The 51,972-nt window shown below is 41.8% G+C and overlaps 2 protein-coding genes and 1 pseudogene across 2 annotated transcripts; all 3 read right to left on the bottom strand.

The window, feature by feature from the left end:
* Positions 1-5,971: 5,971 nt before the first annotated feature.
* Positions 5,972-9,365, bottom strand: LOC140732984 (immunoglobulin lambda-1 light chain-like). The gene is made up of 3 exons (XM_073055722.1): positions 9,317-9,365; positions 8,878-9,228; positions 5,972-6,294 (listed from the first exon to the last, which is right to left on the bottom strand). The coding sequence occupies exons 1-3, from the start codon at positions 9,363-9,365 to the stop codon at positions 5,972-5,974; spliced, it is 723 nt and encodes a 240-aa protein (XP_072911823.1).
* A 13,650-nt stretch (positions 9,366-23,015) lies between these two features.
* LOC140732985 (immunoglobulin lambda-1 light chain-like) lies at positions 23,016-25,883 on the bottom strand (annotated as a pseudogene).
* Positions 25,884-40,847: 14,964 nt separating this feature from the next.
* Positions 40,848-45,289, bottom strand: LOC140732983 (immunoglobulin lambda-1 light chain-like). Its single transcript, XM_073055720.1, has 3 exons — positions 45,172-45,289; positions 44,730-45,083; positions 40,848-41,376 (listed from the first exon to the last, which is right to left on the bottom strand). Exons 1-3 carry the CDS (start codon positions 45,218-45,220, stop codon positions 41,054-41,056), a joined length of 726 nt encoding a protein of 241 aa, XP_072911821.1. The 5' UTR covers positions 45,221-45,289; the 3' UTR covers positions 40,848-41,053.
* Between the last annotated feature and the right edge of the window lie 6,683 nt (positions 45,290-51,972).

Here is a 51,972-nt window from a genome sequence, read left to right on the forward strand (position 1 = left end):
GTTCAGGCGTGTTACTCTCGGGTTCCCCAAGACGTCAAGTGCCAGAGGTATTGTCATGAGCCCTTCGAGCCGTAGAGCTTCGGACTACAAGGTTTATAAAGCATACGTATTGTTATTAAGGACTACTATATTTTAGTCAAGTCCCATAACGCTGATGAACTCCAGTAAATAGAAGTCAAGCCTATACAATAGTTTCTCCTAGGATAACGAGCCACCAACGAAGTCGTTCTTGTAAGCTTCCTCTGAACTTCTAAATCATTTACATAATTTCTTCAGTAAGACTAATGCAGTACCCAGCCCACATTTGGTTCGTTATTGCCCTGTCACGTGAAGCATAATGCCCCCAAATATTGCACTTAATTCCCTTACCATTTCCCCAGCCTTTTTAGTTACTTGCACCCGAATGATAGCATTTTGTGAATTACATACTATCATGATCTAAATGCCCTTACCCCTCTTCAACTTGGAAGGTTACAATCTCCAACGGTTTCGAAAATATGCTGTTGAAGCATTTTTCATGCCAGCCCTGTCAATTTGTATTTTGCTCTTTTTGCTTTGCCAGATTTTAGCTCACCCACTTAGATAATTAATATTCCTCCCTAGCTTTTTGACTTTCGCTTCACAATGTAATTATCTTTCTGACTTTTGTCATCAGCGAAGTGGAAGGACCTGAATAGTTTCACAGATTCTGAGATATATCATTCCAGAGACCTGGCCATTTATGTCTGCACTTCGTTTTTTGTCAGTCAATCAATTTTCTATCCGTGCCAACATGTTATCACCTATTATTCTGCCCACTCTCAAGGCAGATTCAAATATTGATTGAAATTCCCTCGACTTCTAACAAGTGCTTTCAACGAATGAATGAATATACTGCGATTATATAATGACCGAGCTGCTGACGACAGGTAATGGCTTAACAACGCCGAAACTATTAATCAGCATCAGCTCTGAAGCAATGTGATCAAGTTATAAATAGCAATCCAGATCAGGGAATACATTATACCTATGAAATAGAGGTTTACTTTCCAAGTTCGCCATTGATATGACTCTTATCAATGTTTCAGTGCAGGAGTGCACTGAAGTGACAAGTCTGAAGAAGTTGCAACAGGACATTCTTCGTCTGTTAAAATGTAGAAATACTGCGCATTCCAAGACTCTTAATCAAATTACGGCCTGTGTATCTATGAACCAAATGCGTTGCTCAAAAAACGAGAAAGATATTGGAAAGCTGTGAGGTAAAAAACGATGATAACATGTATTTGCCTTTTTATTTTTGGAGGAAATGATCTCATTCCAGATCCAGAATATAATCCAAAACATGGTTGTCACAAAGGTAGGTAAAGATGCTGGACGTTCCCAGGTTTAGGTATTTCGAAAAGGGTCAAGGAGGGAGGAAAAGTAAGGATGTTGTGGAGAGATCGTTTATTGAGTCATTGTGGGTGGAATTCAGAAATAGGAGGGTTTGCAGTCACTCTATTGGGAGTATTCTACAGCGCACATCCCCCAACAGGATCATCGAAGAGTAGGTCGACAGGTCGATTTTGGAAAGCTGCAAAAACACGCACTTCCTTAATAATGATTGGCACAGCTTACATGCAAAAGATTTAGACGGCAGAATCTGTTAGGTCTGTTCAAGAAGGATTCTTGAGTATGTAGACAGGCCAACAAGAAGAGAGTCCTTCCGGGATCTAGTGCTAGCCAGTGGAACAGGCTGTAAGATTGCTCGTGGGTGATCACAACTCCCTAATGTACCATAGCTTTGGAGAGGGATAAGAGCAGATGGTTTTGAAGGAGAGGGAATTATGATGCTATTAGCCATGAGCTTGTGAGCAGAAATTGGGAATTAATGTGATCAGGGAAATGAACAAGGAAATGTGGAAGTTGTGTACGAAACACTGATAGGGTTTTGGGTAGGGTTCTCCCAATTGAACATAGATGGTAGGGAGAAGGAAGCATGGTTGACAAGAGATGTGAAGCATCCCACCAAGAGGATAAAAGACGTTCACTAAAGGCTAATGAAGCAATGATCCGACAAAATTCTTGATGGTTACGAAGTAGCCAGGAAGAAGATGAATAATGAATTTAGAAGATATGAAGTGGGAATGAGAAGGGCTTGGCGAGTATGATTAAGGAAAACCCCAAGACGTTCTACACGGAGGGGAAGAACAGAAGGATGACTAGAGTGAGTAAAAGAAGAAGAACCATGTGCTTGGAGTCGGAGGAGGTAGGTGAGTTACTTAATGAATAGTTTTCTTCAGTATTCAGCAAGGAGAGGGACCTTGACATGTGTGTGGACAGCATAAAACAGGCTGACATGCTAGAACGTGTGACGTTAAGGAAGAGGATATTCTTGAGCTTTTGAAAAAAGACATAAGGCTCCGAGGCTGAATGAGGTCTCAAATGTTATTACTTTGTTGAAGAAAGGGATTAAGGATAATCCTGGGAATTATAGACTGGAGCTGCATATCAGCGATGGTCAAACTTTGGAAGTGAGTCTTAAAGGCTGCATTTATCAGCATTTGGAGAAGTATTGTCTGATTACATACAGCACAGGTGTTTGAGGGACAGTACATGTCTCACGAACCTGATTAACTTTTTCGTGAAAGTGACTAAAGAAATTGATAAAAGTAGAGTGGTGTATATGATGTACATGGACGTTAATAAGGCGTTCCTATATTTTGTGCTGCTTTGGACACCCCCCTACCTTCAGCAAAGATGTCAATAAAATTGAAGGAGTACATGGAAATTTATAAGGTTTATTTCCCGACTTGAGGGCGTAAGTTATGTGGAAAGGTTGAAGAGGTTAGCACTGTTTTCCTTGGAGCACAGGAGAACGAGGGAAGATTGGATAGAGATATGCAAAATTATGTGAGGAATAGATAGAGTAAATATCAGCAAGCTTTTCACACGAAGGTTGGGTGAGACTTGAATTAAAGGTCATGGGCTGAGGGTGAAAGTTGAAATGTTTAAGGGGAACATGAGGGGGAACTTCATCACTCGGAGAATAGTGGGAGTGTGGAACGTGTGGCCAGTGGAAATAGTGCATGCAGATTCAATTTCAATATTTAAAAGGAGTTTTAAAAACTAAAAGAATATGGGTGGGAGGGGTATTGAAGACTGTGGTCTATGTTCAGGTCGATCGGACAGATGACAGAAGACTGTTGGTGTTGTGGATAAGATTTTTGTAGTTTACAACGGGCGTTGATAGGATGCGTAGCTGTGTTGTTAAGTGTCAGATGGTTTTCAATGGGGCAAAATGTGAAGTAATGGAGTTTGGAAGAATGAAATCGAAGGCAGAGTAAAAGGTTAAAGGGAAGAATTTTAGCAGTGCAGAGGATAAATGGATCTTGGGGTCCACGCGCATAGATCTCTCAAATATTGCCGCACATGTCAATAGGGTTGTTTAGAAGGCATGTCGCCTTCATTAGTCAGGGATCGAGTTCAAGGGCCGACAGCGAATGTTGTATTTCCATAAAATTCTGCTTAGACCACACCTGCATTATGGTGTCTGATTCTGGTCATTATAGGAAGAAGAGTGGAAACTTTAGAGAAGGTTTAGAGGAGATTGACCATGATGCCGCTTGGATTAGTGGTCATGTCTTATCAGGATAGGCTGAGCGAGCTAGGGCTTTTCGCTTTGGAATGAAGGAGGTTGAAAGACGACGTGACAGGGATGCAAAAGATTAGAGGAATAGACAGAGTCGAGAGCCAGCGCCTTTTCCCTAGGGTGACAATGGCATTTTCGAGAGGACATACTTTTAAAGTGATTGGACGAAAATATAGAGGGATGTCAGAGGTAAATTCTTTACACACAGCGGTGTGTTCGTGGAGTGCCTTGCCAGATGTGGTGGTAGAGGCAAATATATTAACATTTAAGAAACGCTTAGGCCAATGGATGAAAGAAAAATGGAGGGCTATGTGTGAGGGAATGATGGGAGGGAATGATTAGATTGATCTTGGATTAGGTTAAAAGGTGTGCACAACATCGTGGGCCAAAAGGCCTGTGCTATACTTAACTATTCTGTATGCGCTTTTCAATAATAGTAACCGCGATCGTTCACATATTTCTGTGTGTACACCATCTCTCCGTTATGCGGGCAGATAAATCTGTGAGCTGATCCACGGAATGAAATGTATTGCTAATAAAAATATTCCTGTCATGCAACCTTAACATTTCTTGGATCGGCTGTCATTTTTACATATAAATGTCAACACTTCTCGATATTGCTACTGGCAGAATTCAATCAATCTGCATTCCCAAGCTCTTCCACTTCCCGATTCTCTTCGGACCAGACATAGAAATTCCAGGGGTAATTTGCTTCAATGTGGATTGTGAAGATGTTCGAAAAAAATGAAGCGGTGGATTCCTTACATTTTATCCATTCGTGTGTTTTATCGCTTTAAATCTCTTAAGTATTTAATTACTATTTGATTTAGTAATTTTTAAATATATTTTAAGGATTTTAAACGTGTCTGGATGACAGAAAAGCATCAGAAATGTTGAATGAATGCTTCCAAACTTTGATAGTTTGAAGTGAGCCATGCCCTTTGACAAAATCTCCCAGCGCAGTTCTGGTCATTTTATCGTCCTATCACAACACTGAATGGTCTGCCACACCAAGTACAACCGTGCACCTGCCGCGCAGTAACTGGAATGCCCCCGCGCACACAGACTTTTTGGTGCGATACTGGAATTTACTTTTATATAATGTGATTTTAAAGTACTGCGCAGTTTACAGCCCGTGTAAAAATGTCCTGCTCAGACCAATGGTTGGTCTGTGCAGCTGTAAAGTTACAGGGAACTCCTTAGGCCTTCCATATTCAGAGAAGGCAAGTCCAACGGCCTCCGTCCAGAGTGACTGATGAAGACTATGTGATATGAATGTCCCAGTTTCAATAACCCATGTATAAATTTCAATGATGAGCTGCAAACTTGTTCTTGCTATTCTTTTCTTATCGAGATAAAACAACTTGTATAACCAATTAGAAAGACGTGAGTCCAATTCGTATTCTCATTCGCCTGAAAATGATCTTTTCGTTATTTATTGAACATATTTATCTTCTGTTTAGGATACAGTTCTCTCGACCTGTATACTATGGCCACGGTGTTCTATATTACACACAGAAAACTATCATTATATATATTCTACAAACTAATGTACAAATGTCGGTGCGCTGTCTTCAGCGCTTCACTGTTTTGAAGCCCGAAATAGCTTTAAATAAACAACATTCAGACTGTATTTACCAGAAATGCTTTGGACTACCATTTTCAATGTGTGTTAGGTATCGTAAGCCGAAATCACCTCGAAGGAAACCTGTAGTTTTGAAGGACACTTGAGCAAATATGTCATTAGTATGCACTCTAACAAGTGCTATTCTGCTCTGCGCAGGTCCTTACACAGGGTCCCCAAGCCTTTGTCTCCCTGATATGACCAACTGTAGAGAAACCATTTCCATGAAGAAAACGATGCTAAAACTGGAAATCGAATATGCCTACGATGTTCACATAAAGGCAGTATCAGTATTTCTTTTACTATGTATGTAAATTTCGCTGACAAGTAATTACACCACTTGTCCTGATGTAGCCATAGTGATTATGATTTCTTCAGGAAGAAAATATACCCAATAACTAGCACAACGTGTAAGCGAAGTTGTCTATTTTATTTTATGGAATGCCAAAGTTTGGTCATCTTCACTATCTATGCAAACGCTTGAAAAAATATGCTCTTGTCGGACATATTGATCAAGGCAAAAACGCCACAGGAGATCGGGTACATTTTAATTACTTCGGGATAAAGTTACATGGACGATATCAATTTCAGAACGAATGCTATTTAAGAACGTCCAACAAGACGCAAAGCCTGTTTTCTCCAGGTTGAAAAATGTGTCAGCTACAATCAAAAATTTAACATCTGTACATGAAACTCGTTTGTTCTATTTTAAAGAAACAGCTTCTAAACATTCTGTATTACATACAGCTGGATCGCGCGACGTTTGTTTGAAATGGGGTTGCCTGAGACTCGTGTTTAACCACGCAGGAGTAAAGCTCGTGTGAGTTCCAGTCTGAGGCTGGCAGAGTCAGGTAACTGCTCGCACTGAACGTGTTGTCCGCGTCCTGCTGGATCCGGCTGGTCTCAACGCCATTCCTTCTCGTACTGCCGTCCACAGTCCACTCGATATTCACAGCGGCCGGATTAAACCCGCTCACTAAACACACCAGGGTGGCGGTGCTCTGTCCCCGAATTTCTTCTGCAGACGGTCGGAGGACGGATACGGCGGGTTTTCGCGGACCTGTAAATAGAAAGATGTGCAGGGAAATGAGTTATTAATTGATGTAAATTGGAATCAAACTTTGCCTTTTTTCAACGATTCTACAACCATAAAAGTCAGAACGCATGAGAACCCGATCACAACTGTATTTCATCAATGCATTTTGATTTTCAACAAACGTATCAGAGCCAATATGCAGCATTTACATTTGAAATAGCTACAAAGTAAAGGAAAGAGAGGGATTTTCATAACAGCGGAATTCAAAGCAATAAAATAACAAATTTCGATGGAATGGCAAAAGAAAATCCGTCTGGAGAGGCTTCTGAACAATCGCTGACAGAACCCCTTTATTCGTGAAATATTCTCCAATATACATAAGATACACTTTATATAATCCCATGATATTCCGAACCAATCTGATGTAGCTATGCTATACTTAATTTCCTGACAGATTATTGGCATGTTCCATGATGTTAAACTCGTAAAGACATGAATCACAGAACCAATAAGAAACCCTGAAAGAGATATGGCAAAGCGTGTGGCAAAACCCCGAAATGTCGTCGCAGCTATTCACGTAAAAAGCAAGAGATGAGGCAGTGGATTTGAGTGACATACTGTGCCTTTGTCTCTTCTCGGAGATGCCGCAATTCGCCGCAGTAAAGGAGGGATTGTGAATGGCTAAAAATCATGGAAATATTTTAATGGGAATAAATAATACGTTAAAGTTTTATACTTGGATTTTTTAGATTTTAGTCCCACAATTAATTCCGAAAGGGTTGTTTGGACCGGGGTGATACACACTGAAGGAAAACCCAATAACAACTCTCAGAGGTCTATGAAATCCAGACGATGTGGCTATCTGGGTCAAATTTTTTATAACCATTTCTTTTCATTAATTTGAAAAGTTGGACCCATTCACACAATAAGATATCAAGAATAAAGAACAGAATTTACAACGAAATCGTATTACGGTAGTATCTCGGAAGAAAACGCCCCGACAAGTCAGAAAAGCTAAAGAGCGAATTTACAGAGTTTCAGACCTCAGAGATGTTATTCAAGGAGAATTGACTTAGAACGGTAATGATCAGGTATCCAAAAATAGATATTCAGTGGCCTGCGGGACTGGGGAGTTTGAAATGTAAACAAAACAGGTGGGCTGATTGATAATTTGATGTCAAAGCTGAGACATTCACACTGAGACGTTGCAGAAGGTCAAACACACCGGTGAGGCCGAGGTGGGCTCTGGGGCGGCGTCTTGCTGAAGGCAAATTGGGTAGAAGTTAGAACGGAGCACCAGAATCTTGATGACTTCAGGTTAATAGGTATAGAACAAGAGGAGCTGAAGTAACGTGAGAAGATCAAGTTGAGCATACAAAGATCGAAATTAGGCATTAATGGATATTAAATACAAGTGATAGTAGTTGCTATGACGAAGGAGAAGGAGCTTGGGAGGCTGAAAGATCTGAAGTTAGATAAGTCGACAAACTAGATGGACTACACTCCAGGATTCTGAAGGCGTTAGCTGGATAGATTAGAGAGGCATTAGTAAAGATCTTTCAAGAATGGGTCAATGGGTCCGCTGGACTGGAAAATCACAAATATTACTCCACACTCTGAGAAGAGAGGAACGCAAAATGCAGGAAATTAAGGGCCAGTCAGTCTGTTGTCAGTCAATTTCCTAGTAACCATACCGACGTTTAATCGAAATTTAGACATATTGAGATTACTAGAATCCATTAGTAAGGACGAAATTTCTATGTACTTGGTGGCTTACGATCAAATAAGCCCTGATGAGCATGGTTCCCTTAAGGGGAAATTTAGTTGACAAATCTGTTTAGATTCCTTGAGAAAATACCAGGCAGGATAGACAAATAAGAGGCAGTGGATGTTGTTGACTTCGATTTTCAGAATACCATTGACAAAGTGTCACACATCATGCTGTTTAACACGATGAGAGCATATCTATCACAGGCATAGATGGAGCATTGGCTGACTAGCAGGAGAAAAGCGTGAGGATAATCTTTTCTGGTTGGCCACCGGTGACTAATGGTGTTCTGCAAGGATCGGTGTTGAGTCTGCTACCTTTCATGCTGGAAGTTAATTATCTGAACGACGGGATTTATGGATTTGTGGCCACGTTTGCGGATGATGCAAAGACAGGTGGAGGAGTAGACAGTGTTGAGGCTGTAGGAGTCTGCAGAATGATCTTGACGGATCAGGTGAATGGGAAAAGAAGTGACAGATGGAGTACAGTGTAGGAAATTGTATGATCATGGACGATGGTAGAAGGAATAAAGATACAGACTCCTAGGAAACACTCGCTAACAGCACGAATCATCTATTCACGAAGCTATTTTAAAAATGTTATGGCAATGAACTCAGTTTGTTTTGAAGATACTTTTCAACTAAATTAAGTAACCCTACCAAGCAAACAGCATACATATGTGCTAGTTTTCTGCCTGCGGTATTGTAAAGATACAATGAGAGGCGGACTGTAAATCAGATCGAAGCATCAGGATTGATCATATTATTCCAAGGTTCAAACGAAAAAAAAAACCCAAACAAGATCAAAAGGTGATTAGACCCCAACAAATATTCACTTACTGTTGAAATTCAGTTTGGTTCCTCTCCCAAAGGTGAATATGACCGTGCTACCATCCCTGACACCACAATAATAATCGGCGGCGTCCTGCCATTGCACGTTGGTGATGGTTAAATGCATTTGGTTGCTCGATGAGTCTGTGGAACCGGTGAATCGATCTGGAATTCCCGATCCTCTCGTGGAGCTTCCATACAACACAAAAACTGGGGCGCTGCCTGGTTTCTGCATGTACCAGCTCGCGTAGTAGCTGCCGATGCTGCCTCCTGACATGGTACAAGTGATTTTCACGGTTCTACCCGGAGTCGCCGATACGGACGGAGACTGAGGAGTCAAAGTCATCTCCGCGTTTGCAGCTGGCGAAAATAACAAATGATTATTTAAAAATCCTTAAGTAAAAACACGACATAAAGGACAGTCTAAAGGATTAAGTATTCTACTCACTGAACAAACAAGACACAAACGCGGCAAGAACCAGGACCCATTCAGCCATGGTGAAGCTGATAAGAATCAGAAGTCAAAGGCTTTCGGACACAATCCTGCTCAGGGCTTTCGAAGCTGCTCCTTAAGAATTGTGGAAGACTGCAAAGCCACTGAAATATATATACATGCAGATGTCTACTCACGAATGAATTGGGTCTTGATTTCAGGAAATGGGCGGGGCAACTACGTAAACGATGCTGAGGTCGAGAGGGTTGAGTAATTCAAGTTCAGTGGAGTGGGCGTCACCAACAACCTATCCTTGTCCAACCACGTAGATGTCACGGCAAAGAGCGCTCATTGGCGCTCTACGTTTGACTCTCAGCAATTTTTATCGATGAATTGTGTCTGGATGCAGCACGGCTGGGTATGGTGTCTGCTCTGCTGGTAATTGAAATAAAGTAAAGAGAGTTGCGCATAGAGCTCAGCACATCACGGAAGCCAACTCCTCTCCATGGATTCTGTGTACACTGTTGCTGTCTCGGCAAAGCAGATAATATAGGCAAAGACGTCAACCATCACGGACATTCTCTCTCCTCCCCCATCCCATCGGGCAGAAGATCCAAAAGCCTTAAAGGCACTTACCACTATGCTCAAAGATAATGTCTGTCTCGGTGCTATGTGATCACGGAATGTTTCCCTACTGCCATCAGGTAGACTCTTGACCTCACAATCTACGTCGTTATGCCCTTGCACCTTACTGCCTTCCTGTACTGCACTTTCTCTGTAACTGTAACACTTTATTCTGCTCGCTTGTGCTATCTCAATGCACTGATGAACTGATCTGCATGAATGGCCTGCAAAGCAGTTTGTTCTCTGCACCTCGGTACATGTGACAACAATTAAGCAATTTGAAAATTTACCAATTTATGACCGATTCACAGGTTCACTGTCACTGACATTTGCACAGTTCCACACAGCCACAAACTCCGCTCCCCCCCACATGCAAATGCACAGGGGACACATAAACCAACATAAATGAAAATGGGACGAAGCGTCTGAAGTACTATGTGATTGAGGTTGCCATAGGCGGGTATAGCTCAGGGGAGAAGGTCTGCATCTGACCAGAAATACGAAGCGATTAACTGACAACAGACGAGCAGAAAGACTAGTTTATAACGAATTGATTATTGTGAGAATACAGAAATGTTATAACGAAAGCTGAGAAGGAATTTGAGTAGAGTCTCTGAGGCGTATCCATTTGTTATTTCCCAAATATAACTCGGAAATTCATCCTCATGTTTCATCAATATAATCCACAGAATATTGTGTTAAACTGCTGGGGTAAAAGCTTTCCCGTGTTACATGTTATACGCTTTTGACGTCGATGTAAAACGCCGTGATGATTAATTGCCACAATGCATTTAAAGTGTTGGCTGCACGGATGAGCTGAAGCGCCTGTGATGGTGGACAGACGATGCAACTGCTTAGCGTTTCACGCAGGGTGGCGGGAACGAAGAGAGTTCTGTAGTGAAACATGATACTTGGAATATCGATGGAAAATGTTTCAGAATTTCAGCGGAAGTTTCTCCTTTGCAGTGGTTCAGTGAGACTCAATAATACGCCGCTTGTCTTAGGTTGATTTAATTGTGTTCTTTTTGTAATACAAATTTTTATTATTATTTATTCTTATTTTACAATGCAGCACAGCATATCATAGAGCAGATGCAGTACAGCATATTTATACAACCATCCCGTGACAGGAAAACATATAAAACTAAGAAACAGAAAAAAACTTACAATTTCAGTTTTAATTAACATACATCCACAATTGATCCCACGTGTCTTGCACATTTCCTTCACTGTTAATTCTTCCCAACATGTGTTCATATGATGAAATCTTCACCATTTCCCCAGTCCATTCCCTCACAGTGGGACATTTATTTTTTTTCCCACTTTTGCAATATAATTCTTGCAGCTGTGATGAGACCCACCTTTAAAATAGTAAATCTGTCATTGTTTACATTAGGTATCATTCTCCTATCACCCGGGAGACAAAGCCGTGGGCACAAGGGCAGTGTAGGACCCGACCAATTCCCCAACAAATCAAGATCTTTACACCAAAATGGACGACCAATGGAACGCTCCCAAATCATGTGAAAATATGTGCCCACCTCATTTTTACATTTCCAGCATAAATGATTATCAACAATCCCCATTTTGTAGAGTCTAGTTGGTATCCATTAATATCTGTATATTATCTTATGCTGAATAAATTTCCTTCTCGCTTCCCTAATACGTCTACCCACATTTGATAAAATATTTGACCACTCATTATCCTCAATATCGCTTCCAAGATCTTTCTGCCATACTGCTTTGAGATTGTTACCCAGTTCACCCACAGAGTGCCTGATCATTTTAAATAACACTGATGCTTTATGAACTTCCTGTGGTAGCGTCAAGCATTCAGTTAAAGGGTTACGTTGTGGGCCACCATTCTTGAATATGCTACTAACGCAATGTGTTATTTGTAAATACTTCCAGAAACGCCTTTTATCTACAATGTTATATTTCCTCTGCAAATCCACATACGACATAAAAATCCCATTCTCACAGAGATCACCTACTGTATTTACACCTTTAATCTTCCATTCTTTCCAGTTCACCATTCTTTTCCCAATGCGTATCACAGGGTTATTCCAGAGCGAGGAGTATAACTGATTTAAATGTGACATTTTTACTAGATCTATGAATTGTACTCCACACACTCCTTGAGTGAAATAGTATAGGATTTAGATTAGTATTGTTTTCCACATGCTGTGAGAGAATATTAAGGGGAGAATGTGGTGCAGCCAAGCTCCGTTCTATAACTACCCAATCTAAATCAACATCAGCCCTGTCCCAATGTTTAGCTAACTTGGTCATTTCAAAGGATAATTTATATGCCCTGACGTCTGGTAGACTGAGCTCACCCATGTCCCTGGACATACACATCTTACTCATTTTAATTCTGGGCTTCATCTTATCCCATAGAAAGTCATTAATAATCTTGTTGTATTGCTTGTAGATCAAATCTGAAGTATTTAAAGGAAGCATCATAGAAACATAGTTAAACTGAGGTGCTATGACCATTTTAACTACATTGACTTTACCCCAGACTCAGTCGCAGTGCCCCCCCCCCACTTACCCAGATTATGTCTTATCCTACTCAACAATGGATCATAATTTAAAGTAATTATTTCATCCAAATTCTGACTGAGCTTGACCCCTACATACTTCATTCCAACTGACACCCATCTGAAATTAAACTGAGATACTGAATTTGAATAACACAATTTTGACATTGGCATAGCCTCAGATTTACTGCAGTTGATTTTATAATCTGACACTTCTGAATATAATTGAATTGTTTTCATTAGTGGGGGTAAGGAATTAGGAGGGTCACTAATCAGTAATAAAATATCATTAGCATATAACATCAACTTATGCTCCTTCACCCCTCTAATATTTGGATCTGCTCTAATCATGACTGCCAACTGTTCCAAAAAATCGTAAATAACAGTGGGGAGAGGAGACAGCCTTGGCGTCTACCCCGTGAAATGTTGAAAAAAGGGGATATGATACCATTTGTAATGACTGCAACCTTAGTGTTTTCATACAAAATTCTAATCCATGATTAAAGATAGAGTCAAACCCAAAGAATGACAAGGCCGTGGTTAAAAATCCCCACTCAACCCTGTCAAAGGCCTTTACAGCGTCCAGGGAGATGGCAGTAACTGGGATACTACTTGGGGAGTTCAGCCATATTAAGTGCAGTGATCTCCTTAAATTGTCAATTGGGGATCTGCCTTTAATGAAGCCAATGAATCAGGGTTAATTATAGATGGCAATACTTTCTCTAATCGCGAAGCCAGTATTTTAGTCAGTATCTTACAGTCCACATTAATTAAGCTTCTAGGCCTATAATTGGAAGGGTCTATTGCATCCCTGTCTTTTTTTGGGATCAACGAATTAATGCTTCATTAAATGTATTAGGTAAAGATTCCAAATTAAATGCTTCTGAATAGATTTTTGTTAGAATGGGAGCCAGTTTGTCCAAAAATTTCTTATAATATTCAACTGGGAAGCCACCCATACCTGGAGATTTCCCCACTTTCATAGCTGCAATAGCCCGTCTGAGCTCATCTTCAGTAATTGGGGCATCCAAGGACAAAATTATTTTTCCTTCCTTGGCGCCTAAAATTTCGTTCACCTTGTTAAGAAAGTCTGGGTCTTCCTTATTAGGTGCATATATGTTACAAAGTACTACCTTCACCCCATTAATAAATGCATCTATACAAATTATCCTGCTTTCCTTGACTTTAAATTCTCCAAGCAATACAAAATTAAGTTTTTTGCTAACTAAAATCATTGTCCCATTTTGTTTGCTATTAAATGATGAAAGAATACCTGACCCATCAAATCTCTTCTAAATTTCAGTGCTTCAACATCTTTAAAATGTGTTTCCTGGACAAATGCAACATCAATTTGTTTACCTTTAAGGTATGATAACATCTTTTTTCCTCTTGATTGGGGTTGCACACCCATTAATGTTCCATGATATGAAATTAACCATTTCATATACTAAACTTCATGCACACATGTGCAAAAATATACATTTTCCCAGATGACTGTCTGGAATACAATAATTTCCAAAAAAAATCGAAAGGAAAACCTGCTGTACTCTATCCCCATGCTCAATTATTACCAACAAACACTGCAAATGCTGCGCTTTCAAACAACTAAACAACCAACATAACCCAAAAGCATAGCGATAATATATTCCTGCAAGATTAACCAACAAATAAAAGCAAATAGGCAGAATAAACTCTACAAATAAACGGAAAAGAAAAAGACTCATGATATGGTCCGCGAAGTACCGTGCCAGCTGGTAAGCCTAGGACTAATCAGACCGCTTTATCCAGCTCCCCACCAATCCTGTTGTACCTAAAAAGTTATCTCCACCTATTACTGTCTCTCAGTCAGTGGCAGCGCCGCACTTTCCCTGAATGAATTTCACTGCTTCTGCAGCAGTAATAAAGAACGTGTTCTTTCCGTTCCACGTGAATCGTAGAACTGCTGGATAAGCGAGTGTATACCTCACATTGACTCTTTGCAGCATTTTCCGAGCAGTAGTAAATGCGCTCCGTTTCTCAGCCAATTCGCTGGACATATCCGGAAAGAAGGAGACTTTGTACCCCTCCCACTCAACTCCTCTTTTTGCTATGGCCGCTTGCAGCACTTTCTCTCTGGCCGAAGAGCGCAAGAATCGTATTAAGACCCTGGGGGGAGGGGCGATCCTCGCCCGACCTCGGAGCCGGGACCCGATGCACCCTCTCAATCTCAAACTCTGCTTTCAGTTCGATACCAAATCCCTCCAACATGATTCTTTGCACACACTTAATCAGACCGCCCGTTTCCACACCCTCCTTTAGACCGACCAGTCTGACGTTGTTCAGTCCGCTTCTGTTCTCAAGCTCCTTGACACGGTTCCACAGTAGGTCCAAGCGTTTATTATTCGGCTCGCTAGCACCCACCAGCTTCACAGTGGTGTCCTCCACGCTGGAGAGGCGACCTCGGCTTCCGTCAGCCTCTGTTGAATGGCATTGACGAAGTTCTTCAACTCCGTTGTCGTTTCTTTAATTGTAGATAAATCAGTAGCCACCCGGAGCTGAATGGAACTTATACGACTAACCTCAACCAGTAAATTCTCCATATTGGAGCCTTAGTCCGTCTGTCTCGTCAGCCTGCCTTGGTAGTCGGATTGCGGGCTCTGTCTTGTAGCCACGTGACTCGCTGCCGCGCTCTTCGAAATTCTTGGGATCGTCCCGAATTATCTCGCAAAGTTGTTATTTTTCAGTAAAGAAACAAACAATTTGAACTTTAGAACAGCTGTATCCGAATAAGGCGGGATAAATATGCTCTAATTGATAGAATTTTATGTTGGGTCGTCGGAGCTCCACTAACATGCAGCCATTTTGCCCGGCACCCACGTGACGTCCATCTTATTTGTGTTTTTCTATGAAGCTGAGACGTATCCTGGAGGGGAGGTTTGCTAAGGCTACTGGGGAGATTTTAAACTAGAATTGTTGGGGGTGGGGTGGGAACTGAACTGAAGAGACTGGGGAAGGGGATGTTGGATCACAAATAGAGAAAGCTTGTACACAGTGCGAGAGGGAGGATAGGCAGGTGACACAGAAGGGACACGCTCAGACCGAAGGCTTGAGTTGTGTCTACTTTAATGCAAGGAGTGTTGTGAAGAAAGCGGATGAGTTTAGAGCGTGGATCAGTACTTGGAGATATGATGTGTTGGCAATTACAGAGACTTGGATGTCTCAGGGACAGGATTGGTTATTTCAAGTGCCGGGTTTTAGATGTTTCAGAAAGGACAGGGAGGGAGGCAGAAGAGGTGGGGGCGTGGCACTGTTGATCAGAGATAATGTCACAGTTGCAGAATAGGTGGGCACCATGGAGGGATTTTCTACGCAGTCTCAGTGGGTGGAGGTTAGGAACAGGAAGGGTTCAATAACTTAACTGGGTGGTTTTATTGGCCGCCCAATAGTAACAGGAATATCGAGGAGCAGATAAGGAAACAGATTCTGGAAATCTGTAATAATAACAGAGATGTCGTGATGGGAGATTTAAATTTTACAAATATTGATTGGCATCTCCCTAGAGCGAGGGGTTTAGATGGGGTGAAGTTTGTTAGGTTTGTTCAGAAAGGTTTCTTGATACAGTATGTAGATAAGCCTACAAGAGCAGAGGCTGTACTTGGTTTGGTATGGGAAATGAACCTGGTCAGGTGTCAGATCTCTCAGCGAGAGAGCATTTTGGATATAGTGATCATAATTCTATCTTCTTTACAATACCATTGGAGAGAGATAGGACCAGACAAGTTAGAAAACATTTAATTGGAGTAAGGGGAATTATGAGGCTATCAGGGAAGAAATTGGAGACTTAAATTGGAAACAGATGTTCTCAGGGACAAGTACGGAAGAAATGTAGCAAATCTTCAGGGGATATATGTGTTGAGATCTGTACAATGAGACAGGGAATTTATGGTAGAGTACAGGAACCGTGGTGTACAGAGGCTGAAATAAATCTATTCAAGAAGAAAAGAAAACTTACAAAAGGTTCAGTGAGCTAGGTAATGATAGAGATCTGGAAGATTGCAAGGCTACTAGGAAGGAGCCTGAGAAGGGAATTAGGAGAGATAGAAGGGGCGATGACAAGGTCTTGGCGGACAGTATTAGGGAAAACCCCAAGGCATTCTACAAGTATGTGAAGAGAAAGAGGATTAGAAGTGATACAATAGGACCTATCAGATATGACTATGGGGAAGTGTGTATGGAACTGGAGGAAATAGCAAAGGTACTTAATGAATACTTTACTTCAGTATTCACTATGGAAAAGGATCTTAGTGATTGTAGTGATGACTTGCAGCGAACTGAAAAGCTTGAGCGTGTAGATATTAAGAACGACGATGTACTGGAGCTTTTGGAAAGCATCAAGTTGGATAAGTCGCCCGATCCGGACGAAATGTACCCTATGCGACTGTAGGAGGTGAGGGAGAAGATTGCTTAGCCTCTGGCGATCATCTTTGCATCATCAATGGGGAAGGGGGAGCCTCTGTAGGAATGGAGGTTTGCGGATGTTGTTCCTTTATTCAAGAAAGGGAGTTCCGATAGCCATGGAAATTACAGGCCATTGAGTCTTACCTCAGTGGTTGATAAGCTGATTGTGAAGATCCGGAGAGACAGGATTTATGAACATTTGGAGAGGTATAATATCATTAGGAGTAGTTAGCATGTCTTTGTCAAGGGCCGGTCGTGCCTTATGATACTGATTGATTTTTTTTTGAGAATGTGACTAAACGCATTGATGAATGAAGAGCAGCAGATATAGTGAAAATGGATTTCAGCAAGGCATTTGATAAGGTACCCCATGCAAGGGTTATAGAGAAAGTAAGGCGGCAAGTGATCGAAGGGGACATTTACTTTGTGGATCCAGTACTGGCTTGCCCACAGAAGGCAAAGAGTGGTTGTAGACGGGTAATATTCTGCATGGATGTCGGTTACCAGTGGAGTGCCTCAAGGATCTGTTCTGGGACCCTTACTCTTCGTGATTTTTATAAATGACCTGGATGAGGAAACGGAGGGATGGGTTAGGAAGTTTGCTGATGACACAGAAGTTGGAGGTGTTGTGGATAGTGTGGAGAATTGTCAGAGGTTACACCGGGACATTGATAGGATGCAAACTGGGCTGAGAAGTGGCAGATGGAGTTCTATCCACATAGGTGTGAAGTGGTTCAGTTTGGTAGGTCAAATGTGATGACAGAATATAGTATTAATGGTAAGACTCTTGGCAGTGTGGAGAATCAGAGGGAACCTGCGGTCCGAGTCCAAAGGACGCTCAAAGCAGTTGCTCATGTTGTAGAATTCTTTAAGACTTCTATGATTTACAGATGGTAAGCTTCTGAAAACAGCTACTAATTCCACCTTTCATCTGTGCACTCTGTCATCTGATCAACTTTCATTGCAGTTCCATTGGCATGGTGATTGGACGCCTCTGTATTTTGGCTATTCGTTAAGAAAGACTTTCTCCTTTTATCATTTATTCTTTATTCTTTTCTCTGTGACTTTTCATGGACAGTTATCAGTCAGATTGGAAGTTCTTGTCACCATAAGCGAACGTTGGGAGGGAAGAAAATTCCTAACTGATTCCCAGTGAAGTGTGGAAAATTATTTGCATTGGAAGGGTATGAGGTAAAATCCGATGATGAGATATATTTGTCTTTTTATTCTTGTAGGAAACGATCTCGTTCCCGATCCAAAATATAAACCAAAATATGGTTGTCACAAAGGCAGGAAAAGCTGCTGATCCACGTTCAGATATCTCCAAAAGGGTCAGGGAGGGAGGTAATAGAGATGGAGGAGTGGTATTGCGAATCAGGGATAGTATCGCAGAGACAGAAAGTGAGGAAGTCGTGGAGAGATCGTTTATTTAGTCTCCGTGGGTGGAATTCAGAAATAGGAGGGGTTGCAGTCTATCTAATGGGAGTATTGTACAGCGCACACTTCCAACAGGAACATCGAGGAGTAGGTCGGCAGGCCGATTTTGGAAAGATGCTAAAACACGCAGTTCCCGAATAATGATTCCATTAGCTTACAAGCAAAAGATTTAGACAGGGCAGAGTTTGTTAGGTCTGTTGATGAAGGATTCCTGAATATGTGGACAGGCTAACTAGAAGAGAGGCCTTACTGGATCTAGTGCTAGCCAATGGAACAGGCCAGGTGTCAGATTGCTCCTCCCTAATCACATTCACGACTCCCTAATTTACCATACACTTGGAGAGGGACAAGAGCAGATTGTTTTGAAGGAGAGGAAATTATGATGCTATAATACATGAGCTTGTGAGTAGAAATTGGGAATTAGTTTTATCAGGGAAATGAACAAGGAAATGTGGAAGTTGTGTAGCGAACACTAATGAGGTTCTGGGTAGGGTTCTCCCAGTTGAACATGGATAGTAGGGAGAAGGAAGCATGGTTGGCAAGAGATGTGAAGCATCCCACCAAGAGGAAAGAAGAAGTTCAATAAAGAGTTTTGAAGGAAATATCAGATAGAACTCTTGAGGGTTACGAAGCAGACAGGAAGGAGCTGACTAATGAACTTGGGAGATCTAGAAGGGGTAATGCGAAGAGCTTGGCGAGTATGATTAAGGAAATCTCCAAGACGTTCTACACGTAGGTGAAGAACAGAAGGATGACTAGAGTGAGTAAAAGAAGAGGAACCATGTGCCTGGTGTCGGAGGAGGTAGGGGAGTTCCTTAATGAATAGTTTTCTTCAGTATTAACCTCTGAGAGAGACCGTGACGTGTGTGGACAGCATAAAACAGCATAAAACGTTAAGAAATAGGATATTGTCGAACTTTTGAAAAAAGACGAAAGGCCCCGAGGCCGAATGGGGTACACCCTGGTTGCTACGGGAAGCGAAGGCAGAGAATGTTCCCTCTTGGTGATAATCTTTGCGCCCTCATTGGACACAGAAGGAGTAGCAGAAGACTGGAGGGACTCAAATGTTATTACTTTGTTGAAGAAAGGGTTACGTACTTACTTATTTTCTTACTTTACTTTATTGTCACCAAACAATTAATACTAGAGCGTACAATCATAACAGTGATATTTGACTCTGTCCTTCGCGCTCCCTGGAGTACAAATCGAAGTAAATATAATAAAAAAATAAATTATCAATCATAATTATAAAATAGAAAAGGGAAAGTAAGGTAGTGCATAAAGAAACCGAGAGACAGGGATAATCCTGGGAATTATAGACCAGATCTGCATGTCAGTGGTGGACATTCTTTGGAAGTGATTCTTACAGGCAGAATTTATGAGTATTTGGAGAAGCATAGTCTGATTACATTCAGTACAGCTCTCTGGGGGACAGTTCATTGCTCACAAACCTGATTGACGTTTTCGAGAAAGTGACGAAAGAAATTGATAAAAGTAGAGCGGTGTATACGACGTAACAAAGTGATGTAACTTGTGTGGAAATGTTGAAGTGGTTAGCTCTTTCGTCCTTGGAGCATAGGAGAATGAGGGGAAATTGGATAGAGATATGCAAAATGATGTGGAGAATAGGTAGTGTAAATGTAAGCAGGCTTTTCACACCAGGGTTGGCTGAGACTAGAAGTAAATGACATGGGCTAAGGGTAAAAGGTGAATTGTTTAGGGCGAACATGATGACGAACTTCATCTCAGAGAGTAGCGAGAGTGTGGAACGAGTTGACAGTGGAAGTAGAGCATGCGGTATAAGTTGAATATTTAAAATAAGTTTGAAATATTAAGAGAATATGGATGGGAGGGGTACGGAGAGGTATGATCTATGTACAGGGCAATGGGATAGTTGACACAAGTCTGTTGGTGCTGTGGATAAGATTGTCGTAGTTTACAACGGGATCATTGATGGGATGCGTAGCTGGGTTGTTATGTATCAGATGGTTTTCAATGCGGAAGAATGTGAAATAATGGACTTTGGAAGAGCGAAATCAAAGACAGAATATAAGGTTAAGGAGAAGATTCTTAGCAGTGCAGAGGTCGAAGGGATCCTGGGGTCCACTCGCATAGATCTCTCAAAAATTGCCGCTCGTCAATAAGATTATTTAGAGGGTATTTAGCCTGCATTAGGCAAGGGATCGAGTTCAAGGGCCGCCGGCTAATGTTGTATTTCCATAAAATTCTGTTTAGACTACACTGACATTGTTGTGTTTGATTCTGGTCGGAATAGGAAGGACGTGGAAGCTGTAGAGAGGGTTTAGAGGGGATTTACCATGATGCCGCTCCGGTTAGAGAACATGTCTTATCAGGATAGGCTGAGCGAGCTAGGGCTTTTCGCTTTGGAATGAAGCCGGTTGAAAGACGACCTGACAGGGATGCATAAGATAAGAAGAGTAGATAGAAAGGATAACCAGTGCCTTTTGCCTAGATACAGTGGTATATTCGAGAGGGCAGACTTTTAAAGTGATTGGACGAAAATATGAAGGGTGTCAGAGGTATATTCTTTACACAGAGTGGTATGTTCGTGGAATGTCAGGGACATTTAAGAAACTCTTAGGCCAATGGATGAAAGAAAAATGGAGGGCTCTGTGGAAGGGATGGTTAGATTGATCTTGGATTAGATTAAAAGTTGGGTACAACATCGTGGTCCGAAATTCCTGTGCTATGGTTAACTTCTCTGTATACTCTTTTCAATAATACTAACCGAGATCGTTCACATATTTCTCTGTATACACCACCTCTCCGTTATGCGGGCAGCTCAATCTGTGAGCTGATCCACAGCTTGGAATGTATTGTTAATAAAAACATCCCTGTCATTGAACCACAACATTTTTTTGGATCGGCTGTAATATTTACATGCAAATGCCAACTTTTTTTTGTATTGTTACTGGCAGAATTCAATCCATCTGCCCGATCTCCATCTACATTCTTCCACTTCCACTTCCCGTCTCTCCAAGTATTCAGCAATGGAGTGGAACTTACTGCACTCTATCACTTTGCCTTCGGACCAGACGCAGAAATTCCAGAGGTAATTTGCTTCAAAGCGGATTGTGAAGATGTTTGAAAAGAAGGAAGCGGCGGATGCATTACATTTTATCCATTCGTGTGTACTTTCGTTACAAATCGTTTAGGTATTTAATTAGTATTTGATTTAATAATCATTAAATGTATTTTAAGATTTTAAACGTATCTCAATGTCAGAAAATGTGAGTGAGCTATGGCCTTTGACAAAATCTCCAATTTTACGGATTTTAAACGTGTCTGAATGCCAGAAAAGAATCAGAAATGTTTAATGAATGCTTCCAAACTTTAATAGTTTGAAGTGAGCTACGCCCTTTGCCAAAATATCCCAGTGCAGCTCTGGTCATTTTATCGTCCTATCACAACACTGAATGCTCTGCCACACCAAGTACAACCGTGCATCTGCCGCGCAGGAACTGGAATGTCCCCGCGGACACAGACTTTATGGTGCGAAACTGGAATTTACTTTTATATAATGTGATTTTAAAGTACTGCGCAGTTTACAGCCCGTGTAAAAATGTCCCGCTCAGACCAATGGTTGTTCTGTGCAGCTGTAAAGTTACAGGGAACTCCTTAGGCCTTCATATTCAGAGTACGCATGTCCAACGGTCTCAGTCCAGAGTGACTGATGAAGACCACGTGATATTAATGTCCCAGTTTCAATAACCCATGTATGAATTTCAATGATGAGCTGCAAACTTGCTCTTGCTATTCTTTTCTTATCGAGATAAAACAACTTGTATAACCAATTAGAAAGACGTGAGTACAATCCGTATTCTCATTCGCCTGAAAATGATCTTTTCTTTATTTATTGAACATATTTATCTTATTTTTACGATACCGTTCTCTCGAACTTTATACTATGGCCACGGTGTTCTACATTTCACACAGAAAGCTATCATTATATATATTCTACAAACTAATGTACAAAAGTCGGTGCGCTATCCTCGGCGCTTCACTGTTTTGAATCCCGATATAGCTTTAGATAATCAACCACCGTCAGACTGTATTTACTAGAAATGCTTTGGACTACCATTTGCAATGTTTGTTAGGAATCCTAAGCCGAAATCACCTCGAAGGAAACCTGAAGTTTAATAAGTGCTACTCTGCTCTGCGCCGCTGCTGACAAAGGTACACAAGCCCTTGTCTGCCTGACATGACCAGCTGTAGAAAAACCATTTCCATGAATAATACAATGCTAAAATTGGAAATTGAATATACCCACGATGGTCAAATAAAGGCAGTATCAGGATTTCATTTACTATGTATGCAAATTTCGCTGACAAGTAATTACACCACTTGTTCTGATGTAGCCATAGTGATTATGATTTCTTCAGGAAGAAAATATACCCAATAACTAGCACAACGTGTAAGCGACGTTGTCTATTTTATTTTATGGAATGCCAAAGTTTGATCATCTTCACTATCTACGCAAACGTTTGAAAAATGATGCTCTTGTCGGACATATTGATCAAGGCAAAAACGCCACAGTAGATCGGGTAGATTTTAATTACTTCGTGATAAAATTACATGGACGATATCAATTTCAGAACGAATGCTGTTTAAGAACGTCCAGCAGGAAGCAATGCCTGTTTTCCCCCGGTTGAAAAATGTGTCAGCGACAATCGAAAATTTAACATCTGTACATGAAATTCATTTGTTTTATTTTAAAGAAACAGTGTCTAAACATATTGTATTACATACAGCTGGATCGCGCGATGTTTGTTTGAAATGGGGGTTGCTTGAGTCTCGTGTTTAACCACGTAGGAGTAAAGCTCGTGTGAGTTCCAGTCTGAGGTTGGCAGAGTCAGGTAACTGCTCGCACTGAACGTGTTGTCCGCGTCCTGCTGGATCCGGCTGGTCTCAACGCCATTCCTTCTCGTACTGCCGTCCACTGTCCACTCGATATTCACAGCGGCCGGATTAAACCCGCTCACTAAACACACCAGGGTGGCGGTGCCCTGTCCCCGAATTTTTTCCGCAGACTGTCGGAGGACGGATACGGCGGGTTTTCGCGGACCTGTAAATAGAAAGAATTGCAGGGAAATGAATTATTAATTGATGTAAATTGGAATCAAACTTTGCCTTTTTTTCCAACGATTTTACAGCCATAAAAGTCAGAACGCATGAGAACCCGATCACAACTGTATTTCATTAGTGCAGTTTGATCTTCAACAAACGCAACAAAGCCAATATACATCATGAACATTAGAAATAGCTACAAAGCAAAGGAAAGAGAGGGATTTTCATAACAGTATTATTCAAAGCAATAAAATAACAAATTTCGATGGAATGGTAAAAGAAAATCCGACTGGAGAGGCCTCTGAGCAATCGCTGACAGAACCCCCTTTATTCGTGAAATACTCTCCAATATACATAAGATACACTTTATCTAATCCCATGATACCCCGATCCAATCTGATGTAGCTATGCAATACTTAATTTCATGACAGATTATTGGCATGTTCCATGGTGTTAAATCGTAAAGACATGAATCAGAGAACCAATAACAAACCCCGAAAGAGATATGGCAAAGCGCGTGGCAAAACTCCGAAATGTCGTCGCAGCTATTCACGTAAAAAGCAAGAGATGAGGCAGTGGGTTTGCGTGACATACTGTGCCTTTGTCTGTTCTCGGAGATGCCGCAATTCGCCGCGGTAAAGGAGGGATTATGAATGGCTAAAAATCATGGAAATATTTTAATGGGAATAGATAATACGTTAAAGTTTTATACTTGGAGTTTTTAGTTTTTAGTCCCACAATTAATTCCGAAAGGGTTGTTTGGACCGGGGTGATACACACTGAAGGAAAACCCAATAAAAACTCTCAGAGATTTATGAAATCCAGAAGATGTGGACATCTGAGTCATTGTTTTTATAACCATTTATTTTCATTAATTTGAAATGTTGAACCCATTCACACAATAAGATATCAAGACTACAAAACAGAATTTACAAAGAAATCGTTTTACGGTCGTATCTCGGAGGAAAACGCGACGACAAGTCAGAAAAGCTAAAGAGCAAATTTACCGTGTTTCAGACCTGAGAGATGTTATTCAAGGAGAAATCACTTAGTACGGTAATGATCAGGTATCCAAAAGTAGATACTCAGTGGCCTACGGGCCTAGAGAGTTTGAAATGTAAACAAAACAGGTGGGCCGAGTGATAATTTGATATGAAAGCTGAGACATTCACACTGAGACGTTGCAGAAGGCCAGACACACCGGTGAGGCCGAGGTGGGCTCTGGGGCGGCGTTTTGCTGAAGACAAATTGGCTGGAAGTTAGAACGGAGCACCATAATCTTGATGACTTCAGGCTAATAGGTATAGAACAAGAGGAGCTGAAGTAACGTGAAAAGATCAAGTTGAGCAAACAAAGATTGAAATTAGGCATAAATGGATATTAAACATAAGTGATAGTAGTTGCTATGACGAAGGAGAAGGAGCTTGGGATGCTGAAAGATCTGAAGTTGGATAAGTCGACAAACTAGATGGACTCCACTCCAGGATTCTGCAGGCGGTATCTGGATAGATTAGAGAGGTACAGACGTCTTGTAAACGGCGACCGAATTAAGAAGTCGGAGGAGCAAGGAGACATGGAAGTCATCCTGCAGGTACAACTGTCCCTTGGGCAACTCCTAAGAAACACTCGCTAAAAGCACGAATCATCACGAATCACGAAGCTATTTTAAAAATGTTATGGCAATGAACTTAGGTTGTTTTGAAGATACTTTTCAGCTAAATTAAGTGACCCTACCAAGCAAAAGGGGTGCATATGCGCTAGTTTTCTGCCTGAGGTATTGTAAAGATACAATGAGAGGCGGACCGTAAATCAAATCGAAGCATCAGGATTGATAATATTATTCCCAGGTTCAAACGAAAAAAAAAAATCGAAAGGTCATTAGACCCCAACACCAACTTACTGTCGAAATTCAGTTTGGTTCCTCTCCCTAAGGTGAATATGAACGCGCTACCATCCGCGACACCACTGTAATAATCGGCGGCGTCCTGCCATTGCACGTTGGTGATGGTTAAATGCATTTGGTTGCTCGATGAGTCTGTGGAACCCATGAATCGATCTGGAATTCCCGATCATCTCGTGGTGCTTCCATACAACACAAAAACTGGGGCGCTGCCGGGTTTCTGCATGTACCAGCTCGCGTAGTAGCTGCCGATGCTACCCCCTGACATGCTACAAGTGATTTTCATGGTTCTACCCGGAGTCGCCGATACGGACGGAGACTGAGTCAAAGTCATCTCCGAGTTTGCAGCTGGCGAAAATAATAAATAATTATTTAATAACCGTTAAGTAAAAACACAACATAAAGGACAGTATAAAGGATTAAGTATTCTACCTACTGAACAAACAGGACACAAACGCGGAAAGAACCAGGACCCATTCAGCCATGGTGAAGCTGATAAGAAGAATCAGAAGTCAAAGGCTTTCGGACACAAGTCCTGTTCAGGGCTTTCGAAGGTGCTCCTGAAGAACTGTGGAAGACTGCGAAGTCACTGAAATATATATTCATGCAGATGTCTACTCACGAATGAATTGCATCCTGATTCAGGAAATGGGTGGGGCAACTACGTAAACGATGCTGAGGTCGAGAGGGTTGAGAAATTCAAGTTCAGTAGAGTGGACGTCACCAATAACCTATCCTCGTCCAACCACGTAGATGTCACTGCAAAGAGCGCTCATTGGCGCTCTATCTTTGACTCTCAGCAATTTTTATCGATGAATTGTGTCTGGATGTAGCACGGCTGGGTATGGTGTCTGCTCTGCTGGTAATTGAAATAAACTGAAGTGAGTTTATTTGCATAGAGCTCAGCACATCACGGAAGCCAACTCCTCTCGATGAATTCTGTGTACACTGTCGCTGCCTCGGCAAAGCAGCCAATATAGGCAAAGACGTCAACCATCACGGACATTCTCTCTCCTCCCCCATCCCATCGGGCAGAAGATCCAAAAGCCTTAAAGACACTTACCACCATGCTGAAAGACAGTGTCTGTCTCGGTGTTATGTGACCTCTTAATGTTTCCCTACTGTGATCAGATAGACTCTTGACCTGACAATCTACGTCGTTATGCCCTTGCACCTTACTGCCTACCTGTCCTGCACTTTCTCTGTAACTGTAACACTTTATCCTGCTCGCTTGTGCTATTTCAATGCACTGATGAACTGATCTGCATGAATGACCTGCAAAACAGTTTGTTCTCTGCACCTCGGTACATGGGACAACAATTAAGCAATTTGAAAATTTACCAATTTACTGATTCACAGGTTCACTGTCACTGACATTTGCCACATTTCCACACAGCCCCAAACTCCAACCCCCACATACAATATCACAGGGGGCATATAAACTATCAATGTATCAAAATGGGACGAAGCGGCTGAAGTACTGTAGGTTTGAGGTTGCCATAGGCGGGAATAGCTCAGGGGAAAGGGCTGCATCTGACCAGAAATACGAAGTGATTAGTAGATAACAACCGAACAGAAAGACGAGTTTACAACGAATTGATAATTGCGAGTAAACAGAAATATTATAAGGAAAGCTGAGAAGGAATTTGAGTTGAGTCTCTGAGGCGTATCCACTTGTTATTTACCAAATATAACTCGGAAATTCACCCTCATGTTTCTGCTATTCTTCACCCTCGTCTCGGAAATGGAAAGTATCATCAATATAATCCACAGAATATTGTGTTAAACTGTTCGGGTAAAAGTTTTCCCGTGTTACACGGTATACGCTGATAACGTCAATGTAAAACGCCGTGATGATTAATTGCCACAATGCATTTAAAGTGTTGGCTGCACGGATGAGCTGAAGCGCTTGTGATGGTGGACAGACAATGCAACTGTTTGGCGTTTCACTCAGGGTGGCGGGAACGAAGGGAGTTCTGTAGTGATACATGATACTTGGAATATCGTTGGAAAATGTTTCAGATTTTCAGCGGAAGTTTCTCCTTTGCAGTGTTTCAGTGAGACTCAATAACACGCCGTTGGTCTCAGGCTGATTTGTTTCTGTTTTTCTATGAAGTTGAGACGGGGAGGTTTGCTAAGGCTACTGGGGAGAGTTTAAACTATTGTTGTTGTGGGGTGGGAACCGAACTGAAGAGGTTGGGGAAGAGGAGGTTAGCTCACAAATAGAGAAAGCTTGTAGACAGTGCCAGAGGGAGGTTAGGCAGGTGATAGAGAAGGGAAGCGCTCAGACCGAAGGCTTGAGATGTGTCTATTTTAACGCAAGGAGTGTTGTGAACAAAGCCGATGAGCTTAGAGCGTGGATCAGTACTTGCAGATACGACATAGTGGCCATTGCAGAGTCTTGGATGGCTCAGGGACAGGATTGGTTACTTCAAGTGTCGGATGTTTCAGCAAGGACAGGAAGGGAGGCAAAAGAGGTGGGTGCGTGGCACTGTTGATCAGAGATAGTGTCACAGCTGCAGAAAAGGTGGACGCCATGGAGGGATTGTCTACGGAGTCTCTGTTGGTGGACGTTAGGAACAGGAAGGGGTCAATAACTTTACTGGTTATGTTTATAGGCCGCCTAATAGTAATAGGTATATCGAGGAGCAGATAGGGAAACAGATCCTGAGAAGGTGTAATAATAACAGAGTTGTCGTGATGGGAGATTTTAATTTCCCAATTATTGATTGGCATCTCCCTAGAGCGAGGGGTTTAGATGGGGTGGAGTTCGTTCTGTGAGTTCAGGAAGGTTTCTTGACACAGTATGTAGATAGGCCTAGAAGAGGAGAGGCTGTACTTGATTTGGTATTGGGAAATTAACCTGGTCAGGTGTCAGATCTCTCAGTGGGAGAGCATTTTGGAGATAGTGATCATAATTCTACCTCCTTTACAATAGCATTGGAGAGAGATAGGAACAGACACGTTAGAATAGCGTTTAATTGGAGTAAGGGAATTATGAGGCTATAAGGGAGGAAATGGGAGGCTTGAATTGGAAACAGATGTTCTCAGGGAAATGTACGGAAGAAATGTGGCAAATATTCAGGGGATATTTGTGTAGAGCTCTATGTAGGTACGTTTCAATGAGACAGGGAAGTTATGGTAGGGTACAGGAACCGTGGTGTACAAAGCCTTTAATAAATCTAGTCAAGAAAAGAAAAGCTTACAAACGTTTCAGAGAGCTAGGTAAACTTCGACATCTAGAAGAATATAAGGCTACTAGAAAAGAGCTTAAGATGGAAATTAGGAGAGCCAGAAGGGGCCATGAGAACGCCTTGGTGGCAGAATTAAGGAAAACCCCAAGGCTTTCTACAAATATGTGAAGAGCAAGAGGATAAGATGTGAAAGAATAGAAACTATCAAATGTGACAATGGGAAAGTGTGTTTGGAACCGAAGGTACTTAATGAATAATTTACTTCAGTATTCACTATGGAAAAGGATCTTAGTGATTGTAGTGATGCCTTGCAGCGGACTGAAAAGCTTGAGCAGGTAGCTATTAAGAAAGAGGATGTGCTGGAGGTTTTGGAAAGCATCGAGTTGGATAAGACGCCGGGACCGGACGAAATGTACCCCAGACTACTGTGGGAGGCGAAGGAGGAGATTGCTGAGCTTCTGGCGATGATCTTTGCATCATCAACGGGGACGGGAGAGGTTTCGGAGGATTGTAGGGTTGCGAATGTTGTTCCTTTATTCAAGAAAGGGAGTAAAGATAGCCCAGGATATTATAGACCAGTGAGTCTTACCTCAGTGGTTGGTAAGTTGGTGGAGAAGATCCTGAGCGGCAGGTGCTGTGGACAGTGTGGAGGGCTGTCAGAGGTTACAGCGGGACATAAATAGGATGAAAACCTAGGTTGAGAAGTGGCAGATGGAGTTCAACCCAGATAAGTGTGAAGTGCTTCATTTTGGTAGGTCAAATACGATGGCAGAATATAGTATTAATGGTAAGACTCTTGGCAGTGTGGAGTATCAGAGGGATCCTGGGGTCCTGGGGTCCGAGTCCATAGGACGCTCAAAGCAGCTGCACAGGTTGACTCTGTGGTTAAGAAGGCGTATGGTGTATTGGCATTCCTCAATCGTTGAATTGAATTGACGAGCCGAGAGGTAATGTTGCAGCTACATAGGACTCTATTCAGACCCCACTTGGAGTACTGTGCTCAGTTCTGATCGCCTCACTACAGGAAGGATGTGGAAGCCATAGAAAGGGTTCAGAGGAGATTTACAAGGATGTTGCCAGGATTGGGGAGCATGACTTTTGAGTATAGGTTGAGTGAACTCGGCCTTTTCTCCTTGGAGCGACGGAGGATGACAGGTGACCTGATAGAGGTGTATAAGATGATGCGAGGCATTGATCATGTGGATAGTCAGAGGCTTTTTCCCAGGACTGAAATGATTGCCACAAGTGGACAGAGGTTTAAGATGCTGAGGAGTAGTACAGAGGAGATGTCAGGGGTAAGTTCCTTTACTCAGAAAGTGGTGAGTAGGTGGAATGGGCTGCCGGCAACGGTGGTTAAGGCGGATACGACAGGGTCTTCTAATAAACTTTTAGATAGGTACATGGAGCTTAGTAAGATAGAGGGTTATCGGTAAGCCTAGTAATTTCTAAGGTAGAAACGTGTTCGACACAACTTTGTTGGGCGAAGGGACCGTATTGTGCTGTAGGTTTTCTATGTTTCTATGCAAATTTAATTTAAAACATAGACAGCAGGAAAGGATTCCAAGTCCAAAGCCAAATGTCTGTTGCAATAATTATCGCCCATGTTCTCACGGTAATATTTCCCGATATTTGCATGATGTCAGTTTGAAAAAGATAACATTCATTCTGGAGTAATGACTCCAATGAACCAAGTTTGGGAAATTGACGCAGAGCACAGTCGCTGTTATTTTATGAGTTTAGGGCCCGGTTCCTTCTTTCTCACAAGCAAGTATAGGTATCAAGTGATGCAACATTTCTTCCTACTGGCGTAAATGACACACGAACCAATATAATGTTACATTCACTATGTGCTACACTGTAGACACCTGAATATAGAGGCCATTTGCGATTTTGAATGGTCAATTCTCTTGACGCAAGTATAGAATCACCTGGCATTGAGGGTGACTGGGGCCAGGAATCAAATGGACCTTCATGAAAATAAAACCTGCTTGTTCAGTACTATCCTTCTGACATGTCACACTTAGAATATGAAGTAGGCCCCTCGGCCTCCTTCCTGATCTTCCGATAAATAGAATTACGACTGAATCCAATGGAATCTCCGCCTCTAATTCCTTCTTCGTGTCCTTTGGTTGGCGCAAGAACACGTTATTCGAAAATATTCCAAAATATTTAACGAGCACCTCACACCCCATTCGTTTAGTTTGAAGTATAATTCCCAATAATCATGAACGTGCAATTATGGCAAACAACCTTTGTTTCGTCGGATGCACATTGCCCTAAGATCTTGCCTGAATTCATATACCACAGGAGAATTTTGCTTTATTATTTTTCAGACCACCTTTTCCTCTCCGTGCCCTGAAAATAGGCCATCCACCTTCATTTCTTTGTGTTCAGCATTCACTATGAACGAATCCTTGTGCATTTTCTCATCTTCCCGTCCTTCCTGAATGTGACGTTACCTTTAACATTCTAGTCCCAATCCAAATAGTCCAGCAGGCATGCCTCGGTAATATCTGTCGGTCGATGCTTATTCACTTTCAGATAGCTGCTGTTTGTGAAATGTTCTGTGTTCTTTCATATACAGTCAGTGGTCATTTTATTCGGGTTTAAGAGAATGTTACCAAAGCAAACAAAAAAAAAAATAAAGAGCGAGCTCTAAGGAGAATGGCCAAACTGGATGAAGCTGACAGGAAGGCGACAGTAGCTCAATTAACCACGCGTTACACCAGTTCTGTGCAGAAGAGCATCTCTGAACGCACAACACGTCGAACCTCGAAGTGAATAGGCTGTAGGAGGAGAGGACCACGAGCATAAACTCATGAGGCACTTTATTGGGTGAAAATCGTAGGGAACCCACAATTTCTAAGATACTCAGCCACCCCGTCTGGCACAAACACTTATTCCACGTTCAAAATAATTTAGATCACTTTTCATCCACTTTCGGATGTTTGGTCCGAACAACACCTGCTGCTCTTGTCTGCATGTTCATTAAGCTTCTGCTATATGACTGACTGATTAGATATTTGCATTGAGGAACCTGCAGGCGTACCTAATAAAGTGACCACTAATGCTAGCTCTTTGGATTTTTTAAGACAACGCTTGGTTATTGTGTGGCGCGGTCCAATTAGACGTATGAAAGAATGTAGACCGTGCATTACTGGTATGGACAGAGGTTATAAGGTAACAGATCAACGAATTGATCTGGAGCTCTGACGGAGATCTTTCAGATGTCATTAGAAACAGGGATTGTGCCGGAGGATTGGCGTATTGCTCATGTGGTTCCATTGTTTAAAAAGGGTTCTAGAAGTAAGCCTGGCAATTATAGACCTGTCAGTTTGACATCAGTGGTGGGTAAATTAATGGAAAGTATTCTTAGAGATAGTATTTATAATTATCTGGATAGACAGGATCTGATTACGAGTAGCCAGCATGGATTTGTGCGTGGAAGGTCATGTTTGACAAACCTTCTTGAATTTTTTGAAGTAGTTACGAGGAATGTTGACGAGGGTAAGGCAGTGGATGTAGTCTATATGGACTTCAGCAAGGCCTTTGACAAAGTTCCACATGGAAGGTTAGTTAAGAAGGTTCAGTCGTTAGGTATTAATGCTGGAGTAATAAAATGGATTCAACAGTGGCTAGATGGGAGATGCCAGAGAGTAGTGGTGGATAATTGTTTATCGGGATGGAGGCCGGTGACTAGCGGGGTGCCTCAGGGATCTGTTTTGGGTCCAATGTTGTTTGTAATATACATAAATGATCTGGATGATGGGGTGGTAAATTGGATTAGTAAGTATGCTGATGATACTAAGGTAGGAGGTGTTGTGGATAATGAGGTGGGTTTTCAAAGCTTGCAAGGAGATTTATGCCGGTTAGAACAATGGGCTGAACGTTGGCAGATGGAGTTTAATGCTGAGAAGTGTGAGGTTCTACATTTTGGCAGGAATAATCCAAATAGAACATACAGGGTAAATGGTAGGGCATTGAGGAATGCAGTGGAACAGAGAGATCTAGGAATAACAGTGCATAGTTCCCTGAAGGTGGAGTCTCATGTTGATAGGGTGGTGAAGAAGGCTTTTGGAACGCTGGCCTTTATAAATCAGAGCATTGAGTACAGAAGTTGGGATGTAATGTTAAAATTGTACAAGGCATTGGTAAGGCCAAATTTGGAATATTGTGTACAGTTCTGGTCACCGAATTATAGGAAAGATATCAATAAATTAGAGAGAGTGCAGAGACGATTTACTAGGATGTTACCAGGGTTTCAGCACTTAAGTTACAGAGAAAGGTTGAACAAGTTAGGTCTCTATTCATTGGAGCGTAGAAGGTTGAGGGGGGATTTGATCGAGGTATTTAAAATGTTGAGAGGGATAGATAGAGTTGACGTGAATAGGCTGTTTCCATTGAGAGTAGGGGAGATTCAAACGAGAGGACATGATTTGAGAGTTAGGGGGCAAAAGTTTAAGGGAAACACGAGGGGGTATTTCTTTACTCAGAGAGTGATAGCTGTGTGGAATGAGCTTCCTGTAGAAGTAGTAGAGGCCAGTTCAGTTGTGTCATTTAAGGTAAAATTGGATAGGTATATGGATAGGAAAGGAGTGGAGGGTTATGGGCTGAGTGCGGGTAGGTGGGACTAGGTGAGATTAAGAGTTCGGCATGGACTAGGAGGGCCGGAATGGCCTGTTTCCGTGCTGTGATTGTTGTTTGTTATATGGTTATATGGAATTGGAGGCTTGTCACATAGTAGCCAATTAATACAACCAATAGTGTAAGCATCGGCACGGACTAGAAGGGCCGAGGTGGCCTGTTTCCGTGCTGTAATTGTGGCAGCTGGAGTCCAACCCAGATAAATGTGAAGTGGTTCATTTTGGTAGGTCAAATGTGATGGCAGAATATAGTATTAATGTTAATACTCTTGGCAGTGTGGAGTATCAGAGGGATCTTGGGGTCCGAGTTCAAAGGATGCTGAAAGCAGTTGCTCATGCCGTGGAGTTCTTTGAGACTTCTATGATTTCCAGATTGTAAGCTTTTGAAAACACCTACTAATTCCACCTCTCATCTATGCACTCTGTCATCTGATCAACTTTCATTGCAGTTCCATTGGCATGGTGATTGGACGCCTCTCTATTTTGGCTATTCGTTAAGAAAGATTTTCTCCTTTTATCATTTAATCTTTATTCTTTTCCCCGTGACTTTTCATGGATAGTTAAATGTCAAAATGGAAGCACCTGTCATCATAGCGCAATGCCGGCAGGGAAGAAAAATGCTAACTGATTCTGAACGAAGTGTGGAAAATTATTTGCATCGTATGATATTATGTTGCCCGTTTTAATTAAACAAGAATGAAGATTTTCTTACTTTACTGAGAGATAACGACTAGAGTGTTTTGGTAAGTACATAAACAAAACAAAAGACAGACCTCGCTCTAAACATTCCATTTAAGGTGATATTAGTATGAACTTGCAGCAATGAGACTAATGCCGAAGTGAGAAGGGAAGACGAACGCTCGGTTTAAAACTGTCGAATGATGGTGCATACTTTGAGTAAGGCGATAAAGGATTCCCGCCTAACAACGGATGTTTTGAGTTCTTCCCACCTGTGTAGGAAGTCTTAGAGCATTGGGCACCAAATTTTCTAAATAGTCTTTATTTGTGAATAGTTCTCTTAACGAGACTCGTTAAACCCTTGCGTTTTCTGTTTAAACTTATTAAAGTTTATTTTGATTGACATGGGGTTTCCGGGTACTGTAATTATTTAAGCAGTCTTCCAATTATTAATTTCGCTGGCCCTAGCTTTGAGAATGTTAGTTCTCTCGGTGTCACTTTGCCGAGCCGTCGATTGTCAGTTGGAACTCTTATGAATAAAGCAAGATCGCTGACTCCGTTTGGCAGCCTGTCTTTTCTCGGCACTTCCGTTCAGTCTGCACGGTGACTAAAAAAACTCAGCGATATGATGGGTCCAGTGGAACTTGTAAAGTGGCGTCCGGCGTTCCTTCGGTTTCCGACTGTCTCGAGCCTTCATTCCGAGTTTCTGGAGACCAAATTCCGAGTCCACGTTTAGAGCTTGCCTGGACCACATTAAGAGCTTTTATCAAGAGTTTTAGTGTTGTTAAAGATTCCTGGGTCTGCCATGGCCCTCCAGGCTTCCGAGGACTATTCGATTTTCCCGAGTTTTATTCTATATTCCCCAGATTTAGTTCATGTTTCCCAAATTTATTCAATTTCTATCTCGAGATGACCAATCCTGTCTCGGGATCCCCAAGAGTATCTCGAGTTCGTCAGGTCTGTCTTCAGTTTATCAGGTCTATCTCGAGACGACCAACCTTGTTGGGAGATGAATCGCCTGTCTCGGATTCCCCAGATCTGTCTGTCTCGTGTTCAGGCGTGTTACTCTCGGGTTCCCCAAGACGTCAGGTGCCGGACCTATTGTCATGAGCCCTTCGAGCCGTAGAGCTTCAGACTACAAGGTTTATGAAGCATACGTATTGTTATTAAGAACTACTAGATTCTAGTCAAGTCCCATAACTCCGATGAACTCCAGTCGATAGAAGTCGAGCCTATGCACAGTTTCTCCTAGGATACCGAACCACCAACGAAATCGTTCTTGTAAGCTTCCTCTGAACTTCTAACACATTTAGATAATTTTTAAGTAAGAAGAATTCAGTACACAGTCCACATTTGGTTCTTTATTGCCCTGTCACATGAAGCATAACACCCCCAAATTTTGCACATAATTCCCTTAACATGTTCCCAGCCTTTTTAGTTACTTGCACCTGAATAATAGCATTTTGTGAATTACATACTACCGTGATCTAAATGCCTTTACCCCTCTTCAACTTGGAAGGTTACAATCTCCAAATGTTTGGAAAATATGCTGTTGAAGCATTTTTCATGCCAGCTCAGTCACTCTATTTCCCTCTTTTCCTCTTTTTTCCTCTTTTTCCTCTTTTTGCTTTGCCGGATCTTAGCTCACCCACTAGATTATCAATATCCCTCCCAAGCCTTTTGACTTTCTCTTCACAATGTAATTACCTATTTGTTTTTTTGTCATCAGCGAAGTGGAAGGACCTGAATTGTTTCACAGATTGTGAGATATATCATTCCAGAGACTCGGCCATTAATGTCTGAACTTCATTTTTTGTCAGTCAATCAATTTTCTATCCATGACAACATTTTATCACTTATTATTCTGCCCTCGTTCAAGGCAGATTCAAAGATTGATTGAAATTCCTTCGACTTCTAACAAGTGCTTTCAACGAATGAATGAATATACAAGCGATTATATAATGGTCCATCCGATGAAGACAGGCAATGGCTTAGCAACGCCGAAACGATTAATCAACATCAGCTGTGACCGAACAATTAACCAATGAAATCTAGTAATAAATAGCAATCTAGATCAGGGAAGATATTACACCTCTACCATAAAGGTATATTTTGCACGTTAGCCATTGATGTGACTCTTATCAATGTTTCAGCGCAGGAGTGCGCGGAAATGACATGTCTGAAGAAGTTACAACAGGAGAATCCTCGTCTGCTAAAACGTAGAGATACTGCGCATTCCAAGACTCTTAATCAAACTACGGCCGGTGTCTCTATGAAACAATTAGCGCGCACCCGTGTTGCTCGAAAATCAAGAAAGATATTGGAAAACAATGAGGTGAAGAACGATGATAACATGTATTTGCCTTTTTATTCTTGGAGGAACCATTCGCATTCCCTAAATAGGAAGGGTTGCAGTCACTCTATTGAGTCCTTACGAAGGGTCTCGGCCCGAAACGTTGACTGCTCATTTCAACGGATGTTGCCCGACCTGCTGAGTCCATTCAGCCTGTTTGTATGTGTTGATTTGACCACAGCATCTGCAGTATACTTTGTGTGTACTCTATTGGGAGTATTGTACAGCGCACACCTCTCAACAGGAACATCGAAGAGTAGGTCGGCAGGTCGATTTTGGAAAGCTGCAAAAAAAAAGTATTTCCCTAATAATGATCGGCATAGCTTACATGCAAAAGAATTTAGACAGAGCAGAATTTGTTAGGTCTGTTAATGAAGGATTTTTGAATATGTGGACAGGCAAACTAGAAGAGAGGCCTTACTGGATCGAGTGCTAGCCAATGGAAGAGGCCAGGTTTCAGATTGCTCGTGGGTGATCACAACTCTCTAATTTACCAATCCCTTGGAGAGGGATAAGAGCAGATGGTTTTGAAGGTGAGGGAATTATGATGCTATAATACATGAGCTTGTGAGCAGAAATTGGGAATTAATGTTATCAGGGAAATGAACAAGGAAATGTGAATGTTGTGTAGGGAACACTAGTGGGGTTCTGGGTAGCATCTTCCAGTAGAACATGAATGGTAGGGAGAAGGAAGCATGGTTGACAAGAGATGTGAAGCATCCCACCCAGAGGATAAAAGAAGTTCACTAAAGGTTTTTGAAGGAAAGATTAGATAGAACTCTTGAGTGTTACGAAGCAGCCAGGAAAGAGCTGAATAATGAATTTAAGAGAGCTAGAGGAGGGGAATGAGAAGAGCTTGGCGAGTATGATTAAGGGAAACCTCAAGACGTTCTACACGTAGGTGAAGAACAGAAGGATGACTAGAGTGAGTAAAAGAAAAGGAACTATGCGCTTGGAGTCGGAGGAGGTAGGGGATTTCCTTAATGAATTAATGTCTTCAGTGTTCACCACTGAGAACCTAAAACAGGCTGACATGCTAGAACATGTGACGTTAAGAAATAGGATATTGTCGGACTTTTGAAAAACGACATAAAGCTCCGGGGCCGAATGGGGTATACCCTGGTTACTACGGGAAGCGAGGGAAGAGAATGTTCCCTCTTGGTGATAATCTTTTCGCTGTTATTATACACAGGAGGAGTAGCAGAAGGTCGGAGGGTCTCAAATATTATTACTTTGTTTTAGAAATGGATTAGGGATAATCCTGGGAATTATAGACCGGAGCTTCATGTCAGTGGTGGTCAAACTTTGGAACTGATTCTTAAAGGCAGAATTTATGTGCATTTGCAGAAGCATAGCCTGATTACATACAGTACAGCTTTTTGAGGGGCAGTTCCCGTCTCACGAACCTGATTGACTTTTTCGAGAAAGTGACTATAGAAGTTAATAAAAGTAGAGCGGTGTATATGACTTACCTAGCATGTTTGCTGTTGTGTGCTGGGACAGCAGGCTGAAGGTAGCAGACACCAACAGAATCAACAAACTCATTCGTAAGGCCAGTGAAGTTCGGGGGGGGGGTGTGGTGGTGTTGGAACTGGACTCTCTGACGGTGGTGTCTGAAAAGAGGATGCTGTCCAAGTTGCATGCCATCTTGGACAATGTCTCCCATCCACTCCATAATGTACTGGTTAGGGACAGGAGTACATTCAGCCAGAGACTTATTCCACCGAGATGCAACACTGAGCGTCATAGGAAGTCATTCCTGCCTGTGGCCATCAAACTTTACAACTCCTCCCTCGGAGTGTCAGACACCACGAGCCAATAGGCTGGTCCTGGACTTATTTCCACTTGGCATAATTTATTTATTATTATTTAATTATTTATATTTTTATATTGCTATATTTCTACACTATTCTTGGTTGGTGCGACTGTAACGAAACCCAATTTCCCTTGGGATCAATAAAGTATGTCTGTCTGTCTGTCAGACGTCTGTACATGGATGTTAGTAAGGCGTTCCTATATTGTGTGCTGCTCTGGATACCTTCCTACTTTCAGCGATGATGTCAACAAAATTGAAAGGGTACCGAGGAAATTTATAAGGATGATTTCTTGACCTGAGTACCTAAGTTATGTGGAAAGGTTGAAGAGGTTGGCACTTTCTTACTTGGAGCATAAGAGAATGAGTGGAGATTGGATAGAGATATGCAAAATGATGTGGGGAATAGATAGGATAAATGTAAGCCGGCTTTTTACACTCGGGTTGGGTGAGACTAGAATTAAAGGTCATGGGCTGAGGGTGAAAGGTGAAATGTTTAGGGGAAACATGAGGAGGAGCTTCTTCACAGAGAGTAGTGAGAGTGTGGAATGAGATGCCAGTGGAAGTAGTGCATGCGATTCGAGTTCAATGTTTAATACAAGTTTGAAATATCAAAAGAATATGGTTGGGAGGGGTATGGAGAGCTATGGTCTAAGGACAGGGCGATGGGACAGTTGACACAAGGCTGTTGGTGCTGTGGTTAAAATTGTCGTAGTTTACAATGGGATCATTGATGGGATGCGTAGCTGGGCTGTCAAGTATCAGATGGCTTTCAATGCGGAAGAATGTGAAATAATGGACTTTGGAAGAGCGAAATCAAAGGCGGAGTACAAGTTTAAGGAGAAGATTCTTAGCAGTGTAGAGGACAAAGGGATCCTGGGGTCCACTCACATAGATCCCTCAAAAATAGCCGCGCATGTCAATAGGGTTGTTTAGAAGGCATATAGCCTGCATTAGTCGAGGGATCGAGTTCAAGGGCTGCCGGCTAATGTTGTATTTCCATAAAATTCTGGTTAGACCACACCTACATTGTTGTGTTTGATTCTGGTCAGAATAGGAAGGACGTGGAAGCTGTAGAGAGGGTTTAGAGGAGATTTACCACGATGCTGCTTGGATTAGAGAACATGTCTTATCAGGATAGGCTTAGAGAGCTAGGGCTTTTGGCTTTGGAGTGAAGCCGGTTGAAAGACGGCCTGACAGGGATGCATAAGATAAGAGGAGTAGATAGAATGGATAGCCAGTGGCTTTTCCGTAGGGTGGCAGCGGTATATTCGAGAGGGCAGACTTTTAAACTGATTGGACGAAAGTATAGAGGGTGTCAGAGGTATATTCTTTACACAGGGTGGTATGTTCGTGGAATGCCTTGCCAGTGTGGTGGTAGGGGCAAATATATATCAGGGACATTTAAGAAGCTCTTAGGCCAATGGATGAATAAAAAACTGGAGGGCTCTGTGGAAGGGATTGGTTAGATTGATCTTGGATTAGGTTAAAATGTGGGCAAAAGATCGTGGGCCAAAAGGTCTGTGCTATGCCTAACGTTTCTGTATACGCTTTTTAATCATACTAACCGCGATCATTCATATCTTTCTCTGTATAGTTTGAAGTGAGCCACGCCCTTTGCCAAAATATCCCAGCGCAGTTCTGGTCATTTTATCGTCCTATAACAACTCTGAATGGTCTGCCACACCAAGTACAACCGCGCACCTGCCGCGCAGTAACTGGAATGCCCCCGCGCACACAGACCTTCTGGTGCGATACTGGAATTTACTTTTATATAATGTGATTTTAAAGTACTGCGCAGTTTACAGACCGTGTAAAAATGTCCTGCTCAGAGCAATGGTTGGTCTGTGCAGCTGTAAAGTTACAGGGAACTCCTTAGGCCTTCCATATTCAGAGAAGGCAAGTCCAACGGCTTCAGTCCAGAGTGACTGATGAAGACCACGTGATATTAATGTCCCCGTTTCAATAACCCATGTATGAATTTCAATGACTAGTTGCAAACTTGCTCTTGCTATTCTTTTCTCATCGAGATAAAGCAACTTGTATAACCAATTAGAAAGACGTGAGTACAATTCGTATTCTCATTCGCCTGAAAATGAGCTTTTACGTTATGTATTGGACATATTTATCTTATGTTTAGGATACCGTTCTCTCGACCTCTATACTATGGGCACGGTGTTCTACATTACACACAGAAAGCTATCATTATATATATTCTACAAACTAATGTACAGATGTCGGTGCGCTGTCTTCAGTGCTTCACTGTTTTGAATCCCGAAATAGCTTTAGATAATCAACCAGCGTCTAACTGTATTTACTAGAAATGCTTTGGACTACCATTTTCAATGTTTGTTAGGTATTGTAAGCCCAAATCACCTCGAATGAAACCTGTAGTTCTGAAGGACACTTGAGCAAGAATTTCGTTAGTTTGAACTCTAGTAAGTGCTATTCTGCTCTGCGCTGCTGCTTACACAGGGTACAGAAGCCCTTGTCTCCCCGAATATGACGAGCTGTAGAAAAACCATTTCCATGAAGAAAACAATGCTAAAACTGGAAATCGAATATGCCTACGATGTTCAAATAAAGGCAGTATCAGTATTTCTTTTACTATGTATGTAAATTTCGCTGACAAGTAATTACACCACTTGTCCTGATGTAGTCATAGTGATTATGGTTTCTTCGGAAGGAAAACCTACCCAATAGCTAGCACAACGTGCAAGCGACGTTGTCTATTTTATTTCATCGAATGTCAAAGTTTGATCATCTTCACTATCTACGCAAACTGTTGAAAAATAATGCTCTTGTCGGACATATTGAACAAGGCAAAAACGCCACAGTAGATTGGGTAGATTTTAATTACTTCGGGATAAAATTACATGGATGATATTAATTTCAGAACGAATGCTATTTAAGAACGTCCAGTAGGACGCAATACATGTTTTCTCCCGGTTGCGAAATGTGTCAGCTACAATCAAAAATTTAACATCTGTACATGAAATTCGTTTGTTTTATTTTCAAGAAACAGCGTCTAAACATTTTGTATTACATACAGCTGGATCGCGAGATGTTTGTTTGAAATGGGGTTGCCTGAGACTCGTGTTTAACCACGCAGGAGTAAAGCTCGTGTGAGTTCCAGTCTGAGGCTGGCAGAGTCAGGTAACTGCTCGCACTGAACGTGTTGTCCGCGTCCTGCTGGATCCGGCTGGTTTCAACGCCATTCCTTCTCGTACTGCCGTCCACAGTCCACTCGATGTTCACAGCGGCCGGATTAAACCCGCTCACTAAACACACAAGAGTGGCGGTGCCCTGTCCCCGAATTTCTTCCGCAGACGGTCGGAGTACGGATACGGCGGGTTTTCGCGGACCTGTAAATAGAAAGAATTGCAGGGAAATGAATTATTACTTGATATAAGTTGGAATCAAACTTTCGTGACAGATTATTGGCATGTTCCATGATGTTAAACTCGTAAAGACATGAATCACAGAACCAATAAGAAACCCTGAAAGAGATATGGCAAAGCGCGTGCCAAAACTCCGAAATGTCGTCGCAGCTATTCACGTAAAAAGCAAGAGATGAGGCAGTGGATTTGATTGACATACTGTGCCTTTGTCTGTTCTCGGAGATGCCGCAATTCGCCGCAGTAAAGGAGGGATTGTGAATGGGTAAAAATCATGGAAGTATTTTAATGGGAGTAAATAATACCAGTTAAGGTCTTATACTTGGATTTTCTAGTTTTTAGTCCCTCAATTAATTCCGAAAGTGTTGTTTGGACCGGGGTGATACACACTGAAGAAAAGCCCGATAACAACTCTCAGAGGTCTATGAAATCCAGAAGATGTGGATATCTGGGTCATTGTTTTTATAATCAGTTTTTCCATTAATTTGAGAAGTTGAACCCATTCACACAATAAGATATCAAGACTACAAAACAGAATTTATAAAGAAATCGTTTTACGGTGGTATCTCGTAGGAAAACGCAGCGACAAGGCACAAAGCTAAAGAGAGATTTTCCAGAGTTTCTGACCTCAGAGTTGTTATTCATGGAGAGATCACTCAGTACGGGAATGATCAGGTATCCAAAAGATAGATACTCAGTGGCCTGCGGGGCTGGAGAGTTTGAAATGTAAACAAAACAGGTGGGCTGAGTGATAATTTGATATCAAAGCTGAGACATTTACACTCAGACGTTGCAGAAGGCCAGACACACTGGAGAGGCCGAGGCGGGCTCTGGGGTGGCGTCTTGCTGAAGGCAAATTGGCTGGAAGTTAGAACGGAGCACCAGAATCTTGATGACTTCAGGTTAATAGGTATAGAACAAGAGGAGCTGAAGTAACGTGAAAAGATCTAGTTGAGGAAACAAAGATCGAAATTAAGCATTAATGGAAATTAAACATAAGTGATAGTAGTTGCTATGACGAAGGAGAAGGAGCTTGGGAGGGTGAAGGATCTGAAGTTAGATAAGTCGATAAACTAGATGGACTACAGTCCAGGATTCTGAAGGCGGTAGCTGGATAGATTAGAGAGGCATTAGTAACGATCTTTCAAGAATGGGCTAATGGGTCCGCAGGACTGGAAACTCACAAATATTATTCCACATTCTGAGAAGAAATGGACGCAAAATGCAGGATATTATGGGCCAGTTAGCCTGACGTCAGTTAATTTCCTAGTAAACATGCTGATGTTTAATCGAAATTTAAATATATCGAGTTTGCTAGAATCCATTAGTAAGGACGAAATTTCTAGATACTTGGTGGCATAGGATAAAATCAGCCGTGATCAGCATGGTTCCCTTAAGGGGTAATTTAGTTGACAAATCTGTTGAGATTCCTTGAGAAAATACCAGGCAGGATAGACAAATAAGAGTCAGTGGATGTTATTGACTTGGATTTTCTGAAGACCATTGACAAAGTGTCACACATCAGGCTGCTTAACACGATAAGAGCATAAACTATCACAGGCATAGATGGAGCATTGGCTGACTGGCAGGAGAAAAGCGTGAGGATAATCTTTTCTGGTTGGCTACCGGTGACCAGTGGTGTTCTGCAAGAATCGGTGTTGAGTCTGCTACGTTTCATGCTGGAAGGTAATGATCTGAACGACGGGATTTATGGATTTGTGGTCACGTTTGCGGATGATGCAAAGACAGGTGGAGGAGTAGACAGTGTTGAGGCAGTAGGAGTCTGCAGAATGATCTTGAGGGATCAGGTGAATGGGCAAAGATGTGACAAATGGAGTACAGTGTAGGAAATTGTATGGTCATGGACAATGGTAGAAGGAATAAAGGTACAGACTTCTTCTAAACGGAGATCGAATTAAGAAGTCGGAGGAGCAAGGAGACATGGAAGTCATCCTGCAGGTACACCTGTTCCTTGGGCAATTCCTAGGAAACACTCGCTAACAGCACGAATACCAAGCATAGTATTTATTTCGAGATGAGTAGAATATAAAAGCAAGGATGTATTGCTAAGATTTTAAAAGACAATAGCCAGAGCAGATTTAGAGTATTGTGAGCAGTTTTGGGCCACATATCAAAGAAAGGATGTGCTGGCATTGGAGAGGGACCAGAGGAGGTTTTACAGGAAAGATCGCGACAATGAAAGAGTTAAAGTATAAGGAGCATTTGATGGCCCTGGGCCTGTACACGCTGGATTTCAGAAGAATGGTGGGGGTTGGGTTGGGGGGGGGGGTGTGGAGGATGAAGTCTCATTTTAACCTACCGAATACTGAAAGAGCTAGATTGAGTGGAAGTGGGAGGATGCCCCCTTTAGTGCGAGAGGGTAGACCAGAGAGAAAATCCTTTGAATACAAGGATAGCCCTTTAGAACTGACATGAGGAGAATTTGATTTATCCGTAAAGTGGTGAATCTGTAGAATTTATTCCCAAAGGATGCTGTGGAGACCAAGTAAATTTAAAACTGAGTTTTATAGTCTCTTGGTTAGCAACGATGTCAAAGGTTATGGAGAGAAGTCAGGAGAATGATCTTGAGAGAAAAATATACCAGCGATGATCAAATGACGGAGCAGATTCATGGGGTCGAATTCGCTAATTCTGTTCCTATATTTTACCGTCTTAAGGAAATAAAAGTTCTCTATCGCATTTCGGTAACATTCACAGCTCGGCTCTGGTCCCCATTAAGCTTCAGGTTCAGGATAAATTGTATTGTCAGTCAACTGTTTACATGTACACGGTCAAACATAACAACGTTTTAGGAGACCAAGGTGCACAACACAATACACACAAAATAAAGTAATATTAGCAGAAATAAATTTTAAGAAACGAACAAAATATATTCCAGCCGATTGGCATTCAGATCATTTATACAATAATTTGTGGGCTCTAAACATGACTTCACCTCGGTTGTCTAATGCAAAACCTCACTGTTGTGAATATATTTTAATGCATCTGTTCCCTGGGACACTTTTAAGATACACTCGGTAACAGCACGAAGCATCTATTCACGAAGCTATTTTAAAAATATCATGGCAATGAACTCAGATTGTTTTGAAGATACTTTTCAGCTAAATTAAGTAACCCTACCAAGCAAACAGGATGCATATGTGCTAGTTTTCTGCCTGCGGTATTATAAAGATACAATGAGAGGCGGACTGTAAATCAGATCGAAGCATCAGGATTGATAATATTATTCCAAGGTTCAAACGAAGTAAAAACCCAAACGAAAACAAAAGGTGATTAGACCCCAACAAATATTTACTTACTGTTGAAATTCAGTTTGGTTCCTCTCCCAAAGGTGAATGCGTACGGGCAACTATTATACCAGACACCACAGTAATAATCGGCGGCGTCCTCCATTTGCACGCTGGTGATGGTTAAATGCATTTGGTTGCTCGATGAGTCTACGGAACCGGTGAATCGATCTGGAATTCCCGATCCTCTCGTGGAGCTATCATACAACACAAAAACTGGGGCGCTGCCGGGTTTCTGCATGTACCAGCTCCTGTAGTAGCTGCCGATGCTATCCCCTGACATGGTACAAGTGATTTTCACGGTTCTACCCGGAGTCGTCGATACGGACGGAGACTGAGGAGTCAAAGTCACATCCGCGTTTGCAGCTGGGGAAAGTAACAAATAATTATTTAAAACCCTTAAGTAAAAAACAGAACATAAAGGACAGTATAAAGGAGTAAGTATTCTACTTACTGAACAAACAGGACATAAACGCGGCAAGAACCAAGACCCATTTAGCCATGGTGAAGCTGATAAGAAGAATCAGAAGTCAAAGGCTTTCGGACACAAGTCCTGTTCAGGGCTTTCGAAGCTGCTCCTTAAGAACTGTGGAAGACTGCAAAGTCACTGAAATATATATTCATCAGATCTCTACTCACGAATGAATTGGATCTTGATTTCAGGAAATGGGCGGGGCAACTATGTAAACGATGCTGAGATCGGGAGGGTTGAGAAATTCAAGTTCAGTGGATTGGACGTCACCAACAACCTATCCGGCTCCAACCACGTAGATGTCACGGCAAAGTGCGCTAACCGGGGCTCTAACTTTGACTCTCATCAATTTTTATCGATGAATTGTGTCTGGATGCAGCACGGCTGGGTATGGTGTCTGCTCTGCTGGTAATTGAAATAAACTAAAGAGTTGGGCATAGAGCTCAGCACATCACGGAAACCAACTCCTCTCCATGGATTCTGTGTACACTGTCGCTGAGTCGGCAAAACAGCCAATATAGGCAAAGACCTCATCCATCACGGACATTGTCTCTCCTCCCCCATCCCATCGGGCAGAAGATCCAAAAGCTTTAAAGGCACATACCACCAGGCTCAAAGACAGCGTCTGTCTCGGTGTTAAATGACCACTAAATGTTTCCTTACTGCGATCAGATAGACTCTTGACCTCACATTCTATGTCGTTATGCCCTTGCACCTTACTGCCTACCTGTCCTGCACTTTCTCTGTAACTGTAACACTTTATTCTGCTCGCTTGTGCTATCTCAATGCACTGATGAACTGATCGGCATGAATGGCCTATGAAAGTTTGTTCTCTGCACCTCTGTACATGTGACAACATTTAAGCAATTTGAAAATTTACTCATTTATGACCTATTCACTGTCACTGACATTTGAATAGGGTTCCACGCAGCCGCAAAGTAAAACTCGGAAATTCATCCACATGTTTCATCAATATAATCCACAGAATATTGTGTTAAACTGCTAGGGTAAAAGCTTTCCCGTGTTACATGTTATACGCTTTTGACGTCGATGTAAAACGCCTTTACGATTATTTGCCACAATGCATTTAAAGTGTTGGCTGCACAGATGAGCTGAAGCGCTTGTGATGGTGGACAGACGATGCAACTGTTTAGCGTTTCACTCAGGGTGGCGGGAACGAAGGGAGTTCTGTAGTGAAACATGATACTTGGAATATCGATGGAAAATGTTTCAGATTTTCAGCGGAAGTTTCTCCTTTGCAGTGCTTCCGTGAGACTCAATAATACGCCCCTTATCTTAGGTCGATTTATTTGTGTTCTTTTTGTAATTCAAATTTTTATTATTATTTATTCTTAGTTTACAAAGCAGCACAGCATATCATAGAGCAGATACAGTACAGCATATTTATACAGACATCCCATGACAATAAAATTACGAAACAGAAAAAAATCTTCTAATTTAAGTTTAAATTAACATACAACCAAAATTGATCCTACGCATCTTGCACTTTTCCCTCACTGTTAATTCTTCCCAACATGTGTTCATATGATCAAATCTTAACCATTCCCTAAGTTCATTCCCTCACAGTGGGACATCTGGTTTTTTTTCCAGTTTTGCAATATAATTCTTGCAGCTGTGATGAGACCCGCCTTTAAAATAGTAAATTTGTCACGGTTTACATTATGTATCATTGTCCTATCACCCAGGAGACAAAGCCGTGGGCACAAGGGCAGTGTAGGACCCGACCAATTCCGCAACAAATCAAGAACTTTACACCAACATGGACGAACCATGGAACACTCCCAAATCATGTGAAAACATGTGCCCACCTCATTTTTACATTTCCAGCATAAACGATTATCAACAATCCCCATTTTGTAGAGTTTAGTTGGTGTCCAATAATATCTGTGTACTATCGTATACTGAATCAATTTCCCTCTCGCTTCCCTAATATGTCTACCCACATTTGATAAAATATTTGACCACTCATTATCTTCAATATCACTTCCAAGATCCTTCTGCCATACTGCTTTAAGATTGTTACACGGTTCACCCACAGAGTGCCTGAACATTTTATATAACACTGATGCTTTATGAACTTCCTGTGGTAGTGTAAAGTATTCAGTTAAAGGGTTACTTTGTGGGCCACCATTGTTGAATATGCTACTAACGCAATGTCTTATTTGTAAATACTTCCAGAAATTCCCTTTAGCTACAAAGTTATATTTCCTCTGCAAATCCACATACGACATAAAAATCCCAATCTCACAGAGATCACCTACTGTATTTTCACCTTTAATCTTCCATTCTTTCCAGTACACCATTCTTTTCCCAATGCGTTTCACAGGGTCATTCCAGAGCGAGGAGCATAACTGATTTAAATGTGACATTTTTACAAGATTTATGAATTGTACTCCACACACCCCTTGAGTGAAATAGTATAGCATTTAGATTAGTGTTATTTTCCACATGTTGTGAGAGAATGTTAAGGGGAGAATGTGGTGCAGCCAAGCTCCGTTCTATAACTACACAATCTAAATCAACATCTGCCTGTCCCAAAGTTTAGCTAACTTGGTCATTTCAAAGGATAATTTATATGCCCTAACGTCTGGTAGACTGAGCCCACCCATGTCACTGGACATACACATCTTACTCATTTTAATTCTGGGCTTCTTCTTATCCCATAGAAAGTCAATAATAATTTTGTTGTATTGCTTGTCGATCGAATCTGAAATATTTAAAGGAAGCATCATGGAAAGATAGTTAAACTGAGGTGCTCTGATCATTTTATCTACATTGACTTTATCCCAGAGTGACAGTCGCAGTACACCCCACTTAGCCAGATTATTTCTTATCCTACTCAATAATGGATCAGAATTTAAAGTAATTGCTTCATCCAAATTCTGACTGAGTTTGACCCCTAGATACATCATTCCAACTGGCACCCATCTAAAATTAAAGTGAGATACTGAATTTGAATAACACAATTTTGACATTGGCATAGCCTCAAATTTACTACAGTTGATTTTATAACCAGACACTTCAGAATATAATTGAATTGTTTTCATTAGTGGGGTTAAGGAATAAGGAGAGTCACTAATCAGTAATAAAATATCGTCAGCATATAGCATCAACTTATGCTCCTTTCCGCCTCCCTTCACCCCTCTAATATCTGGATCTGCTCTAATCACGACCTACAACGGTTCCAAAAAATAAATCGTAAATAACAGTGGGGAGAGGGGGCAGCCTTGGAGTGTACCCCGTAAAATGTTGAAAAATGGGGATATGATACCATTTGTAATAACTGCAGCCTTTGTGTTTTTATACAAAATTCTAATCCATGATTAAAGACAGAGTCAAACCCAAAGAATGACAAGACAGTGGTTCAAAATCTCCACTCAACCCTGTCAAAGGCCTTTTCAGCGTCCAGGGAGATGGCAGTAACTGGGATACTACTTGGGGAGTTCAGCCATGTTAAGTGCGGTAATCTCCTTAAATTGTCAGTTGGGGATCTGCCTTTAATGAAGCCAACCTGGCCAGAGTTAATTATAGATGGTAATACTTTCTCTAATCGCGAAGCCAGTATTTTAGTCAGTATCTTACAGTCCACATTAATTAAGCTTATAGGCCTATAATTGGAAGGGTCTATTGCATCCCCGTCTTTTTTTGGGATCAACGAATTAATGCTTCATTAAATGTATTAGGTAAAGATTCCAAATTAAATGCTTCTGAATAGATTATTGTTAGAATAGGAGCCAATATGTCCAGAAATTTCTAATAATATTCAACTGGGAAGCCATCCATACCTGGAGATTTCCCCACTTTCATAGCTGCAATAGCCCGTCCGACCTCATCCTCAGTAATTGGGGCATCCAAGGACTCAGCTTGTTGTGGGGATAATGTAGGCAATTTTATGTTAGCAAAGAACTGATTCAGCTCCTCCTGGTCATGATTAAACCGTGATGCATATATATGTTCATAGAACTGTTGAAAGACCTTTTTTATTTCTTTTGATGATGACACTAATGTGTCCCTTTTCTTAATCACAGGTATAACACTATTCGTCTTCTGCTGTTTTAAATATCGTGCCAGCAGCTTACCAGCTTTGTCACCACCTTCATAGAAACTTGTTTTTAATCCAAATAATGCATATTCTGCTTCTTTGTTATATATGTTATTTCGCTGGAATTTCAAATTGCACAGATATTTGTATAAGTCATCGGTATATTGTCTTGATAAGACCGTTTCCAATGTGGTTATTTCTGCCTCCAGATTTTTTATCCACTGCAAATGCTGCGCTTTCGAACAACTAAACAACCAACAGAACCTAAAAACATAGCGATAATATATTCCTGCCAGATTAACTAACAAATAAAAGCAAATAGGCAGGATAAACTCTACAAGAATCGGAAAAGAAAAAGACACATGATATGGTCCGCGAAGTACCGTGCCAGCTAGTAAGCCTAGAACTAATCAGACCGCTTTATCCAGCTCCCCACCCACCCTGTTGTACCTAAAAAGTTATCTCCACCTATTACTGTCTCTCAGTCAGTGGCAGCACCGCACTTTCCCTGAATGAATTTCACTGCTTCTGCAGCAGTAGTAAAGAACGTGTTCTTTCCTTACCACGTGAATCGTAGAACTGCTGGATAAGCGAGTGTATACCTCACGTTGACTCTTTGCAGCATTTTCCGAGCAGTAGTAAATGCCCTCCGTTTCTCAGCCAATTCGCTGGACATATCCGGAAAGAAGGAGACTTTGTACCCCTCCCACTCAACTCCTCTTTTTGCTATGGCCGCTTGCAGCACTTTCTCTCTGGCCGAAGAGCGCAAGAATCGTATTAAGACCAACCTGGGGGGAGGGGGCGATCCTCGCCCGAACTCGGAGCCGGGACCCGATGCGCCCTCTCAATCTCAAACTCTGCTTTCAGTTCGATGCCAAATCCCTCCGACATGATTCTTTGCACACACTTAATCAGACCGCCCATTTCCGCACCCTCCTTTAGACCGACCAGCCTGACGTTGTTCCGTCCGCTCCTGTTCTCAAGCTCCTCGACACGGTTCCACAGCAGGTCCAAGCGTTTATTATTCTGCTCGCAGGCACCCACCAGCTGCACAGTGGTGTCCTCCACGCTGGAGAGGCGACCTCGGCTTCCGTCAGCCTCTCTTGAATGTCATTGACGAAGTTCTTCAACTCCGTTGTCGTTTCTTTAATAATTGTAGATAAATCAGTAGCCACCCCGAGCAGAATGGAACTTATACGACTAACCTAAACCAGTAAATTCTCCATGTTGGAGCCTTAGTCCGTCTGTGTCGTTAGCCTGCCTTGATCTTCGGATTGCGGACCCTGTCTTGTAGCCACGTGGCTCGCTGTAGCGCTCTTCGAAGGTCTTGGCATCGTCCCGAATTATCTCGCAAAGTTGTTATTTTTCAGTACAAAAGCAGTTTGAACTCTAGAAAAGCTGTATCCGAAGAAGGCGGGATAAATATGCTCTAATTGATAGAATTTTATGTTGGGTCGTCGGAGCTCCACTAACATGCAGCTATTTTGCCCCGCACCCACGTGACGTCCATGTTATTTGTGTCTTTCTATGAAGTTGAGACGTATCCTGGAGGGGAGGTTTGCTACGGCTACTGGGGAGATTTTAAACTAGGATTGTTGGGGGTGGGGTGGGAACCGAACTGAAGAGACTGGGGAAGAGGATGTTGGATCACAAATAGAGAAAGCTTGTACACAGTGCGAGAGGGAGGATAGGCAGGTGACACAGAAGGGACGCGCTCAGACCGGAGGCTTGAGTTGTGTCTACTTTAATGCAAGGAGAGTTGTGAACAAAGCAGATGAGTTTAGAGCGTGGATTGGTACTTGGAGATATGATGTGTTGGCAATTACAGAGACTTGGATGTCTCAGGGACAGGATTGGTTATTTCAAGTGCCGGGTTTTAGATGTTTCAGAAAGGACAGGGAGGGAGGCAGAAGAGGTGGGGGCGTGGCACTGTTGATCAGAGACAGTGTCACTGCTGCAGAATAGGCGGGCACCATGGAGGGATTTTCTACGCAGTCTCTATGGGTGGAGGTTAGGAACAGGAAGGGCTCAATAACTTAACTGGGTGTTTTTATTGGCCGCCCAATAGTAACAGGAATATCGAGGAGCAGATAAGGAAACAGATTCTGGAAAGGTGTAATAATAACAGAGATGTCGTGATGGGAGATTTTAATTTTACAAATATGGATTGGCATCTCCCTAGAGCGAGGGGCTTAGATGGGTTGAAGTTTGTTAGGTTTGTTCAGAAAGGTTTCTTCATTCAGTATGTAGATAAGCCTACAAGAGGAGAGGCTGTACTTGGTTTGGTATGGGAAATGAACCTGGTCAGGTGTCAAATCTCTCAGCGGGAGGGCATTTTGGAGATAGTGATCATAGTTCCTATCTTCTTTACAATAGCATTGGAGAGAGATAGGACCAGACAAGTTAGAAAACATTTAATTGGAGTAAGGGGAATTATGAGGCTATCAGGGAAGAAATTGGAGACTTAAATTGGAAACAGATGTTCTCAGGGACAAGTACGGAAGAAATGTAGCAAATCTTCAGGGGATATATGTGTTGAGATCTGTACAATGAGACAGGGAATTTATGGTAGAGTACAGGAACCGTGGTGTACAGAGGCTGAAATAAATCTATTCAAGAAGAAAAGAAAACTTACAAAAGGTTCAGTGAGCTAGGTAATGTTAGAGATCTGGAAGATTGTAAGGCTACTAGGAAGGAGCTTAAGAAGGGAATTAGGAGAG

The sequence above is a fragment of the Hemitrygon akajei genome, chromosome 9 (assembly GCF_048418815.1).
Source record: "Hemitrygon akajei chromosome 9, sHemAka1.3, whole genome shotgun sequence".
Classification (NCBI taxonomy): Eukaryota; Metazoa; Chordata; class Chondrichthyes; order Myliobatiformes; family Dasyatidae; genus Hemitrygon; species Hemitrygon akajei.

Bases quoted from the DNA above. Each gene is read 5' to 3' on its own strand.
- LOC140732984 (XM_073055722.1), bottom strand. From the start codon at position 9,365: ATGGCTGAATGGGTCCTGGTTCTTGCCGCGTTTGTGTCTTGTTTGTTC. The intron at 9,229-9,316 runs GTGAGTAGAATA...TATTTTCGCCAG, and splicing joins GTTTGTGTCTTGTTTGTTCA to CTGCAAACGCGGAGATGACT. The intron at 6,295-8,877 runs GTAAGTGAATAT...TTCTATTTACAG, and splicing joins AACCAAACTGAATTTCAACA to GTCCGCGAAAACCCGCCGTA.
- LOC140732983 (XM_073055720.1), bottom strand. From the start codon at position 45,220: ATGGCTAAATGGGTCTTGGTTCTTGCCGCGTTTATGTCCTGTTTGTTC. The intron at 45,084-45,171 runs GTAAGTAGAATA...TACTTTCCCCAG, and splicing joins GTTTATGTCCTGTTTGTTCA to CTGCAAACGCGGATGTGACT. The intron at 41,377-44,729 runs GTAAGTAAATAT...TTCTATTTACAG, and splicing joins AACCAAACTGAATTTCAACA to GTCCGCGAAAACCCGCCGTA.